At 36.6% G+C, this 72,089-nt stretch overlaps 1 protein-coding gene and 1 pseudogene across 1 annotated transcript; both read right to left on the bottom strand.

The window, feature by feature from the left end:
* Positions 1-35,516: 35,516 nt before the first annotated feature.
* On the bottom strand, positions 35,517-38,278 carry LOC116139609 (annotated as a pseudogene).
* A 10,722-nt stretch (positions 38,279-49,000) lies between these two features.
* On the bottom strand, positions 49,001-56,058 carry LOC116139612. The gene is made up of 11 exons (XM_031425289.1): positions 55,742-56,058; positions 54,716-54,840; positions 53,609-54,053; positions 53,161-53,267; positions 52,218-53,004; positions 51,417-51,881; positions 50,927-51,115; positions 50,621-50,848; positions 50,024-50,357; positions 49,741-49,924; positions 49,001-49,638 (listed from the first exon to the last, which is right to left on the bottom strand). The coding sequence occupies exons 1-11, from the start codon at positions 55,934-55,936 to the stop codon at positions 49,155-49,157; spliced, it is 3,543 nt and encodes a 1,180-aa protein (XP_031281149.1). The 5' UTR covers positions 55,937-56,058; the 3' UTR covers positions 49,001-49,154.
* Positions 56,059-72,089: the final 16,031 nt, after the last annotated feature.

Genomic DNA, 72,089 nt, shown 5'->3' with positions numbered 1-72,089 from the left:
TATGCACATTCTTTGCTATTCTTTCTAAATGCAAATGTGAGAATTGAGAATGCATTATGGCTTATAAAGATATCTTTAGGGAACTGTATTCTCTACTAACATATTCCATACTTGAAATCAATCATAGATTATTAGAGTAAAAATAAACAATAAATTGGAAGCATTCTTGAGGTAGTCATACTGCATAGGTCATATTCAAGAAGGCTATCTCAAGTTATACACATCGGATTGATATGATCTTAGTCTCATTTTAAAGCTTAGAGAAAGGGCTACAACGTTTATGTTTAGGTCTCAACCCAGTTCGATATGTAGATGCTCAAAAATCACTTAGAAGGCCACAGATTTGACAGGGCAGCTATGGTAACAAGTTTTCTCTTAGGATTTTCATCAAACATTCATATGCACATGAAAATACTAATAAGACCCACATTGAGGTATGAATTTTATCATGTCTTAAAGTCTTTATGCTTTTATTCAGACTGAATGCATGAAAATTTGTGGAAGAAAATTTTGCAAACTTTGCCGCTGCGAAGAAGTTTGTGGCTGCGGCATTGTACATTCTGTCCAAACTCGTGGTAGAAATAGGCAGCTTCGTTGGGCTAAGACCTCCCTGGAAATTTTACTATTTTTGGGGAAAGTCTTGCTTAAGGCAAAATGGTCATTCCACCCATAATTAGTTGAAAGTGTGGGGAGTGAAAAGAGATAGAATGTCATGGAGAATGCAATGGAATAAGGACATTCTGGTAATTGACTAAGGGATATAAATGGAATTTCATAAAGTGCAAGGGTAGGATGGAAGCTATAAGAATATTTTGTTATATTAAGAGATTATGAAACCCTAGCAATTCTTCTTTGCCTTTCACCCACTCTCTACCCAAATTCTCTCAAGTTCCTTCAATCAATTTTCAAAGGAAATTCATAGATTTTGGTCTAAGTTCGGTAGATTTTCAGTCTTAAGCCTCAAGGTAAGACTCTTGCACCAAGATATGAGTTTAATTTTTTATTAAGTGGTGAATCTTTGTAATGACTCTCTCTCTAGCTAGTTACTCATAAAATAAACAGTAAAATTACCTAAATATATATTATTACAAAATATAACATGTAGAAGAGTATAAAATAATGGGCCCAAATTTCTTATATATGCAAAACTATACATAGTGTAAATAAATCTCAAGAAGCTCAACAATGTTGCCCGACCCTTCTGCATCTGACATCAAAGCAACCGCATCTCATCTACTACCTGCAAAAAACATTGAAAACAACGGCGTGAGCACTAATTGCTCAGTAGTAAACCCGCTATGCTACCCTTCTATCTCCGTTGCTCTATTCTGAATTCTTTCCTTGCATCACACTTCTCTCTTCTTCTCTGTTCTTTTCTATTCTTTCTCTCTGTTCTTCTCTATTCTTTTTCTGTTCTATCTCCTATTCTTTCTCTATTCTTTTCTGTTCTATCTCTCTATTCTTCTCTATTCTTTTTCTCACTTACTAACATGTAAGCACATTGGAGAAACTAATTCTGAATAATTGAATGCCATGATGCATGTGCATAAATGCATAAAGAATGGCAATTCTTTTCTGTTTTCTATTTCTCTTCTTTCTTTCTATTATGTTCTTTCTTTCTGTGTTCTATTCTTTCTTTTTTTCTATCTGTTCTTTCTTTCTGTGTTCTATTCTTTCTTTCTTTCTTTCTATGTACTATTCTTTCTTTCTTTCTGTTATGTTCTTTCTTTCTATTATGTTCTTTCTTTCTGTGTTCTATTCTTTCTTTTTTTCTATTCTGTTCTTTCTCTGTGTTTCTATTCTTTCTTCTTTCTATGTACATTCTTTCTTTCTTTCTGTTATGTTCTTTCTTTCTTGATTCTATTCTTTCTTTCTTTCTTTCTTTCTTTTGTTCTGTTCTTTCTTTTTGTTTTCTTGTAACACCCCACCTGAAATACTAGCCACTGTTATGGTATGGCCAAAGGATTACTGAATTGCCCCTAAATGAGTTTATATATTGTTCATGTCGTTTAATTGGTCTTTGGTTGAGTTTATGTTTTGGTTTGGTTGAGTGTGTACCCTGGAATTGATCAAGACTTGGCAAATTTTGGAGTTTCAGTCTTCGCCGGGCGAGGGAGAAGCTTCGCCGCGGCGACGTTGGTTCGTGTGTGGCGGTGTTGGTTCTGGCATGTTTCGCCGGGGCGACAGAAAGTTCTTCGCTGCAGCGACGAGATGGCAGAAAAAGTTCCTTGAAGTTTCTAGAGAATTCTCCATTGGGGTAAAATGACCATTCTACCCCTAATTAGCAGGAAAAGTGGGGAGTAAAATGCAAGGAAATTTCATGGAGATAGTGTAAAATGGGGGTGAGTTTGTAAAGAATTAGGATAAAGGTGGAAATTTCAAGAAAGAGTAAGGGCAAAATGGGAAAGAGTAGATATTATATGAGTTAATAAGGGTTGAATTCTCTAAACCCATTCATTTCACCCATTTCCACCGCCTCTTCATCTCCCATTTTCTCTCAATTTCTCACTCAATCTTCCAAGGGATTTTTGAGAGGTTTGAGTGAAATTTGACAAAGGATTGATCCTAAGCAAGAAGAGGTAAGAATCCCTATTCTAGAGATGAGTTTTATTCATGTAAGGGTTAAGTTCTTACAGTTTATGCTTAGGAAATAAGGGAAAGTTATGATTCACAAGAGTAGAGAGCTTTAGTGAGACCACTCAAGTATGGGGTAATAATCAAACTCAAGCTAAAGTTTAAGAATCTTAAGTAGAGATTTATTTGTGCATATATATGATGCTTGTTGAGAAAATTGAGTAGAGATGTATGTCTATTTGTTGAGAAATTGAGTTGAGAAGAGTATTTATGTTGTTTGTTGGGTATTTCCTTTATGGGAAATGTTTATGAGTAATAGTTTGAGATGAAGTTGGAGTAATTGAGTAGATACTTTGGGAGTGTTCTTCTATGATAGGAACCATCCATGGAAGGGAGTTTCCTCCCATTTTTGGATGGTTAAAAAGAGAAGGGAGTTTAGTTAGAGAAGGTTTTTGTATGCACATAAGTTGTTTGTGAAATGCCTAAGTGAAATCTGCCCTTTCACTTCTGTGACTTTCTAAGTGATTGTTGGGCATCTTACATGAACTGGGCCGAGACCAAAACATCAAAAGTTGTAGCCCTGTGTTTAAGCTTTAAAACGAGACCAAAACCGTGGCAATCCGAGGTGTATACACAAGTTATGGTCTTTTTAGTGGACCTATGCAGAATGACTGTTTTGAGGAAATCTTGCATTGGCATTTCAAAAGTGCATTAATGAGTATGAGCCATCCTATGCATTAATTGGGCATTGAGAAGTACTTGAGAAAGAATATAGAATGTTGATGTAGTAGCTACCTTATGAGTACTAGCTTAAGAGTAGAGAATTTTGAGTATAAGCTATAATATGAGTAATAGTTTGAGTGAGAAAAAGTAGAGAATGTTGAGAATAGCAACTCTTAAGAGTAAAGAGAATGAGAATAATCTGATAGTAAAGAGAAAAGTTGAGAAAGAGTAGAGAATTACTCTAAGAGTTAAGCTACATTATGATGAGTATCTAGAGAAAGAGTAGAGATCTTGTGCACAAGAGTTAAAGAAGAGAATAGAGTAGGTTATGCGATGAGGAATCCGTGAGTAATGGGTAGAGTATTCCCGCATGTACGCCGCATTGAGAGAGCGGCATGAGTATGAGAAAGAGAAGTGGTGTAGCCCGTGAGAGTGCATGCGGATGAGGGCTATACCCGAGTACCCGAGAGAGAGATTATATACTCACATGGCCAAGGGTTCCGAATCCATGCATAACTAAACCCGATCGGTAGTGAAATGAGCGGAAGTCACGTAGAGTGGTAGCACCTAGCCATGCCTCCGGTCAGATGAGGTCGTGACATTCCAGTGAGTAAGAATGAGAAAGAAAAGAAATAGACAGAATAGAGATGAGAAAAGCTAAGAGTTAAGCTATATTATGAGTACTAGCTTGAGTTTGAGTACTAGCTTGAGAAAGAGATGAGCAAACATGAGAAAGAATAAGAGAGAGAGAGATAAGAGCATAGAGTAGGTTATGCGATGGGGAATCCGTGAGTAATGGGTAGAGTATTCTCGCATGTACGCCGCATTGAGAGAGCGGCATGAGTATGAGAAAGAGAAGTGGTGTAGCCCGTGAGAGTGCATGCAGATGAGGGCTATACCTGAGTACCCGAGAGAGAGATTATATACTCACATGGCCAACGGTTCCGAATCCATGCATAACTGAGTCTGATCGGCTAGAATGAGAAGAAGTCACATAGAGCGGGACCGAGTCCCGGTCGTGCCTCTGGTAAGATGAGGCCGTGACTACTAAAGAGAGAGTTAACAGAAAAGAGTTATGAGAAAGAGAAACAGAAATGAGAATGAGATAATAGAAAGAATTAAAGCTTGAGAAAGCTTGAGAAAGCTTGAGAAAGAATGAGAGAGTTCGAGCTAGTAAGAATAGAGAGTAGAAGAAAGAAATATGCAGTTCTTTTACATTAGTTGCATGTACATCTCATACATGCATGCACCATGATGTCTGCCATGGTTAGTGAGAGTATGACGTGAATAAGAGAGAGGACCATGAGTTTCCTTCATGGTGAGTAATGAGAATAAGAGAGAACCATGATTGTCCTTCATGGTGAGTAAGAATAAGAGAAAAAGAACAGAGAGAAAGAAAGAGTAAAGAGCAGAACAGAGTTAAAGGAGAATAACAGTATTAGAAAGAAAGAGAAAAAAACAGTGAGAAATAGAAATAGCAGAATAGTCGAGTAAGGAAAGAACCAAAGAGTGAGTTGAGGGGATAGTAGTAGAGGATTTACTTACTGAGCATTGTTGTGCTCACCCCGTTGTTCTTCTCTGTTTTGTAGGAAATAGGAGCAGCGGTCGAATGGACGTCGAGGAGCGAAGAGTATTGGCACCACTGTCCACCAGCTATGATATTTTGTATTAATTAGAAAGTTTTTAATACATAGTATTTTGTATTTGTAAAGAAGTATATTTTAATGAGTAAAGAAAAATTTGAGCCCACTATCTTTCATATTATATACATATCTATATTTTACATAGTACGTATTATAAGAATAGTACTAAAGAGGAGTTGTTACAGTTCTATTCTTTCTTTCTTTTTGTTCAATTCTTTCTTTCTGTGTTCTATTCTTTCTTTCTTTTTATGCCGATCGGACTCGGTTGAGGCATGGATTCGGAACCCTGGCCATGTGAGTGGGTACAGTCCTTATCTACATGCACTTCTATCGAATTGTACAACTATTCTTTTTTATTCTGAGGCCACTCACTAAAGGCGGCGTGCATGTAGGTAAATTCTGTTGGTACAGTTCTCATCCACATACACTTCTAACAAACTGTACACTTACTTCTTTCTGATTCTGAGGCCGCTCACTGAAGGCAGCGTGTTTATGGGACTATTCTTGTCTATCACTCACGGGTTCCCCATTGCAACAACCTATTCTTTCCTCTTCTTTAACACTTTTCTTTCTTTTATTCTCTAGTGCTTTTTCTTTCTTTCTCTTTACACTTAGAGTGCTTTATTCTTTAAAATTCTTTATTCTATCTTAAGTTATTGCACACATGCAAATAAAGGTATGTGGATGGCTCATGCTTATAATTCTTTCTTAGATGCACTCATGAAATGCAAATATGCAATGTTGCATGAAATTAAGGTTCTCTACTCATACTCATGCTTCTCTTGGGCATTTCATCAAACAATAAATGTGCAAACATAAATTCTACTTTAGCTATAACTCTTCTTCTTTCTTTAACCATCCAAAATGGGAGTAAAGCTCCCTTGTATCATCACAAAACCTGTCAAGGAAAAACACTCCCAAAAGTTTACTCAAACTTCTTTCAACTTCAATCAAACTTCAACCCATCATCATACAATCAAAAGCACTTCTCATAATTCAAATATGTCCAACAACATTCCCATACTTGAAAAAATAAACTAATAAATTGGAAGCATTTTTTAGGTAGTCATTCTGCACATGTCATATTCAAGAAGGTATAACTTGAGTTATACATATTGGATTGCTATGGTCTTGGTCTTGTTTTAAAGCTTAGAGACAGGGCTACAACTTTTATGTTGAAGTCTCAACCCAGTTCAATCTGTAAGATACCCAAAAATCACTCAGAAGGTCACGGACGTGACAGGGCAGCCATGGTAACATGTTTTCTCTTAGGATTTTCATCAAACAAATTGCATGCATACTCAAACTCTAATTTGGCTACACTTCTATCTCTTTTCTAAGCCACCAAAAATTGGGAATAAATCCCTCCATATTTAACACCAAATCTGCCCAAAATGCACACTCCAAAATTTCCACTTCAATTCTTCCAAATTTCATCCAAACATGCATCAAGCATCAACTACACCAACACAAACTCTCATGGATAGGTTCTAATCATCATTCAACACCAAATCCATCAACAATTCTACTTATAACACATGTATATGCATAAAGAAAATTTTCTACACATCTTAACTTAAATCATACTTAGGGTAGGATTTACTTACCTTGAATTTGAGCAACTTCAACACTATAATCTCTCTTTGATAGAATTCCCTTTCCTCTTAAACCCTAAGCATATAAAACCATAAGAATTCAAAAATTTAAAATTTAATCTCACATCTTGATGCTAGAATATTACCTTTGGATGGTTAGGATTGAAAATCCACTCAAAAATACGCAAAATCTATGAATTTCCTTGGAAATCTAGTGAAGAAATTTGAGAGAATTTGAGTAGAGAATGGCATGAATGGAGGGATAGAGTGGCAAGGGTTTCTCCTCTTGAACTCTTATTATATATATAATTTTCCCATTTTGCCCTTGCACTTTTTATGAAATTTCATCTATGTCCCTTAGTCAATTACAATAAGGCCCTTATTTTTATTGCATTCTCCATGAAATTCTACCTCTTTTCACTCTCCAATTTTTCAACTAATTTTGAGTGAAAATACCATTTTACCCCTAATGAAAGTTTAAGGGATTTTCTTCACATTTTTCTCAAAATAACGTTAACAAAATTCAACTAACGGCATAAGGGCATAAGTTAAGTTACATACCTCAATGTGGGCATTACAATTCTTATGGTTATTGTTAATAGGGTGTAAGAGAAAGAAAGTTGTGTGAAGGGAAGATTAGAGTGTTGAGTTGCTCACTCTCAAGGTAAGTAAATCCAACCCAAGTTATGATTTGAGAAATCAATTGAGTAGAGAATTTTTACATGTATGTATGTGCTTATGATTTTGAGAATTCTTGATGAGATTGATGTTTATTGATGAGTAGAATTCAGCCATGAGAAGTGGAATTTGTTATATGGTGATTGATGGAAGTTTGGTTGAATTTAGAAAGAGCTTGACTAGAATTTATGGAGTGTATTTTCCTGGCCAGGTTTATTATTGCTTTAAGGGAGTTTTACTCCAAATATTGGTGGCTTGAGAAAGAAGTAGAATTGTAGCCAAATTAGAGCTTGAGTGTGCATTCAATATGTTTGATGAAATGTCCAAGAGAAGTGTATGCATGAGTTTATTCACTTGTGATCTTGATATGAGCTTGTAGATCGTAAAGAATGACTTATTTTTATGCTACATGGCATTCTTGCATTTAAACATGTGCATTTAGAAAGAATAACAAGCATGAGTCATCTACATGCATACATATACATATATATGAGAACTTAAAGAATAAAGAGAAAGAAAGAAAAGCTATTAAAGAATGTTTTAAAAGAAGAAAAGAACAGGTTGTTGCGATGGGGAACCCATGAGTGACAGAAGAGAATAGCCCCACATGCACGCCGCCTTCAGTGAGCGGCCTCAGAATCAGAAAGAAGAAAGTATACAGTTCGTTAGAAGTGCATGTGGATGAGAATTGTACCAACAGAATATACCTACATGCACGCCGTTTTCAACGAGCGGCTACAGAATAGAAAGAAGAATTGTACAGTCCGTTAGAAGTGCATGCAGATTAGGACTGTACCCACTCAGATGGCCAGGGTTCCGAATCCATGCCTCAACCGAGTCTGATCGGCAAAGAAAGAACAAAAAGAATAGAATACATAAAGAAAACATAGAACACATAAAAGAAAGAAAGAAAGAAAGAAGAGCAACAGAAAATAGAAAACAGAAAAGAAAATGCATTCTTGTATGCATTTATGCACATGCATCATGTCATTTATATTATTCAGAATTAGTTTCTCTAGTGGTGCTACATGTCAGTAAGTGAGAAACTAGAACACATAAAAAGAATAAAGAAAGAACAAAAAAAGAATAGAGAAAGAATAGAAAAGAATAGAGAAGAAGAGAGAAATGTTTGTAAGGAAAGAAACTTAGAATCTGAACAACGGAAAGAGAGGAGTAGCTTAGCGGGTTTCCTTACTAAGCAATTAGTGCTCACCCCGTTGTTTTCAATGTTTTTGCAAGTAGGACGTAAGATGCGGTCGGAGGGAACGTTATGAGTAGAAGGGTCTGGCAACCACTGTCAAGTTTATTTTGAGCACTTTTATTTCTTAATGTATAGTTTTGTGCATAAATCGAGAAATGGGCCCTACTTTTGTATACTCATTTACATGTATAGATTTTTTCTATCTATATGAGTTTTACTTTTTATCTATATGAGTTTTACTATTTATTTTACGAGTATATTACCTAGAGAGAGAAAGCATTACAACTAAGTTGGCTCCACTTTCACATCTTTCTCAAGCCACCAAAATAGAAGTACGAACTCCCTAAAGCCAACAATCAACCTAGCTGAAATTCATCCTCCACCTTTCCACATCCATACTTTAATTTTTCATCCAAAATTCCATCAACTCAACACATACGAATACATCAATTCTCATCACATATTAATAAATCAATTCTCATCCCATACTAATAAATCAATTCTCTATATATACTAATGAATCAATTTTCATCACATACATCATGTGATTAAATCAAGGCTAAAGTTGGGTTTACTTACTTTGAATTTAAGTAACTCCAACACTATAATCTCTCTTTGGTAGAATTCCCTTTCCTCTTAAACCCTAAGCATATACAACCATAAGAATTCAAAACTTCAAAATTTAATCTCAGTTCTTGGTGCAAGAATCTTACCTTTGGATGCTTAGGATTGAAAATCTATTAAAATCTAGCCAAAATTCTATGAATTTCCTTGGAAATTTAGTGAAGAAATTTGAGAGAATTTGGGTAGAGAAATGGCATGAATGGAGAGGTAGAGTGGCTAGGGTTTCTCCTCTTGAACTCTTATTACATAATAATAATAATAATAATAATATATATATATATATATATATATATATATGTAGTTTCCCATTTTACCCTTACACTTTCTAAAAAATTCCATCTATGTCCCTTAGTCAATTACAAGAATGCCCTCATTTTTATTAACTTCTCCATGTTATTCTACTTCTTTTCACTCCCTAGTTTTTCAATTAATTATGAGTGAAAAGACCATTTTACCCCTAATGAAGGTTTAAGGAATTTTCTTCACACTTGTTCAAGATAACTTTAACAAAATTCAACTAAGGGTATTAGGGCATAAATAAGCTACGTACCTTAATGTGGGCGTCACATAACACCAATTAATCATCTCCCTACACACAGACTAAGATTGGCCCCTAGCAAGGCACATGGCCACCCGATAGATTTAAATTCAGCTAAGTAGCTACTTATCAATGATATGGTTACCGTATAATCAAATCCATTCATCATCTGTTATCTCATCGAGACTGTGGCACAGAAATAGTGTCAACCTTAGTTACTCTCGATATATTCATATTCAGTTACTGGACCAATGACCAGAATAATGAATTAGATTAAGCAATAACTCAATCCCACTATGATCACAAATTTACTGTCATTGTCATTAATTGAATTGCGCCATGAGATAACTTCTCCCATACCCAGGAGTGATGAATCCTCTGTCAATCCACCATAGTCTTGATGTACTACTCGATGCAGCCAATCACTACCGTATTGATAGCTCTAAATAGAGTTGCGTTGGGCTAGTGTCAAACTATATGAATCGATACACAAGGCGCTCCGGTGATCTCAAGTCTAAGGATCACATGCACCACCATTCGTTAGAGGATTTTTTCCATAGACACTGGGGTTACCATTTATATGGAATCCTCTAGTGGGTCGGTCCAGTGAACGTGCCTACAGCAAGCACCCATGTGTTGCACCAGGTTGTCAGCAAACAATCTTAACAAGTCAGATCTGTCACTGCCTTTTGATAGGGTCGTTCAACACTATGATAGCCTTACCGTATTATCTGTGCCCTTAGTTAGATTTATACTAGGGCTACAGACGTTTCTAGAATGACCACCATATGTGCTCATAGGGTTCTCACTATCAAGATTTGAAACACTTGATACCCTCGTTACGGTTCTACCATTCTAAGGTCATATATCAATACATACAACTATGGTTTACATGATATAGTAGATAATGCCTTTATTGATTAATAAACATTATTATAAAAAGTCAATACCACAATAATTGATTGGCTCTAGGGCACCTACTCCAACAATCTCTCACTTGCACTATAGCCAATCATTCATGCACTCAACATTGAATGACCCAAGTACCCATCATGCTTCTACTACAACAGAAACTTCAATAGTGGATTAGTAGGTATTGTGCAAATCTGCACATTCCCTTTCTAATTGATCTCTTAGATCAGATTGAATCAACTAAGTATGTGTTTCGATTACCAGATTCCTCAGCCACAACAATGGCTCCCTCGTTATCGCAGTATAACTTTACTGGATCAGCAATGCTTGGAACCACATCAAGTTCAGTAATGAACTTCTTGATCAAAACCGCCTACACAGCTACATTAAATAATGCAATATACTTAGGTTCAATTGTAGAATCCGCTGCAGTGCACTAATTTGAGCTCTTCTAGCTCATTGCAACTACATTAAGACAAAATATACAATCCCAAAGTGTGAACTATAATTATCTTTATTTGTTTGAAGATAGCATCATTGTATCCTCTTACAATGAGCTCATCTTCCCCTCCATAATCCAAGAACATATTTTTAAGCCTTTTCAAGTACTTAAGGATGTCCATTGACACTCATCCAGTGTCACTCACTTGGATTTGATTTATATCTTCTACTAGTGCTGAATGCACATAAGACATCAATCTAAGTACATAACATATTGCTCACTTAGATCCTATTGATATCTTTTACAAGTGCTTAATGCACATAAGATATCATTCCGAGCATGAAATCACAGCATCGCTCACTTGGATCCGATTGATATCCCCCACAAGTGTTTGGTGCACATGAGACATCAATCCGAGCATACAACATGGCATTGCTCATTTGAGTCTAATTGATATCCACTACAAGTGTTTGATGCACATTAGATATCAATCTGAGCATACAAGATGGATCCACTTGCTGAAGTATATGGAATCCTCTTCATCTTATCTCCCTCATCATATGGTTAAGGACACATATCCTCAGAGAGATAGACACCATGTGTCATTGGAAGAAATCCCTTCTTCGATTCTTTCATACTGAATATGTCCAGTACCTTGTCTATGTACTCTGACTTAGTTTAAGCAACCTACCCAATCTATCATGATAGATCTTCATTCCAATAATGTAAGTTGTTTCTCCTAAGTCTTTCATGGAGAAGCACTTGGATAACTAAGTCATTACCGACTGCAAGTTCGGTAAGTCATTCCCTATCAGAAGTATGTCATTGACATACAACACTAGGAATGCCACTGCGCTCCCACTTACCTTCTTGTAAACACAAGCCTCATCTTTGTTCTTGATAAAACTGAATTCTTTTATGGCTTCATCAAAACGAATGTTCCAGTTCTTTGAAGCTTGCTTGAGTCCATATATGGACCTCTGCAACTTGCATATCTTATTAGCTTTTCCATCAACAACGAAACCATTGGGTTGTGTCCTATACACATCCTCTTCAAGGTTTTCATTCAGGAAAATAGCTATGACATTCATTTGCCAAATCTCATAGTCATTAGCTTGTCCATCGAGAATGAAACCATCGGGTTGTGCCATATACACATCCTCTTCAAGGTTTCCATTTAGGAAAGCAGTTATGACATCCATTTGCCAAATTTCATAATCATAATATGCAGCAATCGCAAGCATAATCTAGATGGATCTAATCATGGCAACCGGCAAAAGGTTTCTTCATAGTAAATACCATGAATTTGTTTGAAACCTTTGGCAACAAATCATGCCTTATATGTATTCACCTTGTCATCCATGTTAGTCTTCTTCTTGAAGACCCATTTAAATCCTATGGGTTTTACCCCTTCAGGTAAATCCACTAGAAAACCATGACTGGTTCTAGTAAATGGAGTCAATCTCAGATTTTATGGCTTTAAACCATTTAACAGAATCTGGATCCGATACAGCTTTATTGTAGGTTCTGGGTTCATTGTCTTAGTAGACCAGTACATCACCATGTTGAGTAACGAGAAAACCATATCTCTCGAACTCATGATGTACTCTCCCAGATCTATGTAGCTCATTTGCTACCTGAGGTGGTTCACTTTGATCCATAAATTGTGGAGTAACCTCCTTATGATGTTCAACCACCTTTTATGGCACATTTTGTCGCCCTTTGTCTAATGTATCTTGTGGTACTAGAACTTCATCGAGTTCTACTTTTCTCTCACTAGTACTTCTTCAAAAAATTCCTTTTCTAGGAAGACACCAAGATGAGCGACAAAAATTTTGTATTGTTCTGGATGGTAGAACTAGTATCCTTTGGTCTTCTCAAGATACCCCATAAATATACATATACAGGATTTCGGGCCCAGCTTGTTCGAAGTCAATTTCTTGACATAAGCTTCACAAACCCAAATCCTTCGATAAGACAAGTTGGGCCTTTGCCCACTCCATTGATCATATAGAGTCTTATCTACAAACCTTGACAACACACAGTTTGGTACGTGAATCATAGTCTCTAGGGCACAACCCTAGAATTATGTGGGCAAATCATAGAAACTCATCAAGGATCTAACCATATCAAGTTAGATCCTAATCCCTCTTTCAGATACACCATTATGTTGGCGTGTACACAGATATCGAGTTTTAATATTATCCCACATTCTTTCAGGTATGTTCAGCTCAACTTTCCATAGTTGTCATTTTAAGATTATCCTTATTGTCTATCTTAAGAACATATTATTATGAAACAGTTCCATAAAGAATATCATTTACATTCAAGGACAATAATCCATTAGTAAATTAATATTCTCATTTGTCCTAAGTGGACACAGAAATACAATTTCTAGAAATTGAAGAAAGATCACAATAATCCACAAGTTCCAAGAAACAAGCCCACCGGCAAAATCAGACGATAAGATCCTACAGCAAATGTAGCACCACGTGCTTCATTTCCAACTCGTAGGTCCACCTCTCCCTCAGCGAGCAATCTACTCTGCCATAGTCCCTACACATCAATCAAATGTGAGTACCATATCTTGTGTCAATAACCCAAGATGTTAACGAGAGAAGTTAATCTCAAAAACGTACCTAACGAAGAAGTAACATTCTTCTTCCCTTTTGCTAGGAAGGCCTTGCAATGTTTCCTCTAGTGGATGGGATTCCCATAGTCAGGACAAACGCCTTTCCTTTCTGCAACAGTTCTTTCCAATAACTTCTGAGCCCTTGCCTTCTCACTTGAGCTGGCTTCAATCAACGCTTCTGACATTTTCATGCTTGACTTAGTAGCCTTCGACATATCTAGAAGCTCGACAAGGGTATTCTTCTTATTATCCTCAGTGAAGTCATAGACAAATTAAGAGTAAGAATCTGGCAAAGACTATAATATTAGGTTTATCACTAAACCTTCAATAAGTCTACATCCCAAAATCTCAAGCCTGTTCTTATACTCAGTCGACTTGAGTATATGATTGCCAATTTTGGTACCCTCTTCCATCCTACATCTGAATAATGACCGAGACACCATATGCTTGTCATTTCTTTGAAGAAAATGAACAATAGAAGCTAAGTCCATTTTCTGGCACTGCTCTTGCAGTAATGGTGTCATTGATGCAAGCACAATGTCTCTAGTCATTTTTGCTTTTGCATCATGTGTATGCTTCACATATACATACCCAGTCTCATGGATAGAACTATTAACAGGCTCTGGTGACAAAGCCTGCTCAATGGTGTATAATCTATCGCTTGACTGAAGTATATTGTTTATACTTCTATACCAGTCAATGAAATTCTCACCATTCCATTTCTCTCTCAGTTCGATGATTTTGTCGCAGTGATGTTGGGATCATTTTGCTCAATTTTAAGTGGATCTGCAAGTGCATAATAAGTAACCGTTATTACAATGTTTATTTTATTTAATAAGGCCTTTTATTAAACAAATGCTCCCACTATTTTTCTCAAGTCAATAGCCCTCACCATTAATTCGGGAAAGCCCGTTGGCTTTCCTAGTGGATTGAGATCCCATCTGGCCTATTTAAACCTTCGCTTTGGCGAACAAGCCAAAATGGGTTGATTAGGTAAGCCAACAAACTTAATCCACACCAGTTGATAGCTCCTACTATCAACCTCAAATGTGAAGAAGCCAACAACCCAATCACACAATCCAATGGCCTAGCCATCGTCCTCAAGTGTGATTCTCAATATTAATAGAGTGGACACTACATTTCGCCACGTACACATAACAAGTGTACTTCTCTACTTTGCCTATGACTCAGTTATCAACCTTCGCTTTGGCAAACAAGCAAAACAGTCATTTTAAGTCGACCCATCACCATTAAGGAAAACTCCAATGAATTTTAACCTCCCACTAGTAGAAGTGTACCCTTCGCTTTGGCGAATAAGGTTCTGACGAACAATGGTTTGATTAAAACCATGGTGATAGAAGGCATACGTGACTTAATATACTTTAATTGAGGGTTTTATTTAATGTCTCACCAGATTATTATCTTTGTTAGAATGACATTGTTTGGCATGTTATTGAACATTCAACCTTAGCAAGCATTCTAAACAAAATATTAGATGTGCCGGTACATGGCCCAACTAAAACCGATTTCCTCGAGCCTAGAGGAATCAATGGGTCACCTAGGGGTCCTATAATAAATATCTTGAGTCTTCAAGTATGATTGTCTCTTCCTTGATCCGTCTTCAAGTACATTACAAAAACATCATTCTAAATTTACAATGAAAAAAATTATACAAAAATCTTTACATCAATAAATTTAGAAACCTCGATTTACATTCGAGGGGAATGAGATAAGAAAAGAATGTACATCGAGAAGGGAAAAAAGGGGACACACAGGCCCTATTTAAAAAATTACAACCACACATACCCAAAAATTTTAAAACATTCACCATAGGTCTAAGGCTCATGCACCGGGCACCATGCAATATTCAAACAAGTATATTGCATACATTCAAAAACAATCAATTTTTGAATTGGGTGGGTGAATTATATTATCCCTTGACAATTTGCAGATCTGCGTTTGGTACAAAAGTTCTAAAACTTTTCACTTTAGCCCCAGTGCACTCGAAAGTTCGCTCACCACGGCGATGGGTTATATCATCGCGACGTGTGGTGGTCATCGTCATGCACGCGTCAATGTGCGATCACCGTGACAATGTGTTATATCATTGCGGGTGAGCACGCATTACGTCAGTTCTCACGTTGGACTATGATCGTCGCGGCGATGGGTCATATCGCCTCAACAAGCGTTGATTTATCAATCAACGCGTACGATGAAACAATGATTGCCGTAGCGATGGCTTATACCACCGCGACGAGTGTGCAGTGATCTGTAACGAATCAGTTCAACCAGCCACCTAAAAATACGCCGAACGGATTTCGCAATCAATCTCATGATCTGATCTCAACAAAAATCCAATTCCTAGTTTACCAATCTTGTAGATCATCAACAAATTAATTAATCAAGTATATTGAATCAATTGATTTCTCAAAACATGCTCTCTGAGCAGAATTTATGCAGATTTAACAAATCAACATGTTATCAATCAAATACATGTTATCGAATAAACATTATACTGTAAATCTGGTATCTTGGCTCTGATACCACTATTAAGAAATGATCTAACCCATGGCAACAAAAAACAAAAATAAAACAGCGATCGATTCCATTTTAAGCCAAGATCAAGATACAGATATTACAGATAATATGTTAAATCAAATATTCTGCAGTAATACGAACGATCAGAGTAAAGATTAGAGTTCATATGCACATTTGGAGGCTCCTTCAAACTTGTCTCTGACTGGGTTCGCTACTGATTCAAAGTACAATCGAACCAGTGGTAGTCCACATGAAGATAACCCAAAGAGCTAAAGAGGGATTTGCTAGATCCCCTTTAGCCTCAAGAATCAACAACAAGAATCAAATGAATTTGATTCATACAAAGTAAAGTGGTGTGGGGTAGTGAGTGGGCTAGAGCTTTTCAATGAATATGATATAAAATGACTTAAATGAAAAGTGTTATTTAATTCATAGAACACATGCAGTTATATCGTGCATGTAAAACCCTATTCCACTTAGGAATAAGCTTAGGCACCGACCCAAACAGCCCCTATGTCCAAATAGCCCCATTTAGATTTTTTTTATTTTAATTATTATTATTTTAATTAAATTCAATTAATATATTTATAATATATTAACATTTAATAGTAACAATAACAATAATTATGTAATACTTCTTTCTCTAGCTAGTATACTTGTAGAATATAAAGTAAAACTCAGTTAATCTTTTATAAAACATGAGTATGAAATAGCGGGTCCATTTCTATTTTTTTTTTATATACAAAACTATACATCAACATGACATAAGTGTAATAACTGCTTTCTACTAGTATACTTTAGAACATATACAATAAAAACATACATAATTAGTATATGAAAATAGTTGAGCCTAAATTTTTCTTTACTTACAAAACATAATTCTTTACATATATCAAAATAACAAGTACAAAAACTTAGCGACAGTGGACAGTAATGCCAATCCTCCCTGCTTGTCGACGTCCTTCCGACCGCTGCTCACCTATTTCCTGCAAAATTATGGAAAAACAACGGGGTGAGCATAAAAATGCCTAGTAAGTAAATCCCTTAACTCTTCTCCTTCTTAGGTTCTTTCCTTACTTAATTCCTTCTCTTTTCTTTCTCTGTTTCTAACTCTCACTGTTCTTTTCTTTCTTTCTACTTCTCTTTGTTTTTTCTTTCTTATTCTTTCTATTCTTCCTAACCATGATGAAATTCATGGCAATATGCATGAATAAAATGCATATGAATAATGCATAAAATGCTTTTTCTTTCTTATTTCTATTTTCTTGTTCTATTTCTTTTCTTTTCTTTTTCTTTCTATTCTTTTCTTTTCCTTCTTTTTTTTCTTTTCTTTTCTTTTCTTTTCTTGGCTTGTTCTATTTCTTTTCTTTTCTTTTTCTTTCTATTCTTTTCTTTTCTTTCTTGTTTTTCTTTTCTTTTCTTTTCTTTTCTTGGCTTGTTCAAGCCTTCTAATTCTTTCTTATTCTTATTCTTTCTCATTCTTTCTCATTCTTTCTTATTCTTTCTTTTCTTATTCTTTGCTGATCGGACTAGGTTGATGTATGAATTTGGAACCTTGGCCATGTGAGTGAGTACAGTCCTCATCTACATGCACTCTTGCGGACCATACAACTTCTTTTTTCTTCTTAGGCCACTCAATTAAGGTGGCGTGCATGTAGGAATTCTTCTCGGTACAACCCTCATCCACATACACTCTTACGAGCCGTACAATTCTTCTTCTTCTTATGCCACTCAATTAAGGTGGCGTGTATGTGGGAATTTCTTCTTAGCACTCATGGTTCCCCATCACAACAACCTATTATTTTCTCTTCTTTAACACTCTTTAATTCTTTAATGCTTATTCTTCCTTTCTCTTTATTCTTAGAGTGTTTTATTCTTTATTCTTCATTCGTTATTCTTTATTCTTTATTCTTTATTCTTTATTCTTTCTTAAGTTTCTACACATACACAATTATATGCATAATGATGGCTCATGCTTAAAATTTCTTACTTGCATGCACTTATGAAATGCACATATGCAATGTTGCATAAAATTAAGGTTTCTACCTAACTCATACTTCACTTAGGCATTTCATCAAACAATAATTGTGCATGAACAAACCCTAATTTAATTATCATTCTATTGGTTTCTTAAACCACCCAAATTGAGAGAAAAACTCTCTTATATCATCACCATACCTACACGGCACAAACACTCCCAAAAGATTTCTCCAATTCTTCCAATTTCAACCCATCATCAAATCATCACATACACTCCTCATATTCAAATATATCCAACAACAAGCATAAATAATCATCAATCTCATCTCAATTTCTCAATAATCATAACATATGCATATTTAAAAGAAATCTCTACTCACTTGATTTTCTTAAACTTTAACTTGAGTTGGATTTTGAGTGGAATTTACTTACCTTGTGCTTGAGTAGTCTCTCCTAAGCTCTCTACTCTTGTTGGATTCAAATCTTCTCTTAACCCTAAGCATAAACTTCATAAGAACTCAACTTTTACACAAATAAATCATAGATAAAGAGCATGAATTCTTACCTTTTGATGCCTAGAATCAAAACCCTATGAAAATCTACTCAAAAGCCCTCAAATTCCTTGGAGAAGTGAATGAAAATTTGAGAGAAAATGGAGGAGGAGAGTGGCGGTGGAATGAAGGAAAAAAGGGTTACAAACCCTTATCATCTTATTTTATAAACATGCTTTCCCATTTTGCCCTTATACTTTTTTAAAAATTTCATCCTTGTCCCTTAGTCAATTACCATAATGCCCTTATTTTTATTGTATTCTCTATGAAATTCTGTCTCTTTTCACTCCCCACAATTTTAACTAATTTTGAGTGAAAAGACTATTTTACCCTTAATACAAGTTTAAGGCATTTTCTTCATATTCTCTTAAAATAATTCTAACAAAAATTAACTAAGGGCTATAAAACATAATTTAAATCATATACCTCCATGTTGGGCATTACAATAAGTCACAAAATAAAGCTCAAAATACATTCTGATAGTAATGCCTTCCTCCTTCGCGGCTTGACGTTCTAGCCGACCGCAACTCATCTACCACCCACAAAAACAGTGGAAACAACGGAGTGAGCACTAATTGCTCAATAAGTAAACCCACTAACCTACTCCTCTCTTTCTGTTGTTCAGATTCTGAATTTCTTTCCTTACAAACATTTCTCTCTTCTTCTCTGTTCTTTTCTATTCTTTCTCTTTGTTCTTTCTCTATTCTTTTTATGTTCTTTCTCTCTATTCTTTCTGTGTTCTAGTTTCTCACTTACTGACATGTAAGCACCATTAGATAAACTGATTCTGAATAATATAAATGACATGAATGCATACAAGAATGCATCTTCTTTCTTTCTTTTCTTTTCTGTGTTCTATGCTTTCTTTTTGTATTCTATTCTTTCTTTCTTTTTGTTCTTTCTTTCCATTCTTTTTGTTCTTTCTTTTCTATTCTTTCTGTTCTTTCTTTTCTATTCTTTTTGTTCTTTCTTTCTATTCTTTATGTTCTTTCTTTGCCGATCGGACTCAATTGAGGCATGGATTTGGAACCCTGGCCATGTGAGTGGGTACAATCCTCATTTACATACATTTTTAACAGACTGTACAAGTCTTCTTTCTATTCTGTAGCCGCTCGTTGAAAGCAGCGTGCATGTAGGTATATTCTGTTGGGTACAGTTCTCATCCACATGCACATCTAACGAACTGTACACTTTCTTCTTTCTGATTCTGAGGCCGCTCACTGAAGGCGATGTGCATGTGTGGCTATTCTTCTCTGTCACTCACGAGTTCCCCATCGCAACAACCTGTTCTTTTCTTCTTTTAAAGCATTCTTTAATAGCTTTTCTTTCTTTCTCTTTATTCTTTAAGTTCTCATATATATATATATACGTGCATGTAGATGGCTCATGTTTATTATTATTTCTAAATGCAAATGTTTAATTGCAAGAATGCCATGTAGCATAAAAATAAGTCATTCTCTACCATCTACAAGCTTATATTAAAATCACAAGTGAATAAACTTATGCATACACTTCTCTTGGACATTTCATCAAACATATTGCATGCACACTCTAATTTGGCTACACTTCTGCTTTTTTCTCAAGCCACCAATATTTGGAGTAAAACTCCCTTAAATCAACACTAAACCTGGCCAAGAAAATACACTCCATAATTCTACTCAAACTCTTTCTAAATTCAACGAACTTCCATCAATCACCATATAACAAATTCTACTTCTCATGGCTGAATTCTAATCATCATTAAACATCAATCTCATCAACAATCCTCAAAATCTTAAGCACATACATACATGTAAAAATTCTCTACTCAATTGATTTCTCAAATCATAACTTGGGTTGGATTTACTTACCTTGAGAGTGAGCAACTCAACACTCTAATCTTCCCTTGACACAACTTTCTTTCTCTTACACCCTATAAACAACAACCATACGAATTCAATACTTAACAAAAAATTAAACTCATATCTTGGTGCAAGAGTCTTACCTTAAGGCTTAGGATTGAAAATCTACCCAACTTAGACCAAAATCTATGAATTTCCTTTGAAAATTGATTGACGGAACTTGAGAGAATTTGGGTAGAGAGTGGCGTGAAAGGCAAAGAAGAATGGCTAAGGTTTCATCTTAATCTCTCAATATAACAAAAAGTTACTCATAGCTTCCCATTTTACCCTTACATTTCCCATGAAATTCCATCTATGTCCCTTAGTCAATTATCGAAAGGTCCTCATTCCATTGCATTCTTCATGACATTCTATCTCTTTTCACTCCCCACACTTTCAACTAATTATAGGTGGAATGACCATTTTGCCCTTGAGCAATATTTTCCCCCAAAATCATTAAAATTTCCAAGGAGTTCTTCACCCTGACGAAGCTACCTGTTTCTGGCACGAGTTTGGGCAGAATGTACAGTGTTGCAGTGACAAAAGTTATTTGCAACGACGACGTATGCAAAACTTTTCTCAACATTTTTTTCATGCATTCCTCTTGAAATAAAATTTCATACCTCATTATGGGTGTTACAAATTCATTTAAATATATATGTACACATATTTAAATACAATCTCACTTATTTAATTTTAATATCAAATTAAATAAAGGCAACAACCTCAGCAAATTTAATTGCACTGTGAGATTACCAAAATACTCTTTTGCCTAAAAAGATGAAAACACCCTTCTCACAAACTGATTCTTAAATTATCTTCTATATGTGTGACCTGTAGGCTCCTCATCATACCGGCAATGTGTAGTATCGCGATTAACACTAATTAATCGTCTCACTACACATAGACCAAGATTGGCCCCTAGCAAGGCATAATGGTCACCCGATAGATTCGGATTCAGTGAAGTAACTACCTATCAACGATATGGTTACCGTATAATCAAATCATTCCATCATTTGTTATCTCATCGAGACCGTGGCACAGAAATAGTGTCAACATTAGTTAGTCTCGATATATTTGTATTCAATTACTAGACCAATGACCGGAATAATAAATTGGATTGAGCAACAACTCAATCCTACAGTGATCACAGATTTACTGTCATTATCATTAACTGAATTGTGCCATGAGATAACTTCTCCCATACCATGGAGTGATGAATCCTCTATTGATCCACCATAGTCTTGATACACTCCTCGATGCAGCCAATCACTATCGTATTGAGAGCTCTGAATAGAATGGTGTTGGGCTAGTGTCAAACTACACGGATCGGTGCACAAGGTTCGGTGATCTCAAGTCTAAGGATCACATGCACCTCTATTCGTTAGAGAATTCGTTCCATATACACTAGGGTTACCATTTATATGGAATCCTCTAGTGGGTTAGTCCAGTGAACGTGCCTACAACAAGCACCCATGTGTTGCACCAGGTTGTCAGCAAACAACCTTAACAAGTGAGATCTATCACTGTCTCTTGACAGGGTCATTCAACACTATAATAGTCTTACCGTATTACATGTGCCATTGGCCAGATTAACACTAGGGCTACGAACGTTTCTAGAATGGCCACCATATGTGCTCATAGGGTTCTCACTATCAAGATTTGAAACACTTGATACCCTCGTCACGGTTCTACCATTCTAAGGACATATATCAATACATACAACTATGGTTTTGATGATATAGTAGATAAGGCCTTTATTGATTAATAAACATTATTACAAAGAGTCAATACCATAATAATTGATTGGCTCTAGAGCACCTACTCCAACAATACCTTTAGAATAAGATCCAATAGTTTTCTTCTTGCTTGCTAGGAAGGCCTTGCAGTGTTTCTTCCAATGGCTAGGTTTTCCACAATGAAAGCAAACCACCTTCCCATCTTTGATTACGCCACCAGCAGGTTTCAAGGCATCTTGAGGCTTGTACTTAGGCAAGTTTGATCTTAGCCTTTCCTTTACCTTTACCTTTGCCTCTTCGAAGGGCATCATCAACTAGCAGCACTTGCTTTCACTTCTTCATGTCTTGCTCTACTGTCTTGAGCATACTCAAGAGTCCGGAGAGGGACTTCTCTATTCCATTCATATTGAAGTTCAATATGAACTGTGAGAAGGATTTAGGCAGAGATTGCAAAACCAAGTCCATTGATAGTTCTGCATCCATCACAAAATCCCAAGTTTCAAGCTTTTATATGTACCCAATCATCCTGAGTACATGTGGCCCAACTTGGGCTCCCTTAGCCATTAGGCATCTAAACAATGCTTTAGATGCATCATATCAATCATGCCTAGCACGCTTTTGGAAGAGCTCCTTGAGATGCATTAGGACAAACTAAGCATCCAAGTGTTCATGTTGCTCTTGCAGCTCTAGCGTCATCGATGCTAACATTATACATTATACGTTGTCAGCATCATTGAAATACTTTGCATAAGTATCTCTCTCCTCCTATATAGCCTTAGGACTAGGCGTATCCTTAAAAGGCGCATTGAGGACATACAACTTCTCTTGGATTTTAGTACAATCCAGAGATTTCGGTACCAATCTGTGAATTTAGTACCGTCCAACCTGTTTTCCTTTTCAATTATTGAACACAATGATAGTGTGTTGGTAGTCATTTTGTGAGTCTACAAGTGAAAAATAAAGTGAGTTAATATCATGTTATGTATTTAATTAATCAATGTCTTTTAATTAATTAAGCACTCCTGCTATTTTACTCAAGATCTAATAGCCCTCACTATTAAACTCGGGAAGGCCTATTGGTCTTCCTAGTGGGCCAAGATCCCATCAATTCCAATTTAAACCTTCGTTGATCAAACAAGCCAAAATCAATTGAGTTAGGTAGGTCAAACAAACTCAATTTATACCAACTAATGGCACCAACCATTAATCCTCAAATATAAATTAGGCCACAAGACCAATTACACAATTCAATGGCACCAACCATTGACCTTAAGTATAACTCTTGGATCAATAGAGTAAACACTACATGTCAACTCGTGCATCATGAGATTACACTTCTCTACTATGCCTCTAGTACGTTTTCAACCTTCATTGATCGAACAAGTCGAAACTACTAGTTAAGTCTTTACCCAACACCATTAAGGAAAAACTCCAATGTGGCTTAGCCTCCCACTGGTAGAAGTGTACCCTTTGGTGATGTGAACAAGGTTATGACGGACAATGGTTTGACTAGGGCCATGGTGTTGAAAGGCGTGAATTAGACTTAATTTGGTCTTATCATTTTATTATCTTGGTTAACATGTTATTTTCATAACATCCACCCTTAGCATACATACTAAGCAATAAAGGTAAACGTGTTGGTGCATTGCCTTAACTAAACCAAATTCCTTGAGCCTAGAGGAATTTGTACGTCAACCTAGGTAACAGAAAATAAAAGAGGAATCTTCAATTTAAAAACCCGCCTTCTTCAATCCAACATTTCTTCTTCTCGATCATTACATTAAATTAAAATAAATTCTAATTTAACTTTACATAAGTAATAAGAAACCTTGACTTACATGCAAGGGGAGTAAGATGAGAGAAAGAATTACAATAAATAAAGAAAGGCAAGGCACACAGGCCTTATTTAAATTGAATTTACAAAACCCCAAAATCGACTAATACTAGGCCCAAAAGCAAATGCACCAACCACCTTGCAAATCTAAAAACAAGAATATGCATAAATCAATCAAAAATTAATTCTGATCGTTTTGGCAAATTAAAATTACCCCTTGAATTTAGAAATTATTTGTTTAAACCCAACAAGTTATAAACTTTTCAGTTCAGTCCCTTGTTGTTGGGCCCCATCCAATGGGCCTTTAGAATATTTATAATATGTAGCAACACATTATATAATTTTTCTGGTCCATTATCAATGTGCGACAACGCAAAACTAGCCCAAAAATAAGCCCATTTGTACCATTGTGCAAGCTGCCTGCTAAAGCCGTTTTATGTGTATCGACGCATGTGGGCAGTAGCGTTAAAGACTTGCTGAATGTGCACCAACATGTCAGCAAGCTAATGATACAATTCATGAATCAATTGACTCACCATAGCATCCGTTATGACCAATTTACGAACATGCAGCGAATTAACACGCACGAGCGTCGATTGTTCGTAAATGAAACAAAATCCCACGCTACACAAGTCCAAAAACTTGCATAAAACAACTGACGCGATCCTCACACGTGCAGTGACATGTGGGATTTTAAATTGCTCAAAAATATTCCCCGTAGTGAAAATATGCGTGATTTTATGAGGAGTATTGTGGGCTACCCAAAACGGATCTGTTGTGTGTAAAAACGCACAACGTGTAGGTCAAGGCTATGTGTGAAAGCACATAGCCAGCAGGATTTGGCCATTTGCGATAATGCATGGCCCAAGGCAGCCCCTGTACACGGCGGCATTAAGCTAGGAAGTAAAAGCAGTTCTGTGTGGTAACGTGCAGCTGCTGGAGTAGGGCTCGTGTGCCCTTGCACACAGCCACTGAACGCCCCTTTGAGCATTGGCCAAAGCCATGTGCTAAAGCACACGGCCAACACTTCCATTTTGCACGGCAGCGCGCGGCTGCTGCTTGCGCCAACACACAATAGCAATGCATTGTGCACGCGATGCTAGCGGCAGCAACGCGCAAGCATGCGCTGCTGTTGGCTTTGCTGCTGCCATGTGCAACNGCCTAAAGGAATTTGTACGTCAACCTAGGTAACAGAAAATAAAAGAGGAATCTTCAATTTAAAAACCCGCCTTTTTCAATCCAACATTTCTTCTTCTCGATCATTACATTAAATTAAAATAAATTCTAATTTAACTTTACATAAGTAATAAGAAACCTTGACTTACATGCAAGGGGAGTAAGATGAGAGAAAGAATTACAATAGAATAAAGAAAGGCAAGGCACACAGGCCTTATTTAAATTGAATTTACAAAACCCCAAAATCGACTAATACTAGGCCCAAAAGCAAATGCACCAACCACCATGCAAATCCAAAAACAAGAATATGCATAAATCAATCAAAAATTAATTCTGATCGTTTTGGCAAATTAAAATTACCCCTTGAATTTAGAAATTATTTGTTTAAACCCAACAAGTTATAAACTTTTTAATTTAGTCCCTTGTTGTTGGGCCCCATCCAATTGGGCCTCCAGAATATTTATAATATGTAGCAACACATTATGGAATTTTTCTGGTCCATTATCAATGTGCGACAACGCAAAACCAGCCCAAAAATAAGCCCATTTGTACCATTGTGCAAGCTGCCTGCTAAAGCCGTTTTATGTGTATCGACGCATGTGGGCAGTAGCGTTAAAGACTTGCTGAATGTGCACCAACATGTCAGCAAACTAATGATACAATTCATGAATCAATTGACTCACCATAGCATCCGTTATGACCAATTTACGAACATGCAGCGAATTAACACGCATGAGCGTCGATTGTTCGTAAATGAAACGAAATCCCATGCTACACAAGTCCAAAAACTTGCGTAAAACAACTGACGCGATCCTCACACGTGCAGTGACATGTGGGATTTTAAATTGCTCAAAAATATTCCCCGTAGTGAAAATGGGCGTGATTTTACGAGTATTGCGGGCTGCCCAAAACGGATCTGTTGTGCGTAAAAAAGCACAACGTGTAGGTCAAGGCTATGTGTGAAAGCACATAGCTAGCAGGATTTGGCCATTTGCGATAACGCATGGCCCAAGGCAGCCGCTGTACGCGGCGGCATTAAGCTAGGAAGTAAAAGCAGTTGTGCGTGGTAACGTGCAGCTGCTGGAGTAGGGCTCGTGTGCCCTTGCACACAGCCACTGAACGCCCTTTTGAGCATTGGCCAAAGCCATGTGCTAAAGCACACGGCCAACACTTCCATTATGCACGGCAGCACGCGGCTGCTGCGTGCGCCAACACACAACAGCAATGCATTGTGCACGCGATGCTAGCGGCAGCAACGCGCAAGCATGCGCTGCTGTTGGCTTTGCTGCTGCCATGTGCAACTATGCACGATAGTGGGTACCACCACACACAGTGGTGCTTCCATGGGTTCCCTCAATTTCAATTTCCACAAAAATTAAACTAAATCACAACAACGGAAATTTTTCAATCAACACAACAAAATCAATTTTAATCCAATTAATCACATCAAATTAATCAAATTAAAAACCTTAATCATATAATCAACAAATCACACAATTAAATAACGCAATCAGATATAAGGAGCTCTAATACCACTATTAGGATTTAATCAAGGCAAAATGCAGCGGAAATTTTAAATTTTGATTAAAACCCAAAGCTCAAAATCCTTATAACGGACTATACGTTATTTACATGCCACAAAGATATTAATAAACCATTCAAGGTTTCGATTTCATACCAAACATTGACGGCTCCTTTGATTGATTGCAGAAAACGCTACCACTTCAAGAGTAGAAATGAATGACAGTAATCCACACAAAGATAAGAATCGACACAAGATCAATTTGCTTGAATGAAGATGGTGGTTCAAAGAAGAAAAGGGGATTAAAATTTCAAAAAGAAATTTTCTCTCTAACTTTTGCTAAGGAGGCAAGACTCACACATATGGGAGAAAGGGTCCCTTTTTATAAGGCAACCCTAAACCCGAATGTCCTTAGGAATATTCCCAAAATAGTCCCTAATAATATTTAATATTTATTCCTAAATATTTAAATAGTATTTGTTGCCCAAGAAAGAGTTGGATAGGTATTTAATTATTATTGTTATTTTATATATATAATAATTAAATATATATATATATATATAGTAATTTTAATAATAATTCATTATTTAAAATATATACACACCAATATATATATTTAAATAAATATGTAATCTTACAAAGTAAATCCAATATAAAATTGGACATAGGCAACAACCTTCCAACAAAATTAATTGCTATGTAAGATTTACCAAAATACCCCTTCGTCTTGAAAAGACAAAATTGCCCTTTTTCATTATCTTCCTTAAATTGTCTTTTAAGTATGTGATTCGTAGGCTCTTTATCATATCTGTAGTAGGTAGTATTGCGATTAACACTCTATTAATCGTCTCATTACACACAGACCAAAATTGGTCTTCAGCAAGGCATCATGGTCACCCAATAGATTCAGATTCAGCTAGTTAGCTACCTGTCAATGGTATGGTTACCATGCAATTCAATCCCTTCATCATCAATTATCTCATCAAGGTTTGAAGCACAAAAATAGTGCCAGCTTCAAGTATGAAATTCCTTGATATATTCGTATTCGGTTATCAGACCAACGACCAAACGAAGTTGGATTCATGCAACAACTCAATTTCATTATGGCCACAAATTTAAGGTCATTGCCTTTTACCAAATATCTCAACGAGATACTTTCTCATATACTTAGGAGTGATAAATCCTTTGTCAACCCACCATAGTCATAGTGCACTTCTCAATGTAGAAAATCACTATCATACTGATAACCCTAAATTGCATTACGTTAGGCTAGTGTTAAACTACATTAATATTTACACACGACACTATGGTGATCTCAAGTCTAAGGATCACATGACCATCATCCATTAGAGGATATATTCCATAAACACTAGGGTTACCATCTATATGAAATCCTCTATATGGGTCAGTCCAATGAACTCGTGAATAACAAGCATCCATGCGTCGCACCAAGTTGTCACCAAACAACTTTGACATGAGAGATCTGTCACTACCTTTCGGCAGGGTCGTTTAATGCTATGATAGCCTTATGGTATTATCTGTGCCTTAAGTCAGAATAATACTAGAGCTATGGACGTTTCTAGAATGATTATCATGTGTGTTCATAGGAATCTCACAATCAAGACTTATAACCGTTTGATTCCCTCATCACGGTTCCACCACTCTAAGGACATATATTATTACATACATATGGAATATGATTTATACAATATAAATGATGTCTTTTATTAAAAGAATAACATGATGCATAGAGTCTTTTTACAATATTTGATTGGCTCTATGGCACCAACTCTAACGGAACTCACCATTGCCCTAATCTATTACATGTGTTAAATCTTCAAAGAGTCTACAGGTATAAATATATGAGGAAGTTGCTGTTTCGAAAAGACATAATCAGTCACAAACGTAGGACCTTTCACTAAAAAGGGAGAGAAACATTCTTCTTTATTCTTGAGAGTAATTGCTTATTTAATCATCTTTTATCACGTTGTGAAATGACTTGAGTGTTGGAGAAGACACACTAGCAATCACCCTTGATGGTAGGAAATTAAATCATCATTATGAAAGATTTACTAGTGGACATGTTTGTTGAGAGGACAAAGTTGAATCATGGATGTTGTGTTTCATTTTATTGTATAAAAACCTATATTGTTTGAAATGAGTTAAACAAGAACTTGGTAATATAAAAACCTTGACACCATTGACCTCAATTCTTGAATTATACCTTATTATTGTTAGCTGGTGATCTAAATCGTCTAATATATGATATACCATGTTGCTTAATCCCATTATAAAATGAAGAGATTGATGAACATTTAAAAAAAAAAAAAAATTGGTAATAAGGGTGTTTTAATCAAATGATTTGTGTCCATCAAATTTTGCAAATTTTCTTGAGTAATAACTAAAAAGAAATGATATCTTAAAGAGTGGATCCATTGATACCTCACTAATGGACTATAAGTCCCACTTTTTAATAAAATGAAGAGAGTGGTAATTATGTTCTTTATTTATTTATTTATTTATTTTTTCCCGTTAGATTTAATGATAACTAGTACAGTTTTCTCTCCTTTTAGCTATTGCCAAAATTGTTTTCTTTTTTCTTATGATTTCTCAAACATAAAGTACATTGTCCTCCAATTGCTAATTAGTATCACAATGAAGTATATATGTGTTAGAATTTTTGACAATTTTATTTGGAAATTTTATTTCCAAAACAAAAAGTAAAAATATAGTAGGACTAAAAGTACTATCTCTATATCCTGCATTTAAATCTTTGTTTGTATGAAAAGAAAAAAAAAAAAATCCTATTCTCTTTGCACATAATAATTTTCGTGGTTAAAAAAAATATTATCTTTTTAGCACTTTTTTATTTTTATAAAATTATGACGTAATTTTTTAGGCTTCTTCATAAATGTTTTATTTGTTTTGGTGTATCAGAGGAAACTAAATTGTTGATGCGAAAATTTTTACCAACCAAAGATACCTAGTTGACCTCGGAAGGGGCTAGGTAAGATGTACGTGTGGTTATTGATAACCAGCAAGGTTGGTAAAAACAACGTAATAAAATAAAAACCAAAAGAGACCAAAGATACCTAGTCGGCCTCGGAAGGGGCCAGGTAAGATGTACGTGTGGTTATTGATAACCAGCAAGGTTGGTAAAAACAACGTAATAAAATAAAAAAAAAAAAAGAGATTTTATAGTGGTTCGGCGGTATAGAAACCAAACTTACATCCACTGTTATATTATTGCAAGGGGATATTACAGGGTCGAATAAGGTTACAAAGGAAAGTTCATGAACTAAATGGATGACATCCAGTTCTAGCGACCTATTCTCTCTAAACACTCCAAAAAAGGTTAGTGTATTTTTCTCTTGAAATTTCCTAATACTGGAATCCCGTAAAACAGAGGCCGTGGGCTCTTTTTATACTTGGTTCGTCTGATAGTGGTTGAGAGCGGGTGTTACGGGATTGCTTGCATGCATAATCTCCTTAATTAGGATCTGAGTCAGTAATCTCCATGCTTGTGACAGACCAGGTCATGCTAATGGCAACTTAACCCATGCTTGTGACAGTAATCACTTTAGGAGAGAAGATAAATGTTGATGAGACAACACGTGAGAGGATCCAGGCCGCAAGCTTTGACACACTTTGAGGATGCGTGGCACAAATTCGACCACCATGAAATTAGGCACAACATAAATCATTATTATGAAACAACTCAAGAACATATTAATTAATTTATCGTTATGAAAAGAGTTTGTAGACTAACATTGAATCTGACATGTTGCTCAACACTTAATGTTCAATGATATTATGTTTCTTCCTATTATATTTATTAGTGTGACCGAGATTTGGATTCAGGTTTTGGTGTAAATCTAAGGGTGCAATTGGTTCGGGAAATGTTTTATTTCTGAAAATGTAGGATTGCCAGTGAGATAGATTACCTTGAAGATTATGAGGAATGTTATATCAATATGTTTGGTTAGATTAGTGGGTATAAATAATTAAAATGTTTGGTTGAGAAGAACAAAATATTATCGATAGAAGCTTTTACTGAATTGCCTTTCCTTTTTAATAATAATAATAATTATTATTATTATTATTATTATTATTTAAATAAATTTTAACCCCCTATATTTGAGAATTTAGCTAAAACACCCAACAACAAAGTTTAAATTTTAACAAACTACCCTAGCCACCCAAGACCACCGCCGACCGCCGACCGCCGGCCACCACTGTTAGCTACTGGCGACAGTCACCGAAACAGTGCACGGTCGACGAGATTTGGCCAGCCGTGCATCGTTTTGGCTGTTTTTGGCTAGATCGAAGGCCGAAAACAGCTAGATTGTCGTGGATCTGGCCGAAACAAATCCATGCCAATCTTGTTGTTTCCAGCTAGATTGAAGGCCAAAACAGACAGATTATCGTGGATCTGGTCGGAAACGGCCACAAACGGCTAGATCTATTCTGGCCATTTTAGCGAAATTCTCAAATGTTGAGGGTTTGGGTAATTGTTATTTGGTAGACATTTGAGAACAACTCAGTCCAAAATGGATTTTATTTAAGGGCAAATTTGGTATTAAAAAAAAGATAACCCCGGTAAAAAAAAGATTAACACCCTTAGACTAGGTAATCTGATAACCCCAAAATCACCAATAGTATTCATTATTAGGAAGGAAACATTCCCGCAATCTTATGTTATTGTCAAACCAAACAAAGAAATGTCTAGAATCAAAGATATATAACAGGAGTTATCTGCCCATAGCCCTAACCAAACACAGCCTAAATGTTTTATAGTTTGCCTTAAGTAAAATATGTAATGTGATTCCAATCCAATCGTGTTGTTCCATACAATATTCATGATAGTGCTCTCTTATTATACTTATATGAAATAATATCAGTTGTAATTAATTTAGTAATTGCTTTACGTCAATTTTACCTGAGGAAAATAATTTAATAGATTACTTGAAGAAATAATATCAGTTTTAATTATTTTGTGACATAATTAAAAATTAAATTTATGACATAATTAAAAATTAAATTTATGACATAATTAAATCTATTGCTTTAGTAATTGTCATTTTAAAAACAAATTAAAAATTAAATTCAATAAATCTCTTTTAAAAAGTCTTGTGATAACCATTTCAATAACATTATCTCAATTACGTTATCAATATAATAATTAAACATAACATTATCAAATATTATATCATTATCAATTATCATTAATATTATTATAAATAATTTTTTTCGGTGAGATTAGATAATAATATCGGTATCAAAATGATACACTCTTAATGCTCTATCTATCTCTACAGTTTCTTTTAGCAATATATGCAACATTTGGCTATTATTTCTGCACTTTTTTAGTCAGATCTTGACCGAAGGCAATATTTTTTTAGTTTAAAATTATATAAAATAGAAAGATTGTTTAGAGACATCTGTTTATATTTAAGGCCAAAAATTAAACTAATAGATTTTAGGATCACTACTAGATCCTAAAACAGGTTTCCAAATTTGTTTATCCTAAAATTTGTAGAACCTATCAAAAAAATTTTTTTTATCACAAAATTTGCATAGAAACACCGGTCAACAGAAGGTATCAATTTATATTTCACTGGTACATAGGTTGATTGTACATACTAGGGGTGAGCATGAAAATAGGTTCAACCCGGAACCGACAGGTAGCTGGGGTCCCAATTCTATGTAGGAACCGAAACCGGCCCTCACAGGGCAGGTTCCGATTCTAAAAAATAAAAATCGAGACCCCCAGTTCCGATTCTAAAAAATAGGAACCAAGACCCCCCAATTCCGATTCCTTCGTTCTAGGAACTCAGAACCGAAACCGAAACCTAGAATAGGATACCCTGCTAGGAACCGATAATAGGGTACCCTACAAGGAATCGGGAAAAGAACCGAGGTTTATACATAACGAGTATATAACATTGTGGGTTTTCATAAATTTTACCCTTAGACTATATACATAACTAGTGAACATTTTGGATTTTGGATTTTGGATTTTGGATATGAAGAAGCTATGAATAATTTTAATATATAGTCTTACACTATATATTAAAAGTAAGACTATATATTAAAATTATTTAAAATATTGAAATTAATTAATAAGGAAAAAGTTATATTGTTATAGAATATTTAAACAAATGGGGGTGTATTGTAAATTTTATAGGTTTTTTTTGTCAATTTGTAAAATTATAGGGACCAATGCGTAATTATCCAAGGTACCTGGAACTAGAATTGTAACTTGTGATTATCTAGGGTACCCAAAACCTAAGGCTGGTTAACGAACCGAGCCGCTCGCCAGCTGGCTCGGCTCGGCTCAGGTTTGACTCGTTAACGACTCGACTCGAATGGATTCGAGAGGTCTCGACTCGGTTCATAAGAGAGAATGAGCCGAATTCGAGCCTGGCTCGAATAAGTAGGGGATTTTTGGGAATGAGAAAGACCCCCTGATTTTAAAATCCCTAAAATGTCAACTCCAACTCTTTGCCGTAAAACCAAACCAAACCCAAAAATTTCATATTAGCCGCCGCAGTATTGTCCTCCCACATCTTGGCTTTTCCAGTGTTCGACACCGAATTGGTTGGTGGATCGAGTTGGTTATGCTCCCTCTTCAAGATGGAAATAAAACCGAAACGAAAATGAAAATTTCTGCTTAGGTTGTTCTGAAAGTGAAGAAAAAAAAAATATGGGCATTAGGGGGCGTGTTAAGTTTGAGTTTTGAGTGAATGGAGAAGAAAGAAAAGCTAAAAGTGAAGAAAGAGTGGATTTGAGTTGAGATGAAAAGGCTCATGATGGGGGCCACTGCTTTAAAACCCGAACCGGGCTGGCCGGTCCAACCGGTTAGACCGGGACCCAGCCTTAACTTCGATCCGAGTTAATGTAAAAACCGAAAATAATATAAACCCGCGTTGGACCGGTAATAGACCAATGGAACAATAAAAACCGCGAATCAGACCGGTTTGGAGCTTAAAATGGTTCACTGTTTTTGGGTTAATCTAATCTCTAATTCCTAAACCAGATTTGCAGCATCGTTTTATTCTCTATTTCATTGAGCAGCAAGTATTCTTCATTTCATTTCAATACCATTTTCATCTCCAAAAACCAAACTGCATCTTCAATTTTCATCTTCTATTCTTCTTCATTTATTCTAAAATCTATCATGTAAAGAAGAAGAAGTAAGGGGAGGGGAAGGAAGAAGAAAGAGAAGAGGAGACGAAGAAGAATAGAGGAAGGAAGAAGATTAAAAGAAAGAAAAGAGTAGACGAAGAGAAAGAGAAAAGAGAAAAAAGTTATTGGAAAAAGGGGAAAGGGATAGAAGAAAATAAGAAAGTGACGGGGAGAAAAAGAAAAAATGAGAAAGATGAAAGTGATGGGGAGAGAGAAAAAAATAATTAATAATAAAAGTTGCAAGATATTTTAAATATACAGGGACTCATGTGTAAATTTTAGGAGTGTATTTGTAGGTTTTTAAACTTATAAGGACTGAAAAATTATTCAGAGATCTATCTGTTGTATACCAATTAAACCGACTGGTCCAACCGATTGAACCGGTCAACTCGGGAATCAACCCCTTGATCGGGTCAATGAACGGTCTGGTTTTTAAAACATTGATAGGGGCGCGAGCTTCAATGAGGGGGGGGGGGGGGGGGGGGGGGGGGGGGGGGGGGGGGGGGAGAGAGAGAGAGAGGACTGAAGTTGAGAAATGAGAAGTGAGAACAACTACTACTCAGTTTAGCTGGAATAGATAAAGATGCAAAAATTATAATAAATGATTTTTTGTTTATTTTTTTATTTATTTTTGGTTCGAAGGCTACAAAATCAAACCTTCCAAATTCATTTACTACTCTACTTTTTGTGGTAATTTACTTTTCTTTTTAATTACTTTAATTTGATTTCTTTTCATTTAGTTCTTAGATTAATTTCACTCTTTGTCTCTCTAATTATGTTGATGTGATTTCTGCCTTCTTTTTTTCTCATTTTTTATATAATTTTATTTTATGAGTATGTATGTCTGTGGTCTGTCCAATCATTGAATAGGCATTTAATTTTTTAAGTCCTTTAAAGAATAAATGGGGCATAAAAAATTGGAATCTGTATTTAATTTTTTTTTTTTAAATAAAAAATTGCTCTTTTTCGAGCTGGCTAGCGAGCCAGGCACGAAATCCCCTTTTCCTTCACGAGCCGAGTCGAGCCAGAAAATTATAGGCTCGGCTCAAACTCGATTATCCCTCCCCTTTCACGAGCCGAGCTCGTTAAGCCAAAAACTCGGCTCGACTTGGCTCATGAACAGCCCTACCAAAACCGAAACCAGAACTTGTGATTATCCAGGGTACCCAGAACCGAAACCGGTTGGTTCCGGTTCCGATTCCTAATTTCAAGAACCGACTAGTTCTCGTTCCTTCAAAAATCCCAAGGTACCCGAACCCAATCACCCCTAGTACATACTGTGAAGCTAATTCATATTCCTCCCCCCTCTTCATCTTTTATCTCATCTATACAAGGTCCCCAATTGGCCATAATATATATAGACCAAAAATATGGCTCCTCGAGAAATAGCAGAACTGAGTACAAATAATTACATTTATGCTCATCTCCAGCTGAAAACAATATACAAATTGGGCGCAAGATGAGAAACAAAATACCGGATGCACAAGTTTCTGACGCTAAAATAGCACACAAATTGAACTGCCATCCCTTTGGAGAAGAGGAATGTCTATGACCAATTCTTTGTTATACGATCTAATAACCTGCATTCTTCCTTCTTCGACGTGTGCGGATCAAGCTTGGAAAGATTATTAACAAACATGATTGCCTTATCTTGATGATCAATTTTACAATAACCATCTACAATGGAGTTGTATGTTGTCTGGTTTGGTTTACATCCTTGCTTGATCATGTATTGAACCACATCAATAGCCTCCACAAACAATGAATCAGCTGCATAACTTGAAATGAAGGTATTGTAGGTGATTACATCTGGAACAAGGCCAGAATCTCTCATTTCCGATAATATCCGCCAAGCCTCTTTCATCCGACCATTTCTACAATAGGCATAAATGACAATTTTATATGATATTATATCAGGCTTCAATCCTTTTTCCAAAATTTCCCTTAAAGTTTTCAGAGCGGTTGTATATATACATCAAGCTATTATAGGTTGTCAAGCTAGGAGTGAACCCACTCTCATTCATGAAGTTCAAGATCTCATTTGTTTTGGTAAACATCTACACAGCCATAAATTGAAATCATGGCATTTAGAGTGGTTACATTAGGGGAAAATCCTTTTTTCTTCAACTCTAAGAAGGCACGCTCTGTTTCTATAAGGAGGTCACTTTTACTATTAACCAAAACAAGGGTCTTCAAGAGCACAGCATGAGGTTCAATCAGGCTAGAGAATATCTCTTCTGCAAGAGCAAGCATCCACTCAATCTCCTTACCATTGGCATAAGCATGAAGCAAAGAACAATATGTTATCTCATTGGGTTTACATTTGTAACGCCCCGCTTGAGGTACGTTGTTATTGTTCCTCTTTCGCCCTTAATCGAGTTGGTTTTTGTTATTATTGTTTGATTGAATGTCATGTTGAATGTTGCCCTAAATTTTGGTTGAAAATAGAAGAATTTGTGTGTACCAAGCTTCGCCGGGGCGAAGAAGAATCTTCGCCGGGGCGAAGATGGGTTGAGCCAAGGGTGAAACTCTCTGGACAGTTTCACCGCGGCGACAAAGGTTTCTTCGCCGCGGCGACGGGCCGAATTTCATGTTGGTTGAGTTTTAGACATTTTCTTCCCTAAGGACAATTTGACCTTTCTACCCCTAATTAGCAGGAAAAGTGGGGAGTTAATTGTAAGGATTTTTCATGGAGAATGTGTTGATATGGGGGTGAGTTTGTAATGGATCAAAGGATATAGATGGAATTCCCAAAGAAGAGTAAGGGCAAAATGGGAATGATTGTGTTTATATTTCATTAAAAGGAATTAGAATCAAAGAAACCCTCATTCTTCTTCTCCAAAAACGCAACCCTTCATTCTTCTCCTCTCAACTTCTCTTTTCTTTTGATCAAGGATTTCCAAGGGATTTTGAAGTGATTTGGGGTATAGAAAGCAACCTAAGGCTTCCTAAGGTAAGGATTTCTCCTTAAGTTGTGTGATTTGTAGATTTTAGCTCNTGCATCTTTATCAAAGCATTAAAAGTACAAATATTTGGCTTGCACCCTGCACTTCTCATCTCCTCAAAAACCTTCATTGCGGACTCATCCTTCCCGGCTTTCTCAAACCCCGATAAGAGGGTGGTGTAAGTAAAAATATCAGGCTTAATCCCTATTTCCACCATCTGGTTTTTAAGCTCCATCACCTCTTCCAACAAACCAACTCTGGCATAAGCTGATATCAATGAAGTGTAAGTCACAATACTGGGTGAACAACCATTAACCTCCATCTCCCTTAATACCTCCATAGCTTCTTTAAACCGCCTAGCCTTCCCATAAACATCCAACAAGGCATTATAAGTAACCTTGTCTGGACTAAAACCTGCTAATTTCATTTCCTCAAAAACCCAAGCTGCTTCTTCGTGCAAAGAACCCCGTCGACAACAACTTATAAGCGTATTATAAATATAAGAATCTGGGGCAACTCCGGCATTCTTCATTCCCTCTACTAGAGTCATAATCTTATTCCAGGGCATACCCATTTTCCCATACACATTCAGAATCACAGTGTAAGTTATCAAAGTAGGTTTACACCCCTCCTCCTCCATCTTCTTGAAAACCATCACAGCTTCCCTATACCTCCCATTGCTAGCAGAAGCACTTATCAATGACGTATAAGCATAAACATCAATATGAATCCCATCTTTATGCAAACTATTCAACAACAAAGCCGCAGCCGAAACTTTACCTTCTTTCCCTAACATATTAATAAGTACAGCTATAACAGAACCATTCAAGACCAATACACAATCTTTACGACTCCTAAACCACTCAAACACACTTAAAGCCAAGTCACATTTCTTGTAAAACCCTAAACCCTTAACAATACCCAACATATCAAAACTCAAAGCATCAATCTTTACATATGCGTTTTCCCGATAAGACTCAAATAACTGTAACAAAACACTATCAATATCTTTAGCATCAAAAGATTCATCAATTAAAGATTGGAGAACCCGCTGACCTTTACTGGAGAGGCGGTGGCTTGACCAGGGTTTCCCACGGTTAACGTTACGTGACTTCCCAATTCGGGTTCTGTTTCTGGGTATGGAAGATGGAGAGTTAAAGGGTTGTAAAGAAATGTGAGAGGGGATTTGTGGGTGAAGGAAGTCTTGTAGAAGAGGAGTGAAAGAGGGAGGTGGTGAAGTCGTTTGTTGATGTAGTGATAAGGGCGTTGTCGATTGAGGATTGTGTTGGTTTTGGATAAGAAAGAGAGGCTCTATGGGCGGTGGGTTTGGTAGGAGAAGAGGCAGCGGTAGATTTTGTGCCATTGAAGAGAGAGAGTGTGGAAGGTTTTAATGGATTCGAGATTGTTGGTTTCTAGATAGAGTAGCTGTCGTCTGAAGGAAGATTTTTGTTCGGGGAAAGACAATGACGATTTTTGGAGAAAATTTAGCTGCGGCATCCCAAGTTTCGATTTAAGAAAATGTCCTTGAAACTGTTTTTCATTTTTTTTTAATTTAGAAAATATGGCGTGACATAGTTAGGATTAATTAAACACGTAAAATAGGTTAAAATGAAAAGATTAAAACATATATGGGCCGAATCAGAAATAATAAAAGTTTTTAAAATTTGAAATTTCTCAAAACAAGCCCCACTAACTACTCACCTCGCTTAATCGAAATTCATTAGGGCAAAAAGCGATTTCTTGAACCAAAGGGAGACGCGATTTTTTCTAATTGAACACCTGTAAATTTTCACCCTAAAATCAATTTCTTGAACCCTAAACCTAATACAGTCGCGATTTCCGATCGATTTGTTAAACCCAAAAATCGATTTCCTTAACCCTAAACAGAATTTGTGCGATTTCTGGCGATACAGTCCACATTTCCGATCGAAACTGCAAACTTTGACACCAAATTCAATCCAAAACCATGGTTGACACTCACAATGAGGAGGAAAACCCAACGCCACTTCAAATCCTAGATTCCGGTGGCGCAAGTAGTTCAATGGCTGCTCCGGTGGATCATTCGATCAGTGAAGGTGGTCCACACGTAGAGGAGATGCCGGCGGCACAAGAACAGAGGGAAAAACTGGCAAACGGTTCTGAAGACGAGGAGTCAGGCGAGAATTCACGCCAGAAGGAGGAGTTCGGCGAGAATTCAGGCCAGGAGGAGTCGTCCGAGGATTCAGGCGACGAGGAGGAGGCCAGTGAAGAAAAGGTACGTTGTTTGGGAATATTGCTTGTACTGTCGCTTAAGCGATCATTTGTATCGCTTAAGCGATTAATCTGTTTTACTCATGATCGCACTCATGATCGCTTAAGCGATACAAATGATCGCTTAAGATTCTGCTCAGATCTAAGATCGCTTAAGCGATTGATTCAGTTTACTCTTGGTCGCTTAAACGATTTCAGATCGCTTAAGCGATCTTGTCGAGGCAGAATCACAGATATAATAAACGATCTTTTGTATTGCTTAAGAGATTCTCAGTTTACTTTTGGTCGCTTAAGCGATTTTAGATCGCTTAAGCGATCTTGCATGAGGCAGAGTCAAGATCTCTTAAGCGATCCAAAATCGCTTGAGCGACTACAGTGGTAATTTTTTGTTGCTGATATTTTGTTTATTAGTTGTTTTGGTTTATTTTTGTTGCTGACATTTTGTTTATATTGATTGTGCAGATTGTGCGGACTGTAAATTGTAGAGACTACGAATTGGAGCCTATAAGTGAGAAGGTACTCTACTTCCTTGGAAGGGTGACGGTGAGGTCGAGTTGGGATGTTTTTGACAGAATAAGGGCCATTTTAGCTGGAATGAGGCGTGGTAAAAGAGATTTCGATCGCACTTGTTTCGGTCAATTTTTAAGAATCGGAACAAATTGGAAAAAGGCATTTTGGGGGCAGGGAGTGCATTACATGTTGCTGCACTCAGTAAAATGCAACAAAAAAAAAAAAATGAAATGTGGTTCGTGGTGGACGGAAAGCTACTACGGTTTGGGATGATGGAGTATGCCTTGGTGACGGGCTTAGGATGCTGGGAAGTGCCAAATAAGGCGGAGGCAGACGCAATAAGGACGAGTCCGGGAGCCATAAGGTCTCGTAATAAGGTTTTACAAGGGGCAAAGTCTATTACAGGACACATTTTAGAGGAGAGGCTAGAAACAGTTCGGTTTAATGATGGAGAGAAGATAAAAGTGTTGCGGTGGCATGTCAGGAAGTGTAACCATTTGGATTACGACCAAATAGAGATTGAGATTCAAGTGGCTGGGGTAAGATTAAAGGATTAAGCTTTTGAATATGCAGTTGCTTTTTGATTTTGCTTCAATCTGATTGATTTTGTTTCTTATTGCAGGGAGTCGTCCGTCCCTTTCTCACCGCTACTGGGGATGAAGCGGAAGAGGACTATGTCACATCTTTCAAAGCAATGGAGGATGAAAGGGATGAACAGATAGACCGCCTGATGCGAGACCTAAAAGGGGTCATGCATGTGACGGCAGTTGCAGGGTCATTGCTTGACAACGTCGTTGATGCCGAGGATTATGAAGCTCCAATAGGCGGGAGGCCCGAGGATGAGGAGGAGAAGAGGGAGGAAGAGGTTCGTATGCCTCAGCAAACCGGTACAACAAGTATCGCTTTGCCGAGACATCGGCATCGAGAGAATGAGGTTGTTGACCTCATAAACGGCCTGTTTGAGAGTTTTACAGCGACCGTTTATGCAAGGTTTGACAAGATGGAAAGTGCATGAAAAGGGTGGAGGAGAAAGTGGATAAGCTGGGAGAGAAAGTTGGTACAGTGGAGAAGGAAGTTGGTACAATGGAGGAGGAAGTTGGTTGAAGTACAAACTGGCTTGAAAAGAGAGAGCCAAAAGAGCAAGTTTGTGAAATCGCCTTACATGGTAGTGATACAGGTAAAGAAGAAGAAAATTAAGAAACAAATGGAGGAAGAACCAGAAATGGAGGAGGTTGGTGGAAGAAGTGGGGCGGTGATAATGGAGGAGGGCAACGTGGGAGGCGAAGGAAGCGGGGATGTAAAAATGGAGAAAGAGGGAGGAAGTGGGCAACAGAAATTAGACTCAAATGTCGATTTGTATAGACCAATAGAGGAAAAGAAAAAACCTCTTTTTATGCCTATTACAATGGATCAGGAAGAAATGGCCATATAAAATGTAAGACAAGGGATTATCCCCGGGAATGGTTTGAGAAGTTGTTGACGATAGGCACGTGGCTTGAGGACTCGATGAGTTATTTTCACTTAATTTTCCTTACTTTTGCCTATGTTTTCCATACTTATCTTGTTGTTTTTATTTGATGCAGCACATCGATGAGATATTGGCACTGATGAGGCTACGACAGACTACTGATGGTGATCTGTTGTATCCCGACTGTGCCATCACCGATGTGGCATTTGGCCAAACACTTGTTTTGGCATATTGCACTTTAATTAAAAATGTCGTTACTAGTGGTGCAGCAAAAGGACCGAAGCAAAAAAGATTGGCCATAGTACAGTTGGACTACATCCCTGATAATTTTTATTTTGATGATAGAATTATGCAGTATATACGGGGGGATCGGCCCAAATATGGCCACGGTTGGGCCTTTGTTAAAAGAGTGTACTGCATCATCCTCGTCAAAGAGATGCACTGGATAACAGTCATTGCGCATCTAGAGGAGGGGTTGCTAAAGATCCTTGACTGCAACCCCACTATTTGTCGAGACAAGGAGTTGGAGGTCGAGTTGGAGCCACTGTCCAGGTTGTTCTTGTGGCTGTTGCATGACAGCAGGATGTTTGGGCACTTGGGTGATCAAGTACTAACCGTAAAATGGCCAATTAAGCGCTCTACCGGCCCAATAAATGAGTCAAGGTAAATTTTGCATAAAACTAACTTACATAATACAATTGTTCTATAAGTTTATTCTAATGCTAATGTCTTCTTCTTATTGTAGTGCTGAATGTGGGGCATATGCCCTAAAATTTATTGAGTTCGACATGACCAACACCCTGATGGACGGGTTGAATGACAAAATAATGAGAGACTGTCGGAAGGGCTGGGCTGTCGACTGCTTCCATAGGCAGATGGATCCGTTTTGAGTGAGCAGAACCCAATAAAAAGGTATGAAAGTTGGACTTTGAATTTTGTAGTTTATGTGATGTTAATGTTGATACTTGGGTTGTGGTGCTGATGCTGCAGGTGTCATGCTTATATGGAGCTTTACCAAAAGACACGGACTAAGTGAACTTCTCACCTAACCACTCTGTAACTTTTTTACGTGTTTTTTTTATTTACAAAAGTTGACGTGTCTGCAGGTGTGTGACGGATAATTTTGCAAGTTCCTGGCAAACAATGAGAGGAAACTTCTCAAAGGCTGGTTGGCAAGAGGAGGCATCAGCAATAAAGCCTGCTGGGAAGGCATGGTACCAAACAATGATCTCAGAGAGGTTGCTGGCAAACAGAATTCAAAAACTTCTCAAAGGCTGGTTGGCAGGAGGAGGCATCTGCAATAAAGGGATTGTGCAAAGGTGTTAGAGACATTAAACTCTTTGGCATCAAAAAGTAAATTAAAGGCAGTGTATAGAAATTCTGGTGCTGTGGCTCTTCTTGCGGCAGCCAAAAGCCTTGTGCCTGCAGAATCATTGTAAAGAATTGGATCTGACATTTGGGAGAAATTTTTTTTTTTTTTTTTCCATATAAGATATCTCATTAGCAGTTTGAATTTACTATGTATGGTGTGATCATTTGCTTCACCCAAGTTGGATAATGGTTTTTTAGCATTTTGTTTCTTTTTGTGTATCACTACAACATGTGATGTACTGGTGTGATTATTTGATTCACCACAGTTGGGGCTAATGGTTAACTTGTCCATATATTTCAATATTTGCCGCATCCCATGCCTATTTTTTATTTTGTGTTTTGATCAACAGGTTACATTGATGTCTCTTATATTTTGATTTGTGATGAATTAGATTGATATAAATGAGTGATGTACAAATGTTTCCCAATCATAGTCATTTTGAAATTAATTAACTTAAAGAATGGCATGGTACCAAACAATTACGTATATGACCGACCACATATATCTCTTAAACGACCAAGACTTTTCCAGATATGATCGCTTAAGCGATCTCAAATCGCTTAAGCAACCAAGAGTCTATTACGAAGCATCGCTTAAGCGATACATAGATCGGCTTAGCGATTACCTTCTGGGCAGATGTTCATTCTGCCTTGGCCAAGATCGCTTAAGCATCCAAATCGCTTAAGTCGAAGGATCTTTAGGAAGAATCGCTTAAGCGAATACATAAGATCGCTTAAGCGTCATAGATCTAGGCAATATTCATCTGGCCTCGGACAAAGATCCTTAGCGATCTCAGATCACTTAAGTGACCAAGAGTATTTAAAAAAAATCGCTTAAGCATAAATGGATCGCTTAAGCGATCATAGATCTGGGCGATTCATTCGCCTTGGCAAAATCGTTAAGCGTCTCAATCGCTTACTCGACCAATGATCTTTTAAAAATCGCTAGGATACATAAGATCGTTTAAGCGATCATAGATTGGGCGATATTCATTCTGCCTCGGACAAGATCGCTTAAGCGATCTAGTATTTTAAAAAATCGCTTAATGCAACAATGGATTGTCTTAGTGATCATAGATTCTGGGCAGATTCATTCTGCCTTAGCCAAGATCGCTTAAGCGATCTCATCGCTAAGCACCAAAAGTCTTTTACGAAAATCGCTTAAGGATACAAATGGATAGCTTAAGCATTTTCGATCTGGGCATCTGCCGCGGGCTAGATCGCTTAAGCGATCACCGATCGCTTAAGTGACCGAGTAAAAGCAAGAATCGCTTAAGCGATACAACGGATCGCTTAATCGACGAGAGTAAAAGCAAAGAACGCTAGCGTACAGACGGATCCTTAACGACTGTGTAAATATCGAGGATCGCTTAAGTGATCTATGTATTCGGATATTATTATTGTTTCAGAGCATCGATTAATTGATAACGCTATGCTAAACATATAGGGTTTGCAAAGGTGTTCAGTGGACTATGACCGTTATTATATTTATATTAAACAAATAGTTCTTTTACTCATATGAAACATGTAAGGTGTCGACTGTTACGTCTTGCTAAACATATAGGGTTTGCAAAGGTGTTCAGTGGACTATGACCGTTATTATATTTATATTAAACATATAGTTCTTTTACATCAGTATGAACATGTAAGGTGAGATTGTTACGTCTATGCTAAACATATAGGTTTACGATTCGTCAGTGGACTATGACCGTTATTATATTATATTAATATTATAGTTCTTTTACGTCCGTAGAAACATATAAGTTGTACAATGTTTACGTCTATGCTAAACAATGTGGTTTTTATGATTCGTTCGTGGACTATGACGGTTTATATTTATATTAAACTATAGTTCTTCGTCAGTATGAAACATTAGGTGTAGAATGTTTACGCATGCTAAACAATGGGGTTTACGATCATTTAGTAACCATGACGAGTTATATTTCAAAGTAACCATGGAATCTTAGTGAACATATGTTCTTCTCTTTGTGTCAGAACATAAAGGGTCGTTGGTTAATATTCCTATAAATATAAATCATTCCCAAATATTTCTTTTTTATTATTATTTAGGAAATATTAGTATTTTTTTTTAATAAATTTTAGACCCTTACTAAATTATTTCATTAATACCTGCTAAAAGTTTAAAAAGTAACAAAAACACCCCCCCCACCCACTTCCCAGATTCGACACCACGACGGCTACAAACGATAAATGTCGGTACAATTCCCAGATGTGACATTTTTTGGCAGATCCACTGTGGATCTGGCCGAAAGCCCACTGGCTGTCATCGACTTCAAAGAAAGGGCCGACGTTAACGCCCAATCTTAGGCATCGTTGACCGAAAACGAAGCCATATATTTGGCCGTCGCAGACGGCCAGATATCGACTTTTTCTCGCGTATAGCGATGCCGTGATCTGGCCTTTCCACCACATCCATGGTCGATCTGCCGGAAAGGCCATACGACGCCCTATCAGCCTGATCCGACTGCTATGTGTCGTAACGCCCTTTCCGGTAGGATTCCGACGATGGTGGCCAAATCTGGGAAGTGGGTAGGTGGGGTGTATTGTTTAAATTTTAAATATTTTCGTGTGGTCGATTAAGCGATCATACAAAGGCTTCGTTTACACAGCGCGGCTAAGCGAGCGTGATATCGCTGAACGATCTTTTTCACTGGCCGATTAAGCGAGCGGATCGCTTAGCAATCATGTGGATTGGAAGAATCAAATCTGCCTAGGTGCATGATCGTTAAGCGATCCGGATAGCGCTTAAGCGATGTGTCTTTTTGTCTTGGTCGATTATAGCATGTGGCCTGGACAGAATCATTTCGCCCAGTGCACGATCGCTTAAGCGATCCGTGATATCGCTTAAGCGATCCTGTTGAAAACTCCTTCGTTTGAAGACATATCATAGAGCTTATGCACCATGGGAAATATACTTTCCAGCTTTTCTTCTGAATTTTACAAACTAAAATTACCAACACGTATTATTCCATACTTTTCTCCTTAATTGCAACCAATCCAAACTAAATCACAAACAAATATTTAGGCCATGTACAAGAAATATAGAAGATGTTAATTAAGGTAACAATAAAATTTTACCACAATAATGAAAACAATCACTCTCAACGGGTGGCCTCGCAACTCTGAATTCATCCTTCTTCAAACTAATTTCTGGATCTGCATGGAATTCTGGCAACTGCTTCTCTTGGGCCAGGGTGCTTGACAAATTGAGTCACTGACATCCCGGGGAACCTGCAGACGGAGGAAAGTCTACTCCCCTCCCTACCGCAGTGAACTGCGGATGGAGAGAAGGCACACGCGCGTCACCCAGCCTCGGCGAATTTTAAAAGCGAGCTGAGAGCCAATAGAGAGGGGACAAAGCCAGGAATCGAAACCAAATCGACCCGGGGTTCGGCGCATGAGCAGGGACTAAGTAACAGAGCATGCAAGCACAGGCAATTTACTAACAAGGTTAACGAGGCCGCTGACCAGTACCGCGCTGCAAGACACACGAGCAGGAAGAGGTAACAGGCATTGGAAAAGTCCATCTGCTGCGCGCAATAATGTCAGCTGACGGAACAATGTTGTAGTAAAATTAGCTGATCCGTACGACGCTCATGAACCACCGTGACAATGTCCTCTGATTGCATCAAAAGTGCAAACTATTGGAAACTCTCTTCTATTAACAACTTCGAATTTATGGACTCCGCTATATCGTGGTCATACATCAACCTTCTTCCAGGAAAGTAAGCTCACTCCATCGCTCAAACCAACATCATGCTAATACTTGCAACTCTTCATCCTTGATTCGGATTTGCTGGAAGTGCTCCTCGAACTCATCAACCCGATAAGCTTTTGCTGCCATGTAGTATGTTTGAAGGAGCACCAGCACACTTAAACTTTTGTTTATGTTCTCACCAAGGTGCTCATGCAAATCCCAGGCCATGCAGACCGTGATGTGCTTGACGGTAAATGTGGCATCCCCTTCTTTTATAGAGTTGTGCCTACGGATATTATACAAACTCATCACTGTATCAGGCACTATCGTACGAATTGTCTGAAAAAACCAAGTCCAGACTCATCATTCTCAGAGTCACCACACACCTGCAACAGATATGTGGTGATTCTCGTTGTCCTGTGCAGTGGCCACCACAATGTACCTCCATACTTCCCGTCAAAAGCAACCATCAACAGCCAACACCTTTCTCATGTTTACAAAACCCTTATAGCAGAACCGTAAGCAACAAAAAATATTAAACATCATTTCCTGTCCCATCTCAAGCCGTCTGCTACCTTGGTGGTCAACTCAGCATATAACGATCGCTTCAATACTGCGTACCCGTGCTCCATGCCCCTCACAAATCTTGTGCATGTTGTCTCCCTCCAACATTCCAGTAACTAACAGCACATCCCAACTCTGGCGCACAGTGAATGTCTTTAGGAGAGGTGATTTCCCTCAACGAACCAATTTGACAAATTGTCCAATAACATGCTGGACGCTTGTCGATGCTCCCTGAAATGTGTCACAAACCACATGTGTGCTCACGGGTATATGTGCTAAGATAAATTTTTCCGAACTCCGCCAACCTCTACATAAACCGCCACTTGCACTTTCGGTCACGACATGCAACCGTCACAGCCAATGAATTTGACTTTTTGTATGAACTCAAAATTACCTCTCATGGCAACAATTTTAGCTTCCTCACCACTCCTCTTGTTGTCAAATAATACCCTATGCGCAACTCCGATCCTCCGTAAAAACATGAGCTGATCACTACTACCTCCAATTGCCCCCTCTAACCTGCATAGACGACATAGTGTTCTCTTCCTCACAATCTACGCCTTCGCATAATCTGTATTTAAAGGAATCTCTACATCTGTGGAACATATCTACGGGGTCCTCCCCTCAACATTTTCGTGCCCCCATCACCAACCTCTTCTACGGTTCCTCTCACCCAATTCCGTTACATCTCGATTTGTCAATAACAAATCAATGGCCTCGTAGTTCAAATTAAAACCAGGCAAATCTCGCCTACTTCCTTTATCCCCTTCCTTTGAACCAACTTCCAACGGTTTTTTCAAAAGAAACCCTTAAATCGCCTCGAACCATTATCGGCCACACCAATCATATAAACTTCACACTTTCATCCGACTTTAATATAGAAGAGATACCTTATAAGGTTCAGGAACTCTGCTTAAAACATATTCACAAATATCACTACGAGCAACTCAAATTACCTCTTCTAATTATTCATCAATCAACTCATCAAAACTAACCTCTGTCTCAGCAATTGGTAAACTTCTTTGCTCTTCCCAATCCACTTTCAGCTACTTTCTTCCTCCACCCACTCACCAAAATTAAACACCCAAAACAACTTGTCCCATGTGTAATATAGCCAACTACCTATAATGCAAGAAAAAAAAAATATTCTTAAATGTGTACTAAGGGTTCAAATATTTTAAAAAGAATCTGCACAGTCGCTTATATATCTGTTGTATCGCTTAAGTGATCTTATGCACATACTGATCGCTTAAGGATCTATCTGCTGCATTACCAGACGTACCAGACGCTTCCGCGATCCATCATACCCAGAACACATTTTCAGTCATCTCCACCTACAATCGATCCATCATACCCAGAACACATACCAAGAACAAATTTTCAACATATTTCACTCCTTTCAACTTCCATTACATCAAACATAGCCCAACAACCTAAACAACTAAATCAAAATCATAACCCAAACCCAATCCATGCTAAATCAAAATCATAACCCAGATCTTTGTAAATCGAAATATGAAATCGAAATGGAGATACACATACCTGGACGAAATGTCAGGAGGAGGAGGAGGAGGATGAGGAGAAGGATCTGTGTTGGAGAAGTTGTTAATGACGGAGGAATGCGTTAACGTGACGGGAGGAAGAAGAAGAAGGTGTTTGGGTTTATTTAAAAGAATTTCGACTCTTTGGGGATATATTATAATTTTTAAAAGATTACACAATTATTCATTAATCCTAATTAACCCCTAATCATATTTAATTAAGCTTAATAAAAAATAAGGCTATTTAGTTAACATTTACAAACTACATAACCTTTTAATTAAATTTTAACTCCAAATGTCTTTTTAATAAACTCCCCCCAATTTTTGGGACCGTATCCCTGCAATTACTTTCAAGTTTCAACATGCCCCCAGATTTTAACCCTTTACATCAACTTTCAACATGCCCCCAAATTTTAACCCTTTACATCAACTCTTTTTAACAAAATTTTTGTAAAGTTGTATTAGGGGTTAAGGGTTTATTTAATTTTCACCTATGAAATAATTTAGCATTATAAATTTAACCGTTTTATTATAAAGTATTAAAAATCTCTATAAATATCAAACACATCCTTAAGAAATTATAAAAAGATGGGAAAATATTTAATACATTATGAAGGAAATGGATGTGTTCATAATTATTCTAAACACTATTCACATGTTCAATTACAATGAGGGAAAAGACAGTAATATTCCCACAATTAATTCAATCAAATAATGTCCAGTTGTCCACTCTACATACATCAGCTTTACACACACTACTATTATGCACAAGTGTGTTTACTTTATTTCTTCTTCACAAATTCACAATCCAATCCCTTCACATGTTATCAGTTACGTATATATACCATGGCCCATGAACACTTACAGAGACGGTGCCTGCCACCACCAAAACTTCAGCAGCTTCCACCACCCTTTCAGTCAGGCTTACTGCTCCAATCTGCCTGAGGGCCATTTCTGCCAATTTTCTTCCATTGCTTCCACTTCCCCCAAGCACAATTCCTCTTACAGCTAAATATACAGCTCGAGATACCTTTTCAAATACTGCATCTCCAGCTTGAAAGCTTTTTGCCAGCGTCCTGGCAATTACTTCCTTTCTCACTTGAAGCTTATCAGAATCAACTACCTTGCCATTATCACTTGAAGCTCCACCGATTACTTCAACAATTTCTTCAATTCCTGCGTCTTCAGAGCGGTCTAAGAGCTTCAAGAGTCTTGCAGAGCAGTTAGATAGTATATTGTCCATGTCTGCAGGGCTGGCTACTGGCCGCTCGCAGAGGAGGGTTTGCCGGCAAAGAAGAATGCTGGAATTGGAATAACAGAATTAGTACATGAGAAACCAGGTAGCTCATGAGAAGATGATGTTTCTATATCAAGCCTGAGAAAGAATTGGTGAAGCCACATACCTCGTGGAAACTACAATAATCTTCTGAATCTGAGCCTGAACAGCTCTCAACCTCGAGATGTTAAGCATGAAAGTTTCAGGCAAAGATTCTTGCGTTAGACCAGATATCCCACTTACTAACTTCAACAAGCCAAGCCTCACTGACAAATCAAGTTTTTCTCCCTTACATTCTGGTTGCTGATTACCTGATCCAGAGAGAGAAAACCAACAGGATGAATTAAGAAAAATGTTAATAAACTAACTACTTTAACACTAAAAAAGATCCCTAGAAATCAAATTCTTACCTGAAGTACGAGGGGAAGATGTACTTTGGCTTCCACCTGTTTTGACCAGAAAGCTTCCACCGGTTCTAAGGGTGGTAGAAGGCAGACGCATTCCAGACGAACTTTTATGACCTGTCAAAGCTGAAGGAGAATTCATGTGTTCTTCCCATTCCTGATCTTTGCACATCCAAACAGATGAAAGCCACTGTAAAGTCAATGGTAAAGAGCTGTGAGCATCAGAGGGGGGTCCATATCGGTTTGCAAAAGCTTTTCTAAGGTAGTCAAAACCAGCAGGCCCCTTCAACAAAGGCTCCATGAGTCTTATGCGCGCTTTGCTTATCTCCCGTTTTAGAGCCTGACAGAAAATATTTCCATGTTATACTACATAAGGAGGCAAAAACAGTGTCATAATTTCCAATTGCTTCACTAGCAATGCATATCCTAATATGAATCTTCTAAATCCAGCAGTTTTACTAAACGGATAAAACAGCATCAATATATAAAGTCAGTGAACTCTCATGCAATAATTCAAAGATTAAATCACTCAACTCATGAGGCTTGCATTTGAATCCTTTAATATTTACAAAGCCAAGGACATAAGATCAAAGAAACACTCACCTGAATCTGCTCTAGAACAAAGCGAAAACCTTTGATCATTGCAATAACAGGTGAATAGTTTGATCCATCTCTGGCCTGACATATCTCAGTTAACTCTTTCAATAAATTCTGGTTATTGGTCTTCATCTCATCATCCTTGGCTGGAGACGAGAGTTTCTGCAAAGTGCTCAAGGCAAACTCCAGAATCCTTCCAAGATAATTAATGTCCAGGTAACCTGAATTCAAAACCTGAGGAAAGAAATTAACAACAAATTAGAATTTATGGCATCATATGATGCAGCAATGGCATAAGGCAGTGGCTACTACCTGAGCAAGAAATTCCAGATCTATAGCTTCAGTAATCTCTTCTTTCCAGCTCTTAGGAGCCATCTCACAAATTTCATCCCTCACTTCACTCAAAAGTTGAATAACCCGGTCATATTTAGGCACATCCTGTTTCAGGGATTCCATGATGCCATCCCAGAAAGCCTTCTCCATTGTCTCTCTTATCTTTGACTGCCAAATGCAACAAATCAGTGCCAAATTTTTTAAATTATCATCGTATTCAATTAAGCCACTGGGGACCAATGTGACTTCCAACATTAAAACCAAGCATTTCCAGAACCAGATGTTGATGGCGGTTGTAACAGTATTTATAATTTTCCACATAGAAACTCAAAAATGGCAAAAGGCAGTAATAGGGTGGTCTCTGGTTATTTAGAAATAAGCAAAAATGTTAATTAGACAACTACACAGTTCCCCACACAACAGTCATCAAGTCCGGGTTAATTATTTATAACAATACAACTGCACTAACCTTGACACTGTTTTGATCGTCATCGGTGATGGAGCTATCAACAAAAGCACAGTGGTTATGGACAAACTCATTAACTATCAATTCATTCTCAGTGACCTGCTGTTTTTCAAGGGACGAACCCAACCAACCATCTTCATGGCTGGTACTAGCTGCAGAGGAATCAATTCCTTTGGGTGGGGATGCGTTCTCCTTAAATAAGGAGCGAACAACACTACTTGGCCTCTCAACACCCTTGGTCAGATTACTTCTGCTATCCACACTAGCAACAAATGGAGGAACAGTTGGGGAACTAGATGGACTAGGGGTTAAAAAGTTTGTGATTGGAGATCCGACTGGACTTCCATTTTCCTTTGCTTCAAAGTACTTAGATCGAGTTTCAGATAGCGCAGATTCCATGTGCTCAATCCCAGCTTCTCCACTGAGATGATGTACTTTTTCCCTTAAAAGTTTTTGGTCCTCTGTAACCTGCATGAAGCAAAGTTCATAGATTAGCCAATATTAGTATAGAGGACATTACATTAAAAAACCCAAACAAAAACATGGAAACATGCCCAAAAAAGAGAGAACCTAAACCCTTGTTATAATTAACATGCTTACTGTGCAGGAACTCTTTCAAATATAAAAATGCCTTAAAACGAAGTCTGTTTTCAACCATCCAGAATTCTTTAAGAACTAGATAAAATCATGTTTCTTCGGAAAGAACAGCAGAAAATACTTTAAGAAAATGGCTTAGTCTAATGAGTTGCTAAAACATATTCATGTTGTAGTGTTAGGTGATCTCTATGAAAATGATATCCATACCTGTTTCTGAATAGCCTTCATATCATGAGTAAGAGCAGAATTTTCTCCATCTGGGGTCATCTTGCATTTACGAATCATAGAGAGTTCAAGCTGGCAAGCAGCTCTCACCAAATCATCTTCCAATGACTTGGCATCCTTAACTTTCCACATCACAAAACAGTTCAAATAGGAGCACCATGCTTTATCAAAAGCAGCAAGCTGAGACCTGAAGGTCCAACGTTTTGGCAGCAAAGAGTCAGACTCTTCATCAGAACTCTGTATTGGCCCCTCCAATATAATCTTTATCAAAATCTCAAACTGTCGAACAAATTGTTCTGCAGACTTGGCCAGAGCAATCTCACGCTCTCCTTGACCACTGAACACTGCATCTGGATGACCCAAAATCATGTAAGCACAAAGAACTACTCTCACTGGATACCTAGACAATTTAGCTGGACGTTTGCCAGCCTCCCTAGGGGGACCTACTTTCTTTGCATCTCTGCTCTTCAAAGGAGTTCGGGAATTAAGCCTTCTTTTGGGAGAAGCAACTCTTTTGAGAAGGTGATCAATGTTATCTAAACTGAATGTGTGATCGTCAACAGCACCAACAGCCCTGGAGATTTTCAGGCGGCTCTCGAGCCGGTCAAGTAGAGCTTTCATAGATTGAAGGGTAGCAGTTGATTCAATCAGAAGGGCCAACTGTTCAAATGGCATTGTCTTGACAGAAGTCTCTTTAATTTTCAAGGCATCATAAGCTTTTGCCAACTCCAAGGTAGTTCTCCTCTTATTACGAAATTGCCTCCAGCACCTAAAACAATAACATACCTATTAAGGTTAAAATCTTATCTTCAAACTCAAAAGCTAAAACTGCACCTTAATGACATTGCTGAGATCCAAGAAGCTTATCTTAAAGGAATATAACTAATTTATGGAACTCTCAAAGAGTAAAATCAAATTTGTATACCTCGCTAATTTTCTCGAAAGGTGATCAGCCTGTTTGCACATCCTAAAAGAAACAGGATTATTTAGCCGTCCTCTCTGCCTCAAATATTCTGCTCTTTGTCTCTTTGCCTGATATCATAAAATTCAATTAGAATATAGAAGAAGATAGATAAAGAAAAATAACCAAGAAATAGAGAGAATTACATACAAGAATAAGAACTAGAAGGGTAGAAAAGAAGATAAGACTCGGTTGAGAAGAGAAATCAAGAAGAGATAGCTAGAAAACAGTAACAAGGATAAAAATAATGAAATAAGAAAGCCTAATCCAATAAAACAATTAGTTAAAAGACTACATAAACGAAAAGACTCAATCCCAAAAATAAATAGAGAAGGACTAAATAGCCATCCTTCCTATTTGTCCTACATCAATATGATTGACAAAGCTATTTGAGAAAACAAAATATGCATACCCTTTGCAGACGATCTTCCAACTGATCACTCATTCTCCTCCTTTCAAGCTCACGTTGGTGAGAGACAATTTTAGCTACCCGCCTAACTTGTAGCACCCGAGCACGTGCCCTCTTCTTCTCAGCTTCCAACAATCGTAGTCTATTCTTCTCAGCAGCTGCTCGCTTCTGGTGAATTGCAGCACGGACACGCTCCTTATACTTGCTCTCACGAGCCATCCTTCGCAGCAATGACTGAGATGACCTCTCCTTTAATTTGGCTCTTCTTTGGCTGTAAGCCTTGAGGATAAGCATTCTATTTGCCTCCGCCTGCTGAACCCTAGATTCCACTTTTGAGCCAAGAATCTCACGTTCCCTCTCATAACGCATTTCTACCCCGGTTTTAGCTGCTTGTCGCAACTCATCCAGCCTAGCCAGGCGCATTTGAGCATTTGCCAAAATGCTTAACCTGTTAAATTCAACAGTGCGTCAGCTTGTAAACTTATGACATTATACTTATTACGGAAAATGTTATTGCTGCAGCAACATCTCTAGTTGACAAAGTAACAATCAATTTGCTACGGTGATTCTGCTACGGAAGCAACAATTGCTGTCATCATTGTTATTCAAATTAGAAAAATATTGCTTAAATAGATCCTTTGTGTTCTGAAGAATCTCTACATGCACCAAATTAGAGTAGTATCTTACAAGAGTCAAAATTTATGTGTCTTATTATAAAGGACCGAACTGGAATATGTTAAGGGCCAAAAGTAGGATAATAAAGACAAGTTACCAAGATATAAATCAGGTCAAGTAAAATCATAAGGATACATGTAATAACTGCTCTAATTCAGGTTAAAAGGCTTTATAAACAGAACAAGGAAACATTCACAAAAATGTGGGCCGTCAAAATATTTGAGGAAAAGAATTGTCATCATTAGTCTCACACAACATATCATGACTTATCAGTTAAGTAAGATGATCAAAGAAACACAATTCAGATAAGGGTGGGACTAAAATGAAGAGTGTGGGGACTAACTATACTTGCTTTCTCAGGGAAAAAGTAGTCAATATCAACATGTTAAAATACCCATTGGACTATTAATTTCTAATACAGCTTGAAGCTTTTACCTCTTCTGCTGGGCTGCTTGAAGCTTCGCTTCAAGGCGCTGACCAAGGTCCTCCTCATGAGCACAAGACTGTGAGGGGCTTCTTGGCTTCGGCCTTGCCTTGCTTGATAACTTCTCATAGAATTGCTGCAATCAAAAGCAGAAAAAGGCTATCTTCAGGTTAAACTTACATTTAGCTAAATCAAAGAATACAAAGAGGGAAAACCTTTCAAACTAAAATACCAAATAATGTTACAACCAGACAAAGAAAAGAAAGGAACCAACCAAACAAGTAAAGAACATTCAACACAGAGGCGAAAAATCCTTCAAACAAGAGAACCAAAATGTTATTACCATTAAAAGAAAGTAAACTAACTCAATATAAAGAAGGAAAATTTTCAAACTACAGAAACAGATGATCCTATTACCAGAAAAAGAAAGCAGAAAAAAGCCAAGAAACAATAAAAAGTATAAAACATGTGAAAAGAATATTTAAAAAAAAATAATAAACCATAAGTTTCACAAGGAGAGAAAGAGACAAGTCCATGTGCAAAACATACCAAATAAGAAAAGTGCCAAGAAATTTTCAAAGACAAGGAGCACCCACCTTACCTAACACAAGTAAAAATTCAAAAACCTTCATAATAAAGATTTTACAAATTTAACTTTACCCAAAACAAAATCAACCAATTTGAGTATTGAATCTTCCAATTCTCCACAAATCAAAACCAATAAATAATTACAAAGATTCAGAAGCTAAACTAACACTCCATGGAACCTAACTTAAAGTCCAAAAAAATATTACACAGTTTAATTTAGAAAAAAAAAATCAGAACTTTCATCACACACAACACATCACCAACAAATTATTCTGGGTATCTCCATATATACGAAGAGTTATACACTGTTTAATCTATAAGAATATCATCACCCAAAAAAAAAAAAAAATCACATATTGAATAATCAGCGACAAAAAAGTCTAGGTTTTGCTTTAATTTCTCAAATTCTGCGAGAAAATTATAAACTGAAATTGAAAATAGAGTTAAACCTGTCTGCGAAGATCAGCAAGTCGAAGCTTGGCTTCAATTTCTTCAACAGTACAAGGAGTTTTACTCTCGTTCAAAAGCCTCTTTCGAATCCTCCCAGGGACTCTGATCGGCGACGAAAACGACGAAGTTTCGGCGGTTTCATCACTCAGAGAAAATTCCATCGCAATACCCGCGACTCTCTCCGTTTCAGCCATAACTAAAACATAAAAAAATCAAATTTTGATCAAAGAATCTCAAAATTGGAAACGTAAGCGGCGGGAATAGTAAGAATTGGCTCTGGGTAATTGAGTAGAGAGACTTCTCAAGAGATATTAGATTAGAAGGATTTTGGAGTTTTTTTTTTTTTTTTTTTTTTTTTTTTTTTTTTTTATATGAAGAGTGATGAAGCGTGTTGTGTTTGGGTTGTGTGCAATTGAATTTATATATCTGGGTCTTTGACACGTAACTACGTAAGGCTTTTGGCGAACGGTACTTCTATTCAGGTGAAGTAAATTTTTTATTTTCTTGGACTTGAATGCCCCTGATATTATCTGTATTTACTATCATATACTTCCTTGAATATGACCATTTTAGGAAAATTCAACCATGGTTGTATCGATGAACAGAAAGACGAATTTGCAGAATTTTTAATAAAAAAACTAATTTTTATCATCTGAATTGACAATCTTGTTACTTGTACACTTATTATATCGATTATTTTAATTTATTTAATTTATATTTAGTTTTAAGTTATTTAATTATATTATAAAATATTCAATTTATATGAAAGATATATACATATATGTAATACTATAAAGAGTTATTTTTTGTCTCTTATGATATTGTGTATATGTAAAAAAATTTATAATAATAAAATGATTTTATTTCAATAATTTATATTTTTATATAAATATTATTGTTTCTACTGTGGTAACACATGAACAGCACACACAAGAAATACAAACGCATATTCATCTTTCAAGACTCTTCTAAATTTAACCCCGTTAGAACGTTTTAACATATGCATTAAAAAATCCCACCAACTTTCAACTATGCCCTTTTATTTATGTTTTTAATATTTTTTGTGCTTCTTGGTGTTGAATGTGAAGTTTTTAGATGAAATTCATTCGGATATGTTTTCACTTTCAAAATTGTAAGAATAATAATTAAAAAATTTGAATGCATCAAATTAACTTATAAATTTTGAGAAGAAAAAGATAAAGAAAATTAACAAAGTAACTTACAATTGCAAAGCATATATTATATTTTCATTATACTTACATAATCTTAATCAAAATCTCTAAATTGCATAAATTTCGCCTTCATGAGCCAACCATTAATAGTAATGGAACTCTGCGTAAAGTTTCCTCCTGTAATATGAGTTACCAACCCTTGATCACTTATACTATCCCAAAAATCTGAATGTATTTTCCAACTGAAATAAAATATTACTATCCAAATGGAATTGTACATCCAGTATAGTCCTAAAAAGACATGGTCCCAAGCGGATACTTGGCATGTCCCTCCTCTTCGAAGCCCATTGAAAATAGAATTAGAATTTATTGAAATATAATTTATGATTGAAAGAGAAAATAAAATGTTTAGATACGTATAACTCTTTTATATCTTATTTAGGAATTTTAATAAGAGATAAAATTATAATTAAAAATTTAATAATAACTAAGATTTAAAAAGATAAAATAACGTCACTCAATATTTACTCAAATTAGAAACACTTTTACCAAATTGAAAATGATCGCACCAAATGAAAATTAATTTTGTTGGGTAAAGCCTAAAAGTTAAGTAGGTTTTTTTTTTTTTTTTTTGGTAACTAGGTTTGGTTGCATGAGCTATGGTTAGGTAAAAGTCACAAACCATACAAAATAATGCTTGAGGAAGACAATGTTTTTTCTTAATACCTTTAATTAAGCTTCATACAAAGTAATGCTTAATTGAGACTTTTTCTATATCTATTTATTAGGCTTAGTTGTCAACCATATAATAAAAATAAAAAAAGGATTTTGGAATGTCCACCAAAATACTCAACATATGTCAATTGGCATCTTTTCCTTTTTACTCAACCTTTTACTTAGGTATGAAATGAATTTTTTTGGATACATTTAGAATTATTTTCACTTAATTTGTTTACCTCCACTAAGAAAATAAAAACAATGGTTTTAAATATAAATATATATATGAAAAAAATTATTTCTTTTATGTATGTTGTTTAGTTTTGATTGATGGTTATATCCTGTAAAATGTAAATTTATTATCAAAATATATATTAATTATTTATTTAATAAATACTCTAAATATATTGTTCATATAAATCTAGAAGGTAAATATCATAAACAATTATCAATAATTCCAAAACATATAGAGAGAAATAGAATTTTGTTATCACTATGGCATGATATATTGAAATGAACTCCATTATATCAATAAAATTAAGGAAGGCCAAGTTAATACTAATGGTCCTATAATAAAGGCATACTTTTAGGAGTAATAAAATAAAAATATAATATTGAAAGCAACACTTTGAAGGTAGACCATTCATGCTACCGTGTTCATTATGCATGCTTAAAATTTGTCACATTTTATGTCAAAAAGCAAGTAATGTTCTTGCATCTTCTTTTACTTTTACATATATATATATATATATGAACTAATAAATCTGTGATACAAATTATCCGACCCTTAAAAAAAAGTAATCTAATAGTTAACAATAAAATAATTACCTCTAGTTTCTCGTTAAATCCATTGAATAGCGTTAAATCAAATAACTAAAATTTGTATTACAAAATAAATTATGTCATGCATAAAACAATGTTATCTTTGAATATAGATCTAGACATATATTTATACCAACAAAATATCAAAATATTTAATATGAGCATGTATAACTTGTAATGCGAAATTAATGTTGATTTTATAATATGAAACGCAAATGTGATCATCCTTTAATTAATGTGAACCTAATACCCAAATCATAATCTTATTCAATTATTTAATAATAATAAATAATTTATATGAGAGACTTTCATATAGTTAATAATGAGTTGTATGAAATAAAACAAGGTTTAATGCATGGTCAATATCAATAAATAAAATAGTGATAAGCTCATGGAATTGGCCTCCCACTTTCCTTAATGTTTTTCATATTAAATAAAACCACTTTCTTTTTTTTTAAACAAAGTTTATGCTTTATGGGTTCATCATCCATGTAATACCCAAGATGTCAAAGATATGTTCTCAACTCAAAATAGTCCTTTAGATGTTAATTTTATGTTAAAAGCATAAAATCTAACAAAGGGCAAAATAGTCAATTCGTTTGGGAACGGTATGAATCAATTGTCCATAAAAGGGTATAGGGGAAAAATATCATTTTGCCTAGGATAAGCATTGCAAAAGTCAAGGATGAGTAGACTTAATTAAGTAATAATTATGTTTAGTGCGAAATGACCAAAATGCCCTTATATGAAGAATTAATGACTTATGAGTTATACAATTAAATAATTAGGCCAATAGCATAATTTTGAAAATTAATGAAATATTTTTATAAACAGAGGAAATTCGTTCAAGCCAAGGGAGATAGCATTTCTTCAACTTTCTCATTTCTCTCAAATCTTCCATGAAACAAGCTTTCTCTCTCTAAGTTTTAAAGGAGTTGCAAATTTTTCAAGGAGAACAAGATAGGAGCCTTGGATCTTCAAGTTGAAGGATTTAAGGAAGGATTAAAAACCCTAGTTTTGATGTGATTGAAGTAAATGTTGAGGTATAATGTTATAGTAGGATTAAGGTGTAAAAGAAGACAAAGGCAAATGATTTGTTGGAGGAATTCTTTAAAAAGGGAAGGAAGAACCCCCATGATTAGGAATTATGCTAGGGTTTGTAGATTTAATGAAACCTTAAATTAAGGCTTTAAGGCAGAATTAGTTGCTGGCAAGTGTAGTTGAACTCATTCATGTTAATTAGCTGGAATTATTATAACATGAAGTTATTGCCATTTATGTTTTATGAGTTGTGTTTAATTGAAGAAAATGAAGTATTGATGTTGATTGTGGCAAAACTTATAGTATTAGAGGCCACATGGTGTTGAATGGTTGCATTGAAGTGTTGATGTGTTGTTTGCATTAACTTACAATGTATAACAATGATGGATGATCATGGGAGTGAGGTTTTACTCTTCCTTTAAGATGTTAAAGACTATTAAGGGGAGGTTTAATGATCCATAAGTTGACATATTTGTTAATGTCAATAGAAGTTAATATGGCATGGTTAATATGAAAAATTCGGATTTGGCAATTTAGGGCTTATGTCAAACATGCTTCAGTATTTCGACCATAACTTATCGTATAAAATAGAAATGAGATGATTCTTGAAGCATTAGAAATTAAGATATGGCCCTATAACTTTTATGTTTATGCCAAGAGTCAATTGTAACGCCCACTTTGAGGCACGTACTTTTGTAGCTTATTGTTTTGTCTGGTGGTTGTTTGTTGGCCCTAAGTAAAGTGTATGTTGTTATGTTGATTGGTTGCCCTTGGTTTAGTTTCTAAGTGTTGAAGTTGCTTGGATGCCCTAAATTTGTTGAAGTATTGGCGAAATCATGGAAGTGCAAACTCGCCAGGGCGAAGAATAAGCTTCGCCACAGAACGTACACTCTGGATTTTTTCTCTAGGGCAAAGAGACGGCTAATTTTTTTCTGTGAAGTTTCAAGAGAAATTTCTATACAGGTGAAATGACCATTCTACCCTAATAGCAGGAAAGTGAGAGGTAATGCAAGGAAATTTCAAGGAGAATGCTTGGAGTAGGGTGTATTTGTAAAGAATTAAAGGGAAAGATGGAATTTTCAAGAAAGTACAAGGGCAAAATGGGAAAAAGTGCTTATTATATGAGTTAATAAGGGTTGAGCCTAGAGACTGTAAAACCCCTCCCTAGCCAGGTATTTCCTAAGTATCCCTTGGCCATTGAGAACCTAGAAAATGCACGCCTAGGAAAGAAGGTTATTTAAAATCCTATTAAAGAATAAACTTGTAGTTAAAAACATATATATGTATATTTATATATATTTAATTTCTAAACTAAAATAAGTTCATGTTAAATATGGTTTCCTTTCTTGGAGTAAATTATGAAATCCATAGTAATACTTACTAGAACATACACACTTTTACAAAATTTACTAGCAATTTGATTCCTTTATTATACAACATATTTACTCTATATAGAATGGACATATTTACTACATTATGAAATAGGAACAAATTACTACACTACACTAAATATTAGCAAAACCATTCAATAGGATCATTAAAACATCCCTTCATGCTCATAGCGTCCCCGGAATCCTCTCAGTCATGCCTTAATCCTTACCTGAAAACATTTTTAAAACATTTCGTGGGGTGAGCGCTAATGCCTCAGTAAGGAATATGGCCATTTATAAACTATTAAGGTTCATTATACAAGTATATAGTTAGGACCTTACCTACCTCAAAAACATACCTTCATTCTTTGACATAGCAAGTCATAAAACATATCATAACTTTGGACTTTTCTCAAAACATAAGTCATAACATAACCATACATCTATAACGTAGAACATATATGACTATGAAATATTCATGTACATGGCATGTTATTTCTTTTGTCTTTATACTTGATGGTTCATTAGTCTTTGTTATCCTCGGATTCATTTAAACCATTACCTTGTTCTTGGTTGTCACCTCAAAGGACTCCTGGTTTCCATAAGAATTCCATTCCTCTGATCTTGGTTTATCCCTCAAGAGACTCATGGAATTCTTCTTTAACATTCATAAATTTTCATAAGACAACTAAATAAGCTATATGCCTACCATTATGAATGCAAACATATGGAAACATATCCCATGCTCAATCATACTAATTCTCTACTAAAATTTTACAATTCATTCAACTACCATACAATACAGAGAATTTCAGTAGTAAGATTATTCAGGGGTTTATTAGCATTAAAAAAAATGGGAATTTCCATTAAGAAGGTGGATGCCATATAGTTCGTCACTTTTCAAGCAATTTTCCCTTATCTTCTAATTCGAATTTATTTTTGGTGAAACAAAAAGTTTTAGGTCTATTTCTCAAATTTCTAACACTTTAAGAATCAACTAATCGGACTTCTATAATTTTGTATGACTGATTCAGTGAAGCATGTACATATAAGTTCAAAAAGCCAAATCCGAATTCTATTCATTTTAACCAGTACCTATTTGCACATTCATATCATTTTTTCATATCATTCTTAGTATAAATGCCAAAAAAACCTCTCATTTTACAAAACCAAAAAGTGCCAAAAAAATCGTCCAACTACAAATCTCTAATTGCATAAATCATCCTCCATATGCACACATACACCAATCAACACACCCATTTAAACAATCCATAACCAAAACATAGCATCACACTCATATTAACATAAATAAATGTAAGTTTCATAAACCCTAGGTGTTATCAATTGTAGTCATAAGGGAGATTTTTTTTCCTTACCTTAGTATTCAAAGTACAAAGACATTCCTCCTTAGCTCCAAAGTTTCACCCTTTCTACCTTATACACATAATCACTTATGAATTTATCTTTTACCTAAAAGATCAGAACAACTAGGGTTTTGAAACTCACCTTAAACTCTGAAATTGAAGTTCTTTAAGTGTGGATGGTGATCTCCTTTGAAAATCAACTTGAAATCCTATGAAAATTTGAGAATAAAATGCTTGGATTAGTGGCTTTTATGGTGGATTTGAGAGATGAAGAAGAAGATGATATGTTTTGGGTGTACAAGGCCGACTCCTCTCTCTTTAAACCTTGTAAATATTTATTCCATTGTTGCTCTAATGTGATTGGTCAATAAAAGTTAGATATAAGGGTCATTTGGCATAAATTTTTTATACAAGGGTGTTTTGGTCATTTCTACCACAACATAAAGATTAGCACTCATGTAATGCCATTTGACTTCTTTAAAACACTTAACAATTAAGAAATCCCATTAGGTAAATGACTAACTTACCCTTGGTGCACTTTTATGGATGCTTATTACATATGGATTTGTATGAAAAGACCATTATACCCTTGGTTACCATTTACGCCATTTAACCATATCAATCAACTTTATGACCATTCTACCCTTATTTCTCTTCAATGACATCACCCCTTACACTTTACAATGGCCACATCTCGAAATACATGTAACTTGACCATTTTACCCTTCCATTCAAAAAAAAGAAAATTACTTGAAAGGTAAATTTCATACCTTAGGGCATCGGAATAATAACGCGGGGTTTACAGAGACCCTCCCATTCTCTACACCCATGCCATACACTTCTACCACTCTCCATTTCTCTCAATTCTTCATCCTTTTTGTTAAGGAAATTGAGGGCTTTTGGTTGGTTTTTGACAAGGATTTGATCCTAAGCATCAAGAGGTAATGATTCTTGTTCTAGTTATGAGATTAATTTGAGTAAATGTTGAATTCTTATAAAACTTATGCTTAGGGTTTGAGAAAGAGAACAAGTCCAACAAGTGAGCTTTTGTGAAACTACTCAAGAAAAAGGTAAGTAAATCCAACTCAAGCTAAGATTAACAAAATCAAATGATTTGATATGCATGTATAGGTATATGAGTTAAGATTGACTGTTGATAATGAATCTATTGTTGAGTATATGGCTTTTGATGAGTAGATTTAAGCCATGAAAAGTGGAGTTGGTATGATGGTGACCAAGAGAAGTTTGGTTGAAGATTGAAGTGTATTTTCCTGGCCAGGATTTGTGATGAATCAAGGGAGTCTTACTCCAATTCTAGATGGTCCAAGAAAGAAGTAGAATTATGATAAAATAGAATTTTTGTATGCATGCTTATTGTTTGATGAAATGCCTAAGAGAAGCATATGCATGAGTAAAGAAACTTCATTTTGTGCAACATTGCATATTTGCATTGCATAATTGCACCTAAGAAAGAAGCATGAGCTATCCACATGCATATATTTGCATATGCATAAGAACTCAAAGAAAGAATAAAAAGAAGGAAAGAAAAGCACTAAAGAATTAAAGAAAGAAAAATGCTAAAGAAGAGAAAAGAATAGGTTGTTGCAATGGGGAACCCGTGGGTGATGAGAAGAAGAAATTCCCACATACACGTCACCTTAATTGAGTGGCATAAGAAGAAGAAAAATTTGTATGGCCTGTAAGAGTGTATGTGGATGAGGGCTGTACCAAGAAGAATTTCCTACATGCATGCCACCTTAATTGAGTAGCCTAAGAAGAAGAAAGAATTTGTACAATCCGCAAGAGTGCATGTAGATGAGGATTGTACTCACTCACACGGCCAGGGTTCCGAATCCATGCATCAACCAAGTCCGATCGGTAAAGAACAAGAATAAGAATAAGAAAGCATGAGAAAAGAAAGAAGAGCTTGAGTAAGCAAGAAAAGAAACAGAATAAGAAATAGAAAGAAGAAAAGAAAACGCATGTTTATGTATTACTGCATATGCATTTCATTCATGCATGTTACTGTGATTTCTATCATGGTTCGTGAGAATAAGAAAGAAAGAATGAATTGAAAGAAAGAACAGAGAGAATTAGAAAGAAAGGAAAGAATAGTGAGAACTAGAAACAGAGAAAGAACAAAGAAAGAATGAAGAAGAAAAGAATAGAGTAAGGGAAGAACCAAAGTATAAGTCACGGGGATAAAGGAGTAGAGGATTTCCTTACTGAGCATTTTTGTGCTCACCCCATTGTTTTTCCATGTTTTGCAGGGAATAGGTGAGAAGCAGTCGGATGGACATCGACAAGCGGAGAGAAATTATGTTACTGTCCACCATTGTAAAAGTTTTTGAATATGTGATTTTGCTATGTACAGAATAATATATGTTAAGTAAAGAAAAATTTTGGGCCCAACTACTTTTCATTTATTAAGTATGTATATTTTTCATTGTATATTTTCTAAGTATACTAGTAGAAAAGAAGGTATTACATTTTTTGTATCAGAGCAAAGATTTTAGGATTTGACAAGTGTGCCACTCTCGCCGCCACCACGTTCCGTAGCTGATCATTGTAAGTTAATTCTTTCCTTACTTAAAGTGTTAGTTGAGTTGATTGAATATGGTTGCCTTGTAGATGAGACGTAGAACCCGAGCAAGTAGTAAGAAGATAGTGAGTGCGGGGGAAACGTCTAACCCGCTAGAACCTACTCCCCTACCCTTGATGAATCTAGAATTCGGGGTATTATACAGCAAGTCTTAGTGGAAAGCCAGGGGAGAGTTGAACCAGAAAAAGTGTAAACCCTCGTACAAGTACCGACCAATAGAGGAGAAAGAGAAAGGCCAGTACCTCCGATAGTACAAAATCGGATTGAGCCGATTTATGGGCTCCCAAGTCAACATCAGCCGTCGGAGTTTAAAGGTACAACGGACCCTTTAGTGGCAGAAGAATGGGTGAGGTCCATGGAGCACACGACGGCATTGTTTTCTATGACGAATCGGGAGAAGATTCGGTACACTAGTTTCTTGTTTCGGGGTGACGCCCGAATTTGGTGGGAATTGATGGAAGATACTCATAATGTTTTTGTGATGACTTGGGGAGAGTTCAGAAGATTGTTTGATGCCGAGTACAGAACAGTTGGCCGGGTTCATGAGAAGATACAAGAGTTTATCAGTTTGAAGCAAGGGACTAGCACAGTGAAAGAGCATTCAGTGAAATTTAACTCCCTTGCATGGTTTGCTCCGGGGATAGTGAGTACTCCAGAGTTGAGAAAAGACAAGTTTATCCATGGGCTGAAGCTATAGATAGCCCGAGATGTAATGGCAAGAGCAGAGCCCCTTCAAACCTATTGTGAAGCTTTGGAAAGGGCTTTAAGGGCATCATTTTTTGTCAATAAGCTCACCCCAGCGGGACCTATAAGTAAACGGTCTCGTATACGCAGCGGAAACAAAACAAAATTAATGTAGAGATCGTTTACATGAGCCAAGATCAAGGGTATAATTTTACAACTTTATCAAAGCAAGAATTTGCATAAATTAATAATCTGTGTTTAGAAACCATATGCACGTTTGGAGGCTCCACCACGATTGTCTTTGAACGTTTTGCTACCGATCCAAGTGTAGGATCGAACCCACGTAGTCCACACGAAGACAATCTCAAAAGAACCAAAGAGGGATTTGCTAGATCCTCTTTGGCTTCAAGATTTAGAAGAAGAGAAATCAATTGAAATTGATTTAGGCTAAAACCAATTTTCTGTCATGGGAGTGTATTCCAAAAGGGGCTGCTGTGTGTTTTATTTTTCAAAGGAAAAATCCTCATTCTAAAAATCACACACTTTTCCTTTTTATATTAAAAACGATTTGCCCTAATCCCATACGGAATAGGCTTGGGCTCCAACCCAAACGCCCCATGTTGCCAAACACTCCCAATTTGATTTATTTTATTTTCCATCATTATCTCAATTAAAATCAATTAATATATATTTAAATATATATAAACATTTAACAATAATGATAATATATTTAAATATGTGCGAACACACATTTAAACGTAATTTCACTTATTTAATTTTTCTAACAAATTAAATAAAGGCTACGACCTCAGCAAATTTAATTGCACTGTGAAATTACCAAAATACCCTTTCGCCTTAAAAGACGAAAACGCCCTTCTTTCTTCTTGCATCTTAAATTGTCTTCTATGTGTGTGACCCTTAGGCTCCTCATCATATCGGCAGTGTATAGTATTGCGATTAACACCAATTAATCGTCTCACTAATACACAGACCAAGATTGGCCCCTAGCAAGGCATCATGGCCACCCGATAGATTCGGATTCAGCAAAGTAGCTACCTGTCAACGATATGGTTACCGTGCAATTCGATCCTTTCATCATACGTTATCTCGACGAGACGAAGGCATAGAAATAGTGTCAACCTTCGGTTACTCTCGATATTATTTATTCAGTTTCTGGACCAATGACCCGTATTATAAACTGGATAGAGCAACAACTCAATCCCACTGTGGCCACAGTTTTAGTGTCATTGCCATATACTGAATTGCGCCGTGAGATAACTTTCTCCCGTACCCGGGAGTGATAAATCCTCTGTCAATCCACCATAGTCTTGATACACTCCTTGATGCAGCCAATCACCACCGTATTGACAGCTCTGAAAAGAACTGCGTTAGGCTAGTGTCAAACTACACCAATCGGTGCACAAGGCGCTCCGGTGATCTCAAGTCTAAGGATCACATGCACCACCATTCGTTAGAGGATTTGTTCCATAGACACTGGGGTTACCATCCATATGGAATCCTCTGGTGGGTCAGTCCAGTGAACTTGCTGTGGTGTAATCGCCTACAACAAACACCCATGTGTTGCACCAGGTTGTCACCAAACAACCTTGACAAGTGAGATCAGTCACTGCCTTTCGACAGGGTCGTTCAACACTATGATAGCCTTACCGTATTATCTGTGCCCTTAGTTCAGAATAATACTGGGGCTACGGACATTTCTAGAATGGCCACCATATGTGCTCATAGGGTTCTCACTATCAAGATTTGAAACACTTGATACCCTCGTCACGGTTCTACCATTCTAAGGACATATATCAATACATATTGCAATAATAATGATTTACGCGATATAGAATAAAATGTTGTTTATTGATTAATGAACATTATTACAAAGAGTCAATTCTACAATAATTGATTGGCTCTAGGGCACCTACTCCAACAGGATCAAGTGAACCATCTCCTGCTCCGTAGAGAGAAAAATTTGAGAGTACAAGAAATAGTGAAGTGGAGAATAAGAAGAAGTTTCAGCTTAAGAAGAATAGAAAAGATTAGCAGAGTAAACGGCCGAGAACAGCAGAGTTTCCCCCATGTCCTAAGTGTGGGAAGACTCATCCAGGAGAGTGCTTGAGAGAGTTAGGTCGTAATGTGTGTAATAGATGCCGGCAGCCAGGGCATCTGATGTAGGATTGTAAAGTTCCTTTTCCACATACATCATAGAATTCTAGAGGTACTAATGCCAGGGTGTTTACTGTGGCACAAGGTAAAGCAGAGGCCAACCCATCAGCTGTTACTGGTCAGTTATTATTTCATGCAGTTCCTTTATATGCCTTAATTGATTCTGGAGCCACTCATTCATTTATATCTTATGGAATGATAGAAAGATTAGGTTTGAAACCTACTAGAGTGACTCAACCCATTAAGATAGAGTTACCTAATAGGGTTAGTGTTTTGACCCATGAGATGTTGTCAAGAGCGTCCGTAGTGATCCATGGGCGAGAGTTAGCAATTGATTTAATAGTGTTTGATATGCCCGACTTTGATGTGATTTTGGGCATGGATTTCCAAGGGAGGTATGAAGTAGAAATTGACTGTCGGAAGAAGAAAATGAGATTTAATCTTGATAATGGAGATAAGTTTAGTTTTAGAGAGAGCCATCTGTTGAGTATGGTGATTAGTAGTATGAAAGCTAGAAAGATGTTAAGGAAAGGGTGTTTTGGGTATATAGCCCATGTGGTGCAAAGCAATGATGTCCCACAACTAGAGTTGCAGAATGTGCCAGTAGTCCGGGAATTTCTAGATGTGTTTCCGGAAGATTTACTGGGTTTGCCTCCAGAAAGAGAAGTAGATTTCAGCAGTGAACTAGCACCTGGGATAGCACCGATTTCTAAAGCCCCTTACCGAATGGCCCCAGCCAAGCTTCAGGAATTGAAGAAGCAACTCCAAGAGCTCTTAGATAAAGGCTTTATCCGACCAAGTCACTCTCCCTGGGGAGCTCCCATATTGTTTGTAAAGAAGAAAGATGGATCATTGTGGATGTGTATAGATTACAAAGAGCTAAACAAAGTGACAGTAAAGAATAAGTACCTGCTACCTCGTAAAGATGATTTTTTTGATCAGTTGAAAGGAGTTGCAGTGTTCTCGAAAATTGATTTGAAGTCGAGTTATCATCAAGTAAGAGTGGCAGAACAAGATATAGCTAAAACTGCTTTCTGTACAAGATATGGGCATTATGAATTTGTGGTGATGCCTTTTGGGTTAACCAATGCCCTATCAATTTTTATGGACTTAATAAACCAGGTATTTCATGATTGCCTTGATAAGTTTCTAGTGGTATTTATAGATGACATCCTGGTTTATTCGAAGTCAATAGAAGAGCATGAGGAACACTTAAGATTTGTGCTGCAGGGATTGAGAGAAAAGAAGTTGTTTACTAAGTTTTCTAAGTGTGAGTTCTAATTGGATCAGGTGATATTTCTGGGCCATACTGTTTCTATAGAAGGGATATCAGTGGATCCTAGCAAAGTGAAGGCAATCCTTGATTGGCAAAGGCAGAAGACAGTAAAAAAGGTAAGAAGTTTCTTGGGACTAGCAGGCTATTACCGCCGATTTGTAGCAGGGTTTGCCCAATTAGCTAAGTCGTTGACAGCTCTTACCAAACAAAGAACTCCTTTTATATGGGTGAAGAAAGTTTTCAAGAGTTGAAGAAAAGATTAACGACAGCTCCCGTTTTAGTGTTACCACTGGACGGTGTAGAGTATGATATTGATACGGATGTCTCACTGCATGGACTTGGTGCTGTGTTAATGCAGTTAGGTAGGGTTATAGCTTATGCTTCTCGACAATTGAAAGAGTATGAGACAAGATACCCTACGCATGATTTAGAGTTGGCAGCTATGGTCTTTGCATTGAAGATTTGGAGGCACTACCTTTATGGTGCCAAGAGTAATATCTACACCGACCATAAGAGTTTGAAGTATTTCTTTACACAAAGGGAGATGAATATGAGACAGAGAAGATGGTTAGAGCTGGTCAAAGATTATAAGTATGAGATTAAGTATCAGTCGAGAAAAGTTAATGTAGTAGCCGATTGTAACGCCCACTTTGAGGTACGTAGTTTGGTATGCTTATTTTTGCATTGGTGTTGTTTGTTGGCCCTAACTTAAATTGCTATGTTGTTATTGTTGATTGGTTACCCTTGGGTAAGTTTGTAAGGTGTTAAAGTTGCTTGGATGCCTTGAATTTGGTGAAGCCTTGGAGAATTATAGAAGTGAGACTTTGCCAGGGCGAAGAAGAAGCTTCATCGTGGCAACGTATGCTCTGTATTTTTTCGTAGGGGCAAAGAGTCAGCTGATTTTTCTAGTGGAGTTTCTAGAGAATTTTCCATAGGGTTGAAGTGACTATTCTACCCTTAATTAGCAGGAAAAGTGGGGAGTGGGTAAAGATGGAATTTCTAAGAAAGTGCAAGGGCAAAATGGGAAAGAGTGCTTATTTATATGAGCTAAGAGGGGTTTAGCCTTAGAAACCCTCCCATCCTTTACACCCCATACACTTCTACTACTCTCCATTTCTCTCAATTCTTCATCCATTTTGCTAAGGAAATTGAGGTCTTTTGGTTGGATTTTGACAAGGATTTGATCCTAAGCATCAAGAGGTAAGGATTCTTGCTCTAAACTTGAGATTAATATATGTTAGTATGAAATTCTTAGAGAGTTTATGCTTAGGGTTTGAGAAAGAGAACAAGTCCAACAAAGATAGTGAGCTTTTGTGAAACTACTCAAGAAAAAGGTAAGTAAATCCAACCCTAACCCTTATTTGAGCAAGTAAAGCACAGAAATTGTTTTATGTGAATTTTATATGAGGTTCATATGCTTGAGATTTGTGTATGAAACTTGTTATTGAGTTTGATGATGATCCATGAATGGGTTTTCTACATGAGAAGGGTTGGTTGAGTTGTTAGAATTTGATAGAAGTTGGGTTGAATTTAGAAAGAGTTTAAGAGCATTTATGAAGTGTATTTTCTTGGCTATGATTTGTGATGATTCAAGGGAATTTTACTCTAATTATGGATGGTTTTAAGAAAGAAGGAGAAGCATAGTTAAAGTAGAATTTAAGTATGCATGCTTGTTGTTTGATGAAATATCCAAGAGAAGCATATGCATGAATAGAGAAACTTAATTTTGTGCAACATTGCATATTTGCATTGCATACTTGCACCTAAAAAAGAAGCATAAGCGTGAGCCATCCACATGCATATATTTGCATATGCATAAGAACTTAAAGAAAGAATAAAGAACTATAAGAGTAAAGAGAAAGAAAGAAAAGCACTAATGAATTAAAGAAAGAAAAGTGCTAAAGAAGAGAAAAGAATAGGTTGTTGCGATGGGAAACCCGTGAGTGCTAAGAAGAAGAAATTCCCACATACATGCCACCTTAATTGAGCGGCATAAGAAGAAGAAATTGTACGGCCCGTAAGAGTGTATGTGGATGAGGGCTGTACCAAGAAGGATTTCCTACATGCATGCCACCTTAATTGAGTGGCCTAAGAAGAAGAAAGAATTTGTACAGTCCGCAAAAGTGCATGTAGATGAGGACTATATTCACTCACACAGCTAGGGTTCCAAATCCATGCATCAACCAAGTCTAATCGGCACAGAAAAAGAATAAGAATAAGAAAGAATTTGAAAGAATGAGAAAGCTTAAGCAAGCAAGAAAGAAAAGAAAAAAAAAGAAAAGAAAAGCAAGAAAAGAAAAGAAGAGCTTGAGCAACCAAGAAAAGAAACAGAATAAGAAAGAGAAAGAAGAAAAGAACACGCATGTCTATGCATTACTGCATATGCATTTCATTCATGCATGTTACCATGATTTCCATCATGGTTAGTGAGACTAAGAATAGCAAGAAAGAAAGAATAGAAAGAAAGAACAAAGAGAATTAGAAAGAAAGGAAAGAACAGTGAGAACTAGAAACAGAGAAAGAACAAAGAAAGAATGAAGAAGAAAAGAATAAAGTAAGGAAAGAATCAAAGTATAAGCCGTGAGGATAGAGGAGTAGAGGATTTACTTACTGAGCATTTTTGTGCTCACCCCGTTGTTTTTCCATGTTTTGCAGGAAATAGGTGAGAAGCGGTCGGATGGACGTCGACAAGTGAAGAGAAATGGCATGACTGTCCACTGTTGTAAAAGTTTTTGTATATGTGGTTTTGCTATGTACAGAATAATATATGTTAAGTAAAGAAAAATTTGGGCCCAACTACTTTTCATTTATTAAGTATGTATATTTTTTCATAGTATATGTTCTAAGTATACTAGTAGAAAGAAGTTATTACACCGTTGCATTGAGCAGGAAAGCTTATTTGTCCCCAACTAACAAAGCAGAAAGAGTTAATAGAAGAGTTGTGTAAAGAGCAAATTGAGATCATACTAGGAAGGATTGCCAGATTAGAGGTTCAGTCTACCTTACTAGAGGAAATCAAAGAAATGCAAGTTGTCGATGAGTGGTGCCAGAAAATAATTCAGCTAGTGCATAAGGGCAAGACACCAGAGTTCCTTTTGTTAGATGGTGTCCTCCGTTTTAGGAA

This window comes from Pistacia vera, unplaced genomic scaffold, assembly GCF_008641045.1.
Source record: "Pistacia vera cultivar Batoury unplaced genomic scaffold, PisVer_v2 Contig353, whole genome shotgun sequence".
Taxonomy (NCBI): domain Eukaryota; kingdom Viridiplantae; phylum Streptophyta; class Magnoliopsida; order Sapindales; family Anacardiaceae; genus Pistacia; species Pistacia vera.
The sequence above is the reverse complement of the archived record's forward strand: the minus strand, read 5'-3'. Positions and strand labels throughout refer to the sequence as shown.

Bases quoted from the DNA above. Each gene is read 5' to 3' on its own strand.
- LOC116139612 (XM_031425289.1), bottom strand. From the start codon at position 55,936: ATGGCTGAAACGGAGAGAGTCGCGGGTATTGCGATGGAATTTTCTCTG. The intron at 50,849-50,926 runs GTAGTAGCCACT...TTCTTTCCTCAG, and splicing joins ATCTGGAATTTCTTGCTCAG to GTTTTGAATTCAGGTTACCT. The intron at 49,639-49,740 runs GTATGTGGCTTC...TTCCAATTCCAG, and splicing joins ATTATTGTAGTTTCCACGAG to CATTCTTCTTTGCCGGCAAA.